This window comes from Diospyros lotus, chromosome 11 (assembly GCF_014633365.1).
Source record: "Diospyros lotus cultivar Yz01 chromosome 11, ASM1463336v1, whole genome shotgun sequence".
In the NCBI taxonomy this organism is placed as follows: Eukaryota; Viridiplantae; Streptophyta; class Magnoliopsida; order Ericales; family Ebenaceae; genus Diospyros; species Diospyros lotus.
Window position 1 is genome coordinate 31,179,995 of NC_068348.1, and position 70,723 is coordinate 31,250,717.

Sequence of the window (70,723 nt, forward strand, 5' to 3'; positions counted from 1 at the left end):
GACTTAATATGTTGGATGAATAGTTCTTAATGGAGTTCTGTTTGATCTCATTTATATTCGTTTATTTAGTAGATAGATGAATTCGAACAAAAAATTAAAAATCGTTAACACAAAAGCCAACTTCAGATAAAAGTTTACTCAACTTGGTTTAAAAGGTGAAATCGCTCACCCCGAACGCTCTCTACACTCGGCTCGACAGGACGTGAGGAGGTTAATCATGGTGACCTAGTCGGACGCAGTGACTAGACCCGGACTCACCGCGCATAAGGAACCCCCTCACTTTAGAGAGAGATACCCCACACTGTCGTTTGCGAGACTCGATCCTCGATTTTAATCCAAGATTCACCACGGAAGACACTTGATGCCCCCTTCTTGACCAACTAGACTGTCCATACGAGCAAAAGTTTATTCAACTTGTTTATATTCATGGAGGGCAAACTCGTTTATGTTCTTAAATAAATTCCTTTATAATTTGTTTAAAGCTTATTAAAATTTAACAAGAGTAAATATATTTTTAAGGTACTTTAAGATTTTTTTTTATTTCAAAATACGTGATTCGATCACATAGTATAATTATACAAACTATTTATTAAAAAAAATAATTCATCTATAATTATATTTTTGTTCATGACAAGTTCCGTAACTCTTGTTCATTCAATAATTTATTCATAAACGAACTTATTAATTTGTTTGTTTATAAACAAATTTATAACACATTTACATTTGACTTGTTTAATTTAACAAATCGAGCCTGAACCTGAACCTGAATATGAAAATATGTTCATGAATCAAGTTCAAATGTTTCTTATAGAACTCAACTCATAAGCAAACCAAGTTCAAACGCTTTCACAAATAACCAAATTAAACTCGAATAGAACTAAGCTTAGCTCAATTTAGATAACCGACTAAAAACCTAATACATAGTCTTTCAAGTCAAATCCATAGACCAAATCTTAGTAGTTGATAATCTAAAAATATGAACCCACACATAACAAATGTGTTCATTTCGATCATAATAAACACACACCACAAACATAAAAATAACAAAAAAAAAAAAAAAATTAATCAATGAAACTTTGGTATAGTAAAACCCTAGTGGTCAGAGAGACAGCATATAAAAATTGAGGTCTTTGTAGCCATTGAAATATCCGTAAGGAATCATGAAAGATGCTCCTATGCTCTACACCCATATCCCTTCACAATCTCTATACATACACATACATAAATACATACATACATATAATACCTGTAAACAAAATTATTACCGCCAATACATATTTTGCTATAACCAACTCAGTTTGTCGTATACTCATAGAACTGGACTTGCTAATGACAAATCACAACATCTGCAGTATGGCCATAGGGTCTTACAAGCATACATGTACCTGTACACTGTAATGTCATAATATTTGGCTACGTCGTTGCTGGAGTGGAAGAAGGATGATTTTTGGATGGTCTTTAACGGGTTTGTCCTTCAATCACATGATATGGTCACCGCTCTTAGTTCTATCTCCTGCATTACTTCATTTAGGATTAGGATTGGTGGAAGCCCTTCAGAAGTATGGAGAAACAAAAATATAAGCACAGTTAGAATAAGTACAGTTAGAGAGACCTGCCTCTGGTTTGACATAATGTTCGTTTGAACTTGTACTAGGGTCGTTTATAATCTAATGGAGGCAAAAGTATCTAGAATGTCAATTTTTCTCAATATGAAACCTTACCAGCAGCTCTAAAATGACATTTAAAACTTCCCCGCTATTTTTACAGATTTTCCCCAAGTTTTTGGGCACCTTTTGGGAATAAGTAGCATAAATGGTTACCGAACTTTACACTAAGATACAAAAAGGTCAATGAACTTTTATTTAGAATACAATTCCATAACTACTATCAATTGCCGTTAGAAGAGATTAACGAAATACTGATGTTTTTGTACTTTAGTACAAAAGTCTAGTGACATTTTTATCCTTTAATGCAAAGTTTAGTGACTTTTTTGTACTCTTGTGCATGGTTTAGTGACTATTTGTGCTGTTTAGTCGTCCACGTTGTTAATCACGTCAACATTCCGTTAGACTTTTTTAATGACAATTAAAGATAGTTATGGAATTGTATATTAAATTAAAGTTCAATGACCTTTTGGCTATAAGTTAAAATTCAGTGACCATTTATACTATTTAGCCTATCTTTTGATTTATAACATCTTTTAATGCAAAACAGTTATGAAACTTTTTGTCCAAGTTGATTTTTTGGTATTTAACAGTTTCTTAGATTTGAAACTTTACCAACACTTTTCTCTACTTTGAGACGAGTCTGAACTATTTTTATAACCCTAGGTATGTTTATGTTAAGCCAACTAATAGTCTAAGTAGATTTTTTTAAGGTGACTGTGAAAATGAATATTATGCCAAACCTGGTAGGACTATGTAATTATCCTATAATTAAGTACCATATATCAAATTGGATACCTTTTGCGTTTGCTCTTCACAGCTGTAGAAGAGGAAGGATTGCTGTGCCAGTTCCTCTTTCTCTGGTTAATAAACCAGTTATTTATCTGCTTCAACTGCAATCCTGTTTCCTGCACCAATTTCGCCTTATCTTCCTCCTGAAAAGCAATTAAAAGGCATGAATAAAAAAAAGTGAGATTGAAAACTCAATCACTTTGCCTTGTGGAAGGCAGTTTCAAGCTGGATTTAAAGCATACGAAGGTAAATTCAGCAGTCCTTCAAAGTTTAGGACCGACAAAAGGAATGAAGAGCAAACACTTACTGTTGGGTATGGCCACTTAGAATGCGATTGCCACCAAGCCTTTAAGACAGAGGTTGTATCACCAGGGAGTTTTCCTGCCCTTCTCTTGCGCAAAATTTCTTCCCTGATGTCCACAATTTTCTCCTTGTAACCCTTTGATAATGGAATAGTAGTTGAGAAAGCCAAAAATGTAGAATAGAATACGATGCAACCAATTATTTAGTCTCCAACCTGTTTCAGTTCATGCTTCAGCTCATGCCTTACGCGTTCCATCAAGGATCTTTCACTCTCTGTTGGGACGAGAGGACCAAATCCCATGGTGTCAGCACACTCCAAACTTCCATCAAACAAGTTTGTGTCACTGTCTGCTTGATCGTCATCCTCATCAGACATTGTCCCTCCCGTGCCTTCTCCAGGCAGAACACCTTGTCATATAGCAGGCCACAGCATGGTTAATTTGGTCTTTTATGAATTTAGCCAATGCATACAGCTTAACATGATGCTAATCCCACTTCAATATTAGGCGATGGTTCTTGAACCTTGCTACTTTGCTAGAAGAAATGATTTATCCACCAAATAAACAAAGCAACAGCTTCTCAGTGAACATACCATTCGATAATTTGCAGAAAGCAGAATTATCTGGGAACTTATGTATTAATCTCAATAAGAATGAGTAAAGCTCAAGTCTCCTTTGTTCACAAGGGAGTTTTTCAAGTAATGAGATGCATACTAGCATTCTTCATACCAGTGGGATTTTTGAGGGACATTATACCTACACTACATGTAGACAATAGACGCTCCATGTGAACGGCCATCAACCATCACATACAATGCTTACAATCAGGTTTAAACCAAGCAGGGAACATTTTGCTTAGAAATCACAAACTCCTCAACATTAGAAAGAATAATTAGAGGTGACACACAGGAGAATTCTCTGAGATGAACTGTGTAATTAAGATTTTTCTTTTTCCTTTTTTCTTGTAAAATTAGACCGTGTGATTTCCGTCTTTTTTTATAATTCTATTATAAATGGAAACAGTTCCAAACCACCATCACCCAGTCTGTTTTATATACTCTTATTCTGAGGTCGCTAAACCACAAGAAAGAATGGAAAATGAAATTGGGTAAAAGCTCACTTATTTCTTCCATTAATTTCCACATTTGTTGGTCGGAGTTGTTTGTTTACAAAAAGGAAATTATTGATCTAACGTGCCAGAGAGGAAATAAGAACCCACTCTAAACAATCAATACTACTAATTCAGTGGGATTTTGTGAGTTTAATATCAATAGCCAAAATTCCCATATTGAAATTTGTTTCTAAAGATGCAACCAAGTTGCAAAGATAATGTCTCTACTTTTGTTGTTGTTAAAGATACGATCAAGTTTGAAGTTAGACTTGTTTTTTGTTCTCTTGGATGTGATTGCGTTCATCTCTATTTTAGATTTTAGTTTCACCTCTTGATTGAGTTGGTTAGGGTTATCTTTATCTTGGTTAGGATTATCTTTATCTGGTGTATTTTTCACTGTAAATACCTCTGTACTTAAACAATATTACACACAATTCAATACAATCGGTTATTTTTTCTCGTTTCCCATATTTCTTCCAACAGTTGAATCCGAGATTTTGGATAGCAAAAATAATGAGAGAATAAAAAGAAACTGATCAAGAGAACAAACTGATCTTTGGCAGGTTGATGTTAAATATTTAAGAGTTGAAAAGTTGGTAGATATGAAAAAGGAACCAATTCCTAGCAGAAAAATGCTGGTAGTACTATATTCACGAGGCTATTTCCTTAGACTAATGAGATAAGGGGAGGTAAATTGTTCAAAATGCTGATAAGAGGTGCTGAATTGTTTTGGGTTGGGGGGGGTCAGTCATGAACTTCTTTGACCTAAGAAAGAGCCTACTTCCTAGACTAATGAAAACTCTTTAGATTCAAAATACCAACTCTAGACACCATCGTTGTAGTTCTCTTTGTTTCTTGAAGTTTTTCCTATAGGTTCTTTCTTCGGAAGTCTGTTTCTTCCCCCAAATGAAAGGCATCACTACCTACCATGGTATACTTAGCTCTGCTGGTTCTTCATAATATTGGTTGTTTGATATCACGCCCTCAGCTTGGTATCAGATAATTTATTGATAAAGACAGTCTTTGAAAATCTTCAATCTTTCGGATGGCAATTTTGCGGGAAAAAGTTTCCAGCCATACAAAGGATCGCCATCCTAACCACATCCCATTATTTAAAGAGGAAAGATTCGTCTCAGATATTTGCAGACATTTCTTCTACCCCAATAAATGTGTGCAGGGGCAGAACCGATTGTGGTCAGTTGAGAATGCGAGGGCTTTGGAGAACCATATTCATCCTTTATAGTGAAAGCCTTGCCTCAGATGTTCATCATATTGATTACTCCCACCCACCCAACCACCCCCTACCTAAAAAAAAATAATAAAAATTCGAAGGCTAGGAATCCATGGGCAACAGAATAGTTAAGCTCTGACTATATAATATTGGTTTTAAACAAAAACAACAAAGGCATCATAGAATAGTTATTGGAGTTCTGACCATAGGTTCTAAACAAAAAAATAAGAAAAAAGAAAACAAATAAATGAAAGGAAGACGTTGCAGAAAAAGATAGTCATAAAAAGTTATGGAAACTCCTATAACGTAGCAGCTCTAGTAGTCTAGAACTGCCAAAAGTAGGCATGATTATCAATTAATAAATATGAACAAAAAAGCAAAAGATATTGCCAAAAAAAAGACATTTAAAACACCAGGGAATTTAAAAGTATATGTCCATGTGAGCAAACAGCTATTCTTGCAAAGAAAGGACAAGCAAAGCAAAATTTGTCAGAAATGAGCAGAAGTCCATAAAGCATTAAAAGAATGCAATGTACCTGTTAAGCTCTGTAGAGATTGCTCAATCTCCCAGCAAGCCATTACTGCTTCCATTGCATGTACACGAACATGCTGTTGCAATTGGTCTTTAAAAGAACAGAGCAACAGCACATAATGTGTCTGAATTACATCAGATAAATTAGACCATAGGAGATTTAGATAATTATAAGTGAAATTGATGATGGTTTTGTCCTTGTAAGAATTAGGTCACATAGTCCCCATAATTTCTTAGTTTGGCAGATATTGACTCCTCATCCTAGTGAGAAGCAAATTAATCCCACAAAAGATTTGCAAATAGAACATGAAATAATTCATAAATTCCACTAACAACTAAACATCCCAAATAGGCCGTTTAAAATTTTTCCGCGTCTCAACAAAATTTAAACTGGATATCCTAATAATTACCCCCAAGTAGGACTGCACTTCTTGATCATGTAGCAAACTAATTTAACACAACAGAACACGGGAAACATTTTCAGAGGAATTAACATGGATTGAACTGATACTAAGGGATGGGAAAACACCTATGGGGCCATCTCATGAAAGAATGACATGGTTCAAAAATTTGTTGGAATTAGGGCATGGAAGGGAGGCAGATTTATGTTCACTTGAGCAAGTCAAGACCACCATGTGACATTCAGGCTTTGCTTTAACATAACTGTTTACCAGATTAGCTTTTTTACATTTACATAGGTATTACAACAGTTTCAAGACCCGCAATGAAAGCACCCACTAATAACACCCTCTTACTTCCTAACAAAGGAGCCTACAATTTGTGGGAGATTCCTTGTCACAATCACCTGACACTGCATAATCCAACAATTTTGTAAGTAGAGATAGATCGGTTTGATGCCGTTACTTGCTCCAGCCAGTCCTTATTTTTTGATACAGAATGGTTTGCTGGCAATGGGTTACTTAACAAAACTAAACAACGTTTTGACTCGTGCTTGAATCAACATATGATAGCCACAATTACGTGATCAATATAGACAAAAGAACATGTTCGTAAGATAGCATGGAGAATTTTTCCCAGGATGAATTGTCCGAGTCTCCCTTGAGACAATGAAGAGTCAACCCAGCAAGCCTTGCAGCATACTACAAACTTCAGTATAAGTGCTTTTAATTCAACAATCACAGAAACAAACCCGGAATAAATTCATCTTCAGTTTCATAAATATCATATAAATACAATCGAATTAATAACAGTAGCCCGCCTATCTGAATGACAAGATGAGATTCAAACAATAATCAGCAACAACAAAACAGAGCACAAGAAACTCACCATGAACTGATCAAGCTCCTTATCGTCAATATTACCATGTCCCGAAGACGAGTACTTGGCTAACACCTGTTGCGCTCGAGCCAGCTGCGCGTCGATCCTCTCTAACTGATCAACCGGCGTTGAGATACGTAGGCACGCGACATGAGCCGATAACAACTGCTCGTAGAGCGGATGAGACAAAATCTCGGTTTTGAGGCTTGCATTCTGCCAATTCATCATTCCATCGCTCTCCGTGAACTCTCCATCTCCTCCGCCACTGTTCTCCACTTGATTGCTCCCAATATTCCTGTTATTGTTGTTCAAATCAGCCGATTCGTGCGATAACCCCGCGGCGATGATCGAATCGGCCGAGACCTGCACCTCGTCCCTCATGCCTCTGATGCTTCGCTCGAGAATCGATCTCGAAAGCCACTGATTCGATTCCAGCTGCGACCTCGCCGACTCGGAATTCATTTGCAAATTGAGAAACTCCCCGTGCCCGTATTGGTTCTGCTGCTGCAGAATCGCGCTGCTCAGCCACGTCGGCCCGGCGCCGACTTGAGCTGGTTGCTGCGGCGACTCGCGGTGGTGCTCCGCCCGCTTGCCATCAGCCCCGTCCGGCGAAGATTGACCTAGCAAAACCGAAGTGTTATCGGCCAAGTCATGGCCCGAGAAATGCTCCAGCGCCATTTGTTCCGAAATATGGTTCGGAAACTCCATCCGCCAACAGCTGTCACCACGATACTCTCCTCATAATCTATGCATATGAAAAATGTAGAAGAGTAAGACAGTTACCCGCTCGGCTTCGAGATCACATGAAGACAACAGATAATAGAAAGCAGAAAAAACAGAGAGAAACGTCTACAGAGACGTGTCGGTTGTTCCTGTCGAGACAGAGAATGGAAAAGCTGAATAAAGAGAGGTTTCGGCTTGAAGCGTGGTTTTCCGGGAGAGAGTATAATTCGACTTCTTTCCCAAGCCTAGTATATGGCTAATCGGGCGGAAAAACCTAGATTTATGTCTATCTAATACTACGTGGTTTATTGAGCGGGAAAGTGGTTTTCAGGTGGAGTAAACCGCCAGGCAAACCGCTTCTTAGCCGGCCTTACAGTGAGAGTGGACCTTCTGTCTCGCTGGGGCGTTGGATGCCAGGCAGATTAGGGCTAATCGGACGGTGGAGATTTACTGATGTGGGGGAGGAGCCGTTTGGTTGGTTAAACTTGAGAGCGCGTGGAGTCACGTGGGCCACGTTTGAAATGGTGCGTCGGGTGACTTTTATCAATTGACGTACGCGTGAAGGCGCGGTTTTGTCACAATAAGATTGACCCGTTCTCTCCCACCATCAACGCTCGCGCGTGGAAGAACGATCAGGGCATAAGGCAATGTTTGGCGTAACCTTCTATATTAACGTTTTGCACATTTACATTAATATATTACACAATATAAAACATTAATACCAACAATCAGTAGGTGTCAAACTCGAATATTCAAATAGTATTTTCTTTTAATAAGAGTGAGTAATATTTTAATTAAATCAAAATAATATAATCGAATTGAGTCAGTTAAAATTTTCAATTTGATTCGATTCAAATTGTAGGTCAATTTAGTTCAATTTTTAAATTTAATTATTTTTATTTAGTTTGATTCAGTTTTCGTATTAAAAAAAAATAACTAAACTAATCGAAAACATTAAAAACGATATCATTTTTACACTTTGTTATTTTGATTTTTAATTTTTTTAGTTTGATAATATATTTAGTCAATTCAATTTAATTTTTGACATATATTTAGTCTATTCAATTTAAATAATTTAATTAATTGAATAATCGAATAATACTTACCTCTACTTTCAAATGCATAAGTTAAATTAAGAGAAAAGCAAAAATAGTATAGACAACCTCTTCCTTACCCATGACTAGAATGCACCGTGTTCTTTATTTAGATTTAACTTTCTATCTCTAAGCCTAACTCCCATTTATAGAATTGACAATGCTTTTATTTCAATTTTAATAGTAGCATAATTAATTATTTCACTATTAGACTTGATTTAATCTCATGACAAAAAACTAATAAGATCTTAAAAATATAATAAGATCGCATATAAAAATAAATTAATTTCCTAACCACTTCAATGACTATATATTATCAACGGAACTGCCCCACTTGACCAGATCTTAAATTTATTTTTTTATTTTATATTATTTTTAATCAAGTTTAACTCTCAAAATCAATTCAAAATTATTGTATTAAAACTTAAACTTAAATAGGTCAAATGGTCTAAATCCATTAATTCTTAAGTCATAATCTATTTCATTTCTAAATTTATCCAATTTTTTCATTTATTTCTCAATACCTACTTGATTTTATTTATGTCGGTTGTTATTGTTATAGTTAAAATAATATTTTTTATAATGAATATTGTAAAAAATTAATTACGTGATAGAATTGAAAACCAATTGACGAAAGATAATTTAGTTATGTATGTTAAAAATGACGTATTTAATAAAATTGATAATAAAGTCATTATACAACTTTATCAAAATATAAAAAGTCGTAAAGAATAATTATAAAAATATAAATTACATTTTAATATTATTATTATTGTCTTATTTTTAAAATTATATTTTTTATATTTAAGTTCGTCTCTATTGATTCAAGATCTTAACTCCGCCTTTCTACATTATGGGTTACAAGTCTTTTAAAAAGAAATTAATTCCCTAACCACAAAAATAAGTTATTGTCATCTCACGTGACAACAAAAAGACATAATCACATATTCTTTGATTATTCTTATTCAAGGGGGATCATTGTCTTTTTTTGAATATGGGTTAAATTTGGTTAGTCTTAGCATCGATAGAATCAAGGATGTGTTGGACTTCTAAGTAGATGGAGTCACAATTATTCGTGATAGGTGATAAATCGATTTGTTTTTCAAGAGATAATTTTTTCGTGATTAGTATATTTAATTATAACATAAAAAATAAAAAATAAATTTTAAAAACTCAACTGGCTTCAACAATTTTTGTTAATTTATGTCGTTCTGTTACTTTTCTCGCCCTCACAAAAAAATGTGAGGGTGATGTTCACCCCGTTAAAAGGGGTGAACAAAATTGCACTCTACGACTAAGCGGACAAGTCTGTTCACTCACAGCGACCCGCGGAGGACACGCGGCGGGCTGTGGTCGATAGGGACCACAAAAGTGGGCGGATAGTGATTAAGCACGTGGAAAATGTCGCGACAGGGAGGACTACCATTCCTAGGCATTTTGACTTTGTAATCTAGCCGCCGGCCCAATCAGCGGGAACTGTGGGCCCGCTGTGGGGTCCATGAGGCGATGATAATAAAGTTAGTGGCAGCCCATAGTGTATTTTTCAAACAATCCTCTTCAAAGTGCAAACGGAAAATTTATGTCAAATAGTTTTAATATAGTATTCGTTAAAAAGGGTAAAATAAAATTATGTATTAAGATAAAGATTAAAATATTTTATAAATTAAGATATAAAATAATTAAAATAAAATTAAAACAAATATTTAAATATTTATATCAAATTTTTGTTAAATTTTTTTAAATACACTCAAATATACATTCGTTATTATTTTTTTTTTATCTATAAGAATCAAAATAAATTTATTTTGAAAAAAATAAATAAATTTATTTAAGAAAACTTAAAGAAGAAGTCATGCGACTTTTTTTATAAAAATTATTAGATAAATTTAATAAAAAATATTTTTATTTATAATATTTTTCATATTTCATTTTTTTCAATCTATATATTAATTAACAAATAATATCTAAAAATAAACATAATCTTATTACTCTATTATATTACATAATAGTGTTATTAGGTTATGTATATATAGGATTGTAATTTAACCAAACTAAATCAAGATTTGTTGAGCTCCAATTCAACTTGCAAGTCAATTTATAAACTTGGACTTATTTTGTTTTGAGTTCGAGCTTGAGCCCAGGCTCGCTAGCAGGTTTGGATTCGCTAGAATTTAATATTTTATTTAAAGTAAATTTATTATTTTACTTTATTATATATAATATATTAGTGGGATAAAGGCTGGATATGTTGTTGTTGTTGTTATATATAATATATATGATTGTGTTAAATATTAAATTAATATATAATAATTTTAAACATATTCAATTTAATTATATTATTATAATAATATTTTAAAGTTTGAAAATTTGATGTTAAATAATATACCCATAAAATTTTAAATAAATATATTAATATATTTATAAACAATGTTGTTTACGAGTTTATAATCAAACGTGTTTACGAATTTCTAATCGAGTTTATTGATATTCATAAATTTTTAATTGAATAAATTCATGAGTTTTAATGAAATAAGATTTACTAAGGTTAAACTCGGTTCATTTACAAATCAATATTTAAAATTATGTTTAATTTCGATTTGTTTACTTTAACAAATGAATTTGAATGAACTTTCGTCGAGCCGAACATCAAATTGTTTATTAAAGACTTAACTCATTCACGACTCTGATTATGTATAATGATATTTTAATACAAATTTCATAAATCTGATAACTTGTGGGGACTTATCTAAGCTTTATTTGGGATTAAAGCGAGTTGAGATGAAATGTGTTTGATAACATAAATATGTTTGACAAATTAATTGACTTGTTACACTCCAAAAGGAGAAATAAGTGCAATTATCCTAAAAAATGGGTCAAGCATATGAAATTGGTCCAATAAAACAAGTAATGGGTTGCCCCAACTATGTAAATTCATAATACCCTTTTGATATTTAGCAAGGATGGAAAATTTTCTTTTGCCTTATTTGACTAACATAATATATGTTTGACGTAAATACATTAAGAGAGAAACGTTAAGACCCACATACACCCCTTGCAAGCCCTCATCGAGTAATATAAAATTTGTTCGATCCGATAACATAATAATTCCCTATCAAGTATTGGCTTTTCATTTAATTATTCAATCTTTATTGCGGGCACAGTAACTTGTGTATATAAGCGTGCTTTCTTAAAAAAAGGTCCTTTCAATATTTTAAAGCCCACATCGAATATGGGCCGAATTGTCTAGAAATGTCAAATGGGTCGTTGAGTACTATTGACACGATGCAAGAGGGCCATGCCCAGTAAAATTGTCAACATGGCCTACAAAGACGGTGGTCGGACCATTTGAGATATCTGCTGAACCGGCGACACGAGCTGGGTGAACTGTGAACCGGCTGCGATCGTTCATGTATTCACTCTAATCAGCAGAATTGCAGACCTGAAGACACCACCATGTCAGTGGAGAGTCTCCGTCTCTCCGAAGCCAGCCTCGACGAGCCGCCTTCGTCTCAGCCTCTCCTTCTCCGTCTTCATCGAGCTCTAATCTCTTGCTCTACCGTAAGCCATCTCTCTCTCTTGCCTATCTGTTCATATATATATATACATATATATAGCACATATGATAGGGTTTCTACTTCAATCCTATTGCCTGGCAGTCGATAGAGGCCGGAGATTTCTGCCAATTGGAGAAATCAGTTGCCAAACTCGTCGACTTCCTCGATTCCGTCACCGGCGCCGCAGTATCAGAACCAGACAAGGAGTGTTTTGAAAGCGATGGTTTCCAAGTTCTCACGGAGCTTCAGCGATATATCACTTCACCTTCCGTGGACCAGGTCTGAGTCTTCTGATCAGGTCGTATTTATTTTGAGCAACGTCTTGTCTGTGAAGTTGATTTTGGGATTGGGATTCTGTTTTGGGGCGTAGGCCGTCGTTGATGCACTTTCGCTTGAGTTGCCGAAGGCTGTTTCGAGGTTCGCATGCTTGTCCCAGAGATGTTTGGAGATCACCGAGAGTGTGATTGATCGGTTTGTTGAGTCGTGTAGTCCTCGTGACATGCTTACTATTCTGTGCGAGGTATTCGGTTTATCTGCTTTGGCCTCATTTGGCATTTGTTTCCTTTGCGTGGTAAATTCCTTAGAAGAGCTAAATTGGTGCATTTGGATTTAATATACGCAAGTCTATTCACCGACGACACCTACTTATCGGTTGATTAAGAACTGTCTTATGAGGACAAGGTCACAATTTTAGGGAGCGTAAACCATATTTTGGGAGTCAAAATGAACAGGACCATCGTTGACAAGTTTTTACTAGTGTGATTAGCAATTTCATTGTGAACGCTATTTAGTTTAAGACCAAGCATCATGAAGCATAACATATTTTTGTTACTGTATTGGAGTGGCGGGAATACTTAAAGTTCACTCACTAGATTATGGATGCGAATTAGGACTAGTTTCATTTTTCATTTCTTGGTATCCTTGTCTTATTATCATAATTTATTCTAGTGTTTTAAGGTTCTTGCATTTAGGGTGTGGGGGATTGAGTCTGATTCTATTAGGGCTCTAGTGCGTTTTCAAGTTATCTAATATATGTGTGGTTGAGACTGAATTTAGGTCTCTGTTCCCTTGCTAAACCTAGAAATCCTTATTAGCTGCAGGTCATCCCTCTTCTTAGAGCATCTGTCCTTTTCCTTTTAGATAGTAATTTATAACTCTTTCACTGAATGAGTATATATATATGCACATAAAGATTTTGCTTTCTGCAAGCTCAAATGTTGGTGGTTCTTCTCTAAGGAAACCTATTACGAGTGACAGAGTGAGTACCAGGGTCCTTTTGAGAATCAGTGACACTGCAACCTTATTTGCTAGACCTTATTTTGTCATGAGAATCAGTAACACTGTGAGACAAGTCAATTAGCTACTTTATAGTACTGAAAGCAGACAGCTGAAATGTTGTTTAGCTGGTCCAGCGTAGGTGTTGGCCTGTTGAGTTGACTTTAACTGAGTGGTGGTCAAATTGCTTGGAGTGATGACCAAGTAGTTTGGAGTGGTGGCTAAGTCTTGGAGAACTATAAATATTGCATTTTGGAGATTCACAATAGTGAGAGAGAAAAAAATTTGAGAGTTGGTATTTTGGGTGTGGAGAACATTTAAGGGCTTTGGGAAACAGCTTGTGGGCTTCTGGCTTTTTTTGTTCCCTAGGAATTCTAAATGGGTGAGAGAATATTATTCCAATTTATGTGAGAGGGGTATAGAAGAAATTGTGGGTTTGGGTAGGGATTAACTCAAGGGAAGTTATAATTTTCTTGTATTGTTGTTAGAATTTGTATTAGTCTAGCTGTTAAGTCTCTGTGAAGGGCTGTGTAGTCAGTTGGGAAATGATTGTATATTTATATTTTATGCGTTTAGAATCTAGCGGAAATAACTAGCTTAAAGTTATTTCCAGATAGGCTTGTATTTCCTAATATTTCATTTTAGTCCTTAAGTTGTAACCGCCTCTATATCTTATAAATAGAGGCGGATAGGTTCTCGGGAGAGAGAGAGAGATCAGCATTCATTCATTTGTTTTCTGTCTTGCACGAGTTCTAGAGAATTGAGAGAGAGCAAAGGCTCGGTCCTTGTATTCTCGAGAGGTAAAGCTATTGATTCATAGCTAGGTGTGAGAGAGGGGGAGTGCTGTAATCTTGAACGCTTTCTAGTGGATTTTCTGAAGGCTTCGGCAGTCTGGATGTAGGGCATTTTTCATGCCTGAACCAGGATAAGTTCTTGACTCTTTTATCTTCTGTTTTGCTTTGTTAATTGTTCTGTTTTACATTTCTTTATTTCTATTACTATTGGGTGAGGGTTGGGTGTGAGAGAGTGAATATTATTGTGAGGAAACCGATCCAAGAATCAACAATTGTATTTTTGTTCTCATATAGTGAAAAATTGGCACATCTCTGTTGATGTAGGAATTTAAGTGCTGAACCGTGTAAATCTTGTGTACATTTAATTTTAATTTTCTGGATTTTACGCTTGGGGCGCTTATTGATTCTTTGTTGCCCAGATTAAATTGGGCTGTTTATTCCCAACAATAGGTCCCTGAAAGGAAGTTTAATTCTTGAGATTATGAGTGAAGAAGTGCCACCCCACACCCCGTGACAGTGGGAACCACTAAAATTAAAAGGAATAATTGTCATCTAAAGGTTTTTTTGTTGTAATTGCTTGTGTCCTTCCATGGTTGACTAGGAAAGAGTCATCCCGTTAAGTAACCTTCTCTGTCTAACTAATAAACATCTACACCATAGAAAAACAATGCTCCATGGAAAACCTTCTTACTGGTGCCATATGGTGGAGTTCAATAGTGTGGCCCAGATGCTTATTGTGGCTCTGGTGTATTTGAATTCTTGGCTGCAGTTTCTGGCATTGTAATTGGACCTAGAATTCAATTTCAATTGATCACAAAATATGGGAGATCTAGGATCTATCTTTATTTTTCTGTGGGTTGAACTTGACCCATTCAGAATTGTTTAGAATTTATTTCTTCTAATAGGAAAAACACATATTAAATTGATCAATCTTAATATTTGTGTCTTTTGTACTCTGCGACTTTTCTTCAATTTTGTCTCTATGTACTTCATGTGTTTATTTTCAATGATCCTCACAAAAATTCTAAGTACACATTGCCAACTGAAGTTCCACTTTTTCCTCACCAAACTCGCATTTGGTCTCTGCGTTTGTGCTTCATAGATTATCCTTGATAATTTATTTTTTAATCTTTTATCCATTGGTATGCTTTTGGTTTCATGGGTTCTTTCTTCATAAACATATTTATCTGCAATTTGGGCAGGCATTAGATTCTCCAAACAAGATGTTCAAGGCTCCTGGTTATTTTATTCCTCTTCTAAGTGGGCTATCCAAAGGTAATTTAGTAACTTCTGGATGAGTCACATATAATAATAACTGTTAAGGAGCTTATTAGCATTCATGTGACCAAACATCTTTGCAATACAGATGCAGCTTATAGGAAAAATTGATTTAGTTTAAGAACTGATTTGCTTTCCATATTGCAAATGTCTAGCAACAATAACAACAATGACAATATATGCCCTAGTCCCTCTCAGGTGGGGTCATTTGTATTGATTCTAGCTTGCCAGTCATTTCTATTTGTGACTATATATTCTGTAAGGTCTCCATATTGCATATGATCGGATAAAATGCCAAGTGTTTATTACCACACATGCCCATAGCAACCTTTTTGGCTTTCCATATTACTTAGGGCCTGTTTGGTATTATTATGTGAATGCATATTTACTTCTCACTGTGTTGATAGGTTTGAACTTTGAAGTCTTACAACCTTGACGTAAAGCAATGGGCATGAAATTAAGAGAAATTCTATGTTTGAGCTCCCATTCTGAAAGAATATTTCTGTGCAGCCACAATATCATCTTCCAAAACAGAGCAGCATTGTTTAAAGAAAGCATATCATTCTTTATATGTATATATATATATATATATAAGCTAGTCATTCTCATGAATCTCTTGCCTCATAAGGCAGTCATTTTATTTTTCTTATCTTGGTGTATGTTGCAAACTCTGCCTGGGGTGAGTAACCCCCTTAACACTTCTGGTATTGCGGGTATTACTTCCTATCATAAATTTTAGACAAAATATTAAGCTTGAGATAGGGAGGAACACGTTGGAATTTCAAGGTTTTTAAGTTGAGTAGCTTGAAAATTGAATATATGGAATTTAAATAAAAATGCAAGTGTGGACGATCTTCAGATTAGATTTGAAGATCAAGTCATCCTAAGAAAAAATCAATTTAGATGTCTTGGATCAATCATCTAAAAAAATGGAGAGATTAATATGGATGTTCCCATTAAATTAAAGCAATATGGTTAAGATGGAAAGTGCTTATGGTATTTTATGTGAGAGTGAAATTTTGTTAAGCTGAAAGAAAAATGTCATGCACCAAGCTTTAACCTAGGGTTTGTAAGGGAATTTGGAAGAAATCGGGAGAGAGAGAGTAGAAAGGGAGGGAGAATTGTGAAGAATTGAGGGAGAATTAGACAGATAGAGAGGGAGAACAACAAGAATAGTGAGAGAACAGGGAAATCCAAAGGGAATGAGAGAGAGATTAGAGTTGACCGAGAGACAAGAATTTAGTTATCATTTCACATAATGATTTCTTGACAGCTCTAGTAGCTTTATATAGCTACTTCTCCTAGGCAAGTAATTCTGTTACCAAGTAAAACAGAAAATAAAACTACTAAAATAACAAAATAACTACTGCTAATTACTATTATATCCTTGGGGTCATGACAAAATTTTTTATAGGACAACTATTAGACTTGTTTTGTTGTATGGCACCAAATTTTGGGTAGTAAAACATTAACTTGTACAAAATATGGACATAATAGAGATGGGGATGTTACGATAGATGTGTGGTCATACAAGAAACGATAGAATTAAAATTGATATTATTTGTAATTAAGGTTGGCAATGGTTCGGTTTGGTTTTGGTTTTTGCCAAAACCATAACTAAACCAAACGTAAACTACTAAAACCAAAACCAAACCATTACCCATTGGTTTTAAAAATTAAAAATCATAACCAAACCATTTGATTTTGGTTTTAACCATGGTTTTTTTAGTTTGATCTATACTAACAAACAAAGACAAACTCTTGCAAATAGCATTCATAAAAAATTTTGATAACTCCACAACAAATAAAGACTAACTTTGTTACTCTAATAAAGTTATTTTCTTCTTGCATAAAGTTACAAATTAACTTCAAACTTCTTAGATATAATTATTTGATTGATAAAAATAAAATAATTTAAGATTAGGTTTTATTTTTATTTGTTAATTACTTTATAAATGTTAAATATTTTATATATTTGTAATGCATTAGTTAACATACTTATAAAGAAATGCATTAGTCAATATATATATTGTGTATATATAATATATTAAATAAATAAATATATTATATATATATGTATATTCGGTTCGGTTACCCACACATTCGGTTCGGTTTCGGTTCGGATTTTGGTTTGGATTTAATGAAAACCATAACCAAACTATACCCATTGAAACAATATTCGGTTTTTCCTAGGGGTGTTCAAAAAAATTGGTGCACCGCGGAAACTGGCCAAACCGAACCGAACTGATTGGTTTTTTTTTTGGGCGGTCGAAAACGGTTTGGATTCTATCCAAATCGCGTGGTTTGGACAGTTGGCGGTCCGGTTTAAAACCGAACCGCCCAAGAAAATAATAAAAAAAATTATAAAAAAATTATTATTATAAAAATCTAATAATTAGCAGTCCCATCCTATTTATTTGTTACACTATTTTGTCTTTATTTTTTTCTCCTATTTATTTACATTTAATTGTCTTTATTTACCAATATTTGTGTCTTTATTTACCATTTTTAAATATATTTTTTAGTGATTTTAAGTAGCATTTCAAACCGCGGTAAACCGCACCAAACCAGACCGCATTTGCGGTCTGGTTTGGTGCGGTTTGGCCTAACCCAAACCGGACCGCGGTCTAGTTTGGTTTGAAAAATCGCACTAGCAGTTTGGTGTGCTGAAAATGATTCAGACCGGCCAAACCGCACCGCGAACACCCCTAGTTTTTCCCCAACTCAAACCATTACCCAGTTAAACGGTTTTTAACTATGTTGATTGGTTCGGTTTCTGTTCGGTTCCCCACGATTTCAGTTGCAATTGCCATCCCTATTTGTAATAAAGTCGGAGTAGCTCTTATTGAGAATAAAATGTGCAAGACATGATTAAAATGATTTGATCATGTGAGAAGAAGATAGATAGAGGCTTTTGTGAGGAGAATGGATGAAATGAAATAAGTATTTAGCTAAGGAGGTAGAGAAAGACCAAAAAAAACTTGGTAGGGAACTCTTGGGTATGAAATAAATTATAAGGGCTATGGCAATAGATAGAAAAAATATGGCCATATATAGAAATGACTGACAAGTTATTCATATAGCTGACTGCTTTAAGGCTTGATATATTGTTGTAGTTTGATCTAAGCCAACAATAGCCTGAGAAAAGTGCTTGATCTATGCAGGAGTATTTCAGAGGGTGTTACCTGTTTATTTCTATTAGACATTAATTTTTATTTCTATTTGTGATGATAAAATAGTGTGTGTTTACCAGAGGAGAATTGTTTGATACAATTTAATATGTTGAAGGGTTGAGCTTTACATTCAACCGGATGCTTATGTGCAAGATAAAAAATTTTCCTAATTCATGCTGATGGCCGAAACTTGTCCTTGTATGCATGTTTCTTGGTTTCAGTTTTTATCTCCATCAATAGACGCCAATTTGAACAAGTAAAGGAAGCAGTTCCTGTTGTCATCAATGTTTTAAAGACCATGTCTTTGGAGTCAGATGAAGAGGATACAGGTTATGAGGCTTTGTTACACAGATCAATTGACATTGCCAAATCAATACAGGCAGTTTCTATGAAGTTGGTCTGTGACACTTTATCATGAGTTTTTCCTGCTCTCATAGGTTATTCTCCGGTCTCTTTCAGATCTTTACATGCTAATTTCTCTCTATGCAACAGGAGGACAAAGTAAAAGAAAAACTCCGAGCTTTACTTGGTCTATATGTCTTGCAAGTCATGGTTGATACTCAATACCAAACTATTATTTTATTCCAAGTGCTTAAGTTTCCTTTCATCTATCTGTTTAACTTCCAGATGCAATCATTATTATGAATGTTTGTTGATTTGATATTTGATTTGTGTGTGCGCTCTATTTATACTCATTATTTCCTTTGTTCCTAATCTCTTTATTGTGCAGGCTTTTGTTTCAATTGGCATTAGAGATAAAGTTTCAGGATGTGTTAATTTGGTGTTAGAGCTATCTCGCTTCTTCAGTTATTGTAATTTGTCATATCTCAGTTTAATAACAGGCTGCGATATTGATAAGATTACTAGCACTGTGGTTGGAGGTAAATTCATACTGGTTATCCTATTGCAATTATCCTTTTGTGCTACTTGTGCACACCCGTCGTTTTTCTAACAACTTTTACCTCCTCTATGCATTATAAAACCAATCTTTAACGGCCCTATTAGTTCTTTTTTACTGCTAGGGATTGTCAGCCAGTATTGAAAATTTTCAGTCTTGTGGGTTGTTATGGAATGTGGAGTTGTGCTGGGCATTATGGCTGTTGCAGAATTTGATCTTACAGACTTGGAAACAATTCTAAATCCAATTGTCTTGTTCTATTCACCTACTTGCTCTGGTTAACAATTAGGACAGATTACTTTTAAAGATGTTAAAATAACACCATGTAAGTTCAAGTTGTTAAGAGTAAAGATTTTGGCATAATAATATAATATAACCTCAGGACTCAAGTTAAATTAAAGATTCCTGAAATTGTAAAGGTTGCATCCTGTCCAATTACACCATGAAATGGTTTTTGGTCATGCTTGTGTGATTAGTGGTCATCCCAGTCATGAAAGAATGGTAAAGAATTGGATGGTATACACTATATATCCTTTCAATGTTGACTAAAACATTAATGTTCCCTTTGAACAGTATGACTTTTTGTGTCAGAAGTTTTCAAAATTTGTACTATATCCAAGAGCATTTGCCTAGTTGGACGCAAATTATCTTTGTTTTTTTTTGGCTGTTTGTTGGGGAGGGGGAAACACAACTTTTGTCATAAATTCTTACTATGTTGTTCCAAAACTGTGACATTGCACAACTACAATCAGGTGCAACTTAGACTGTAGAAGTTGAAAACTTCCTTCTATTTCTTGCAAAAAAAAAAAAAAAGTATTTTCCACAACTTCGGTTTTGTTGTTTGATTTGTTCCAACATGTACAGAGGATGGAGATGATTTCATGGGTTATTTCCCTAATCTCAAGCTTGGAGCATCTCTTTCAGGTCTAGAATCTATCTACCTTTCTTCACAATTTTTTAATTTATTTTTCAGTTCTGTGATATTGGTCATAGACTTGTTTCCTTAATGTGGAGCATTTGTCTAATGTAGTGATTTGGGGTTATATATCGAATGAGTTTTCTGAAGTTGTTGGAGAGGATCTGGCTGCTGTAAAGGCTGAACTTTCCGGTAACCAGGTTAAAAGGTGGCAAGCATTGGGCATGTTAAGGGACATATTTTCATGTGTAAATTTGCCATGGGAATTAAAGAAGCAAGCTACAAATTTTCTTCTTTGGATTTTTGAAGGAAATATCTCCCATGAATATGACAATAAAGATATGGAATGCTCATTTCATATGCCTAGTCTTTTTGCTACTCTACAGGTATTGTCTTGATATTTATTCTGTATATTATTTCTTGATTATCTATTCTCTAATCATTGAAAGAAACGGTCCAGGCTGTTCAGATGGTCATTATGTATGCACCTGATTCAGTGATAAGGAAGTATGCTTTTGATGCTTTTAGAAAGGTAACTGTTTCCAAATTTCTCTGCTCTGAACTTGTGTATAATATTCTGCATGCAAGTTTTCTTTTCTCAAGTATTCTGCTTTGTGGAAGGATAGATCACCATATCACAGTTTAATCCACTGGCTCACCTTTTCTTGTAGTGGCTACATTTATTGAAAAGTAAGTTGGAGTTTATTTTAGCTAAAAAGGAGGCAAAGAAGGCTCATAATGAAGCAATATCAATAGCTTATGAAAAATTGTACAACCAACTTGAAATGAAAAACGGAAAAAGAGGTATATGTATATAAGTCGGCTAAAGTAAGAGAAAGAAGAACAAGGGATTTGAGCCAAGTGTATAAAAAATAAAGACCAAATGATATTGGTAAATGAGGGGGTGATCCAGGAGAGATGGAATGAATATTTCTCAAAACTATTTGATGAATGTGGAGAAATAAGTGATTACATTGGGGCATATTAGTAATTCTAAAAAAGTTACAAATTACACTTTTTATAGACATGTTTGTCAGAAAGAAGTGAATGCCATTAGAAAAGATGAAGAGTGGTAAAGTAGTTGGATTGAATTATATCCTGATAGAGTCGTGGAATTGCATGGGTAAAGAACACATTTTGGGGTTAATGAAATTATTCAATGTGATCTTTTAATCAATGAGGAAGCCTGCCTAATGAAGATGGAGCATTCTAATGCTTATTTCTCAGAACAAAGGAGATGTTTAAAATTGTGGAGATTCTAGAGAGATCAAGATAATAAACCACACTCTAAAAGTTTGGAAGAGGGTGATTGAGCAAAGATTAAGAAGACAAATTAAGATTTCTAAAAATCAATTTGGTTTCATGTTTGGTAAGTCAACAATAAAAGCTATATACTTTTTGAGGCATTTGATATAAAGTTTGGAGATTACATAAAAGGATTTACATATGGTGCTTGTAGATTTGGAAATAAACTTATGACAAAGTCCCTAGAGAAGTCATATGGAGGGTTTTAGAGCAAGAAGGTGTTTGATTGCTTACATAGAAGTTGTTAGGAGCAGAAACATATGAACTTGTGGAGGAAGCATGGAGGTTTTTCAATTGCAATTGAATTAAGTCAAACATCTGCATTGAGCCTTTATCTCTTTGCTCTAGTGATGGGTATATTCACTAAACACATTCAAGGCGATGTGCTTTGGTATATGCCATCTGTAGATGGCATTCTTTTAGTAGATGAAATGAAATAAAGCATGAAAACAAACTCAAGATACAGAGAGCTACCTTAAAAATCCTAAGGCTTCAAGTTGAACATATTGAAAACTAAATATATGGAAGGTAAGTTTAGTAAAAATAGAAGTGTGGAAGATATTATGGCAAGACTAAAAGATCAAGTTATTCCAAAAAAAGATCAGTTTAGATATCTTGGGTCAGTTGTCCAAATGATGGAGAGATTATTGAGGAAGTTACTTATAGAGTTAAGATAGGATGGTTAAAATGGAGAAGTGTCTGACATTTATGTCATAGTAAAGTCCTATTAAAGTTTAAAAGAAAATATTTATTGGATGGTTATAACCCCAAATTTGTTGTATGGTACTGGTACAAAATGTTAGGTAATGAAGCGCCAATATATGTGAAATATGAGGATATTGAAGATGAGGGTATTATAGTGGATGTGTCCATACAAAAAGGATAGAATTAGAAATTAGGTTTTGTATGTCATAAGGTTGGAGTCACTCCTATTGAATATAAGGATGAGACATTATTAAGATGACTTGTTCGTGGGAGAAAAAGACCATTGGATGCTTCTGTAAGGAGAGTCAAATGGAAGAAGATTTTAGCGAAAGAGGTTGAGGAAGAGTATGAAAAATTTGGTGGAAAACTCAAGCATGAATGCATTATAATGTCCTTATAGAAGATATGGACATAGATAGAGATAATTGGTAATCTGGAATCCATATAGCTAACTTCACATGGTGGGATTAAGGCTTGATATATTATTGTTTAACTTGTAGCAGGAAATTAAATGGAAATGCCAATACACTAATTATGAAAACTTCCATATCACATATCATGGAGCCCTTAAATAATTTGGACTTAAATGACCTTGGACTTTAGTGAGTTGGGTTAGTACCTACAGAGACCAGTCCCCAAGTTTCACCTTATATTGTGAAGTGCGACTATTTGATTTCTAAATAATTCAGCTAACCTTTAATGGCTACGTCTGATTCTGATTATTAGCACAGGGCAGAAAGGGCTGAAAGAACACCTGAAATTGGTGCCACATTTTGTTGCTGTGAGTCCTGTGCCACTACTGATGTTATACATTTCTTCTAGTAATAACTTGAAACGTGATTTGCAAATCAAGGTGATGGGAGATTAACAATGAAAAGGTCCAACTACTAATATGCATGACCAAACATTTTTCCTTCGCATTAGATCTAGCAAGCTAAGAGTGGAATATGGATATTCTGTGGCCAGCATATGTCTTTGACTCTTTGCTTTTGGTTATTTATATTTTTGTATGTGTCTATATGTTCTTTAAGAAGAAAAGCAATTAAATGGGAAAAATAATGAATTTGGGATTTTTAGTTTCTTTGAGCTATTTAAGCATATTATTAAATATAGGTGCCTCTGGTTTGGTTTTCATTAATTATCAATGGTTGATCACACTAATTGAATTTTGATGCCTTTCTGCTCCCCCCCCCCCCCCCCCCCCTTGCGCGGGACCAAAAAAAAAAAGAAATGGAGAACAGCATTTGCTATGGCTTGTGAAGTTATTTTGATTTTCAGTTTGTATTTTCTGCACAGTTGTTGCTGTGGACTAATGCAGGGACTCTTTGGTTTTGAAATTAACAGTAAATGACTTGAGTCTTGTGATTCTTATACCTAAACTATTAACTTCTGAAGAATATAAATCCCAACCCTTACATTCCCTATGTAATTAAAAGCCTTTGAGACTTATGTATGTGCCAATACCTTCTTTTCTGGATTTCTTGTTGCAGGTTTTTGTCATTACTTATTGGCATTTGCATTTCTTTCCTCTCGTAACCAGGTTCTTGCAGATACTCCAACTTTTCTGAGATTTGACATTTTAATGGCTTTGATTAAAAATACTGATTCATCCTCCATGGTAAGCCATCAAGGTTAACACGGTACAGAGCACGAGCCTAGTCTTTTCAAGTTTAAGATTAGTCTTTCTGATGATTGGTTACTTTTCCATACAGATTGCAATTCTTATTGATTGTCTGAGAGGGGAGATGCATATGGAAAACTGTCGAAGCATTTCAGTTGGAAATCAAGTCATCCAGGCACAGACTAGTGCATCTACAACATTCTGGAATGCTGGTGTCCTTGAATTGGTAGAGTTGGTGTTGAGACCCCCAAAGGGAGGACCTCCATCCCTTCCTGAGTATGGTGATGCGGTATTTCTCTCTTTGTTATTGATTTGATGTTACTGAAATATTCTTGCTGAACACACTTTAAACTTCATCTTTAACAGAATTGATTTGTTTATTAAATATCCTTTTCTGCTGTGTTTTAAATTTTAGATGCAGTCACAATGATTTGGAACTACTAGATAATAATTGAAGCTATCAATATTATTTGATTCGGAGCATTTGATGTAATTTGATTTTAATAAAATTTTTGGTGGATTATATAGTGGAATAAAAAGGAGTATTAGGTTACTAAATCAGGTAGGATTACTAAGAGAGCATTTACACGTGATTTAAGAATCTTATTATGCTTAAAAATAAGGTTTATTGGCCTAAAACAAAATTATGTTGAAAAGATGAATAAAATTTGAATTTTGGAAAGTTGGAGAGTTTTGCTTTCACCTCTCTACCCCCCCTTTTGTCACCTATATCTTTTCTGTTGGATTTCGTATTTTATATGTCCCCTTTCCTTTGTCTGTTGTTATGGACTGGAAGTTCAAAGTTGTGTGCCTATGATCGCACTTCTTCCACACAAAAGGCCCTATAGATATACAATGGAAGCAAGCTCATGTGGCAGCCAAGTCCCCCAACTCAGCCCAACCTTTATTGAAACATCAAGGTTCTTATATTGTCCTCATCCATTATCTTTGCATGGCATGTGATTGTGCACACGACATGACTTGAATTCAAACTAAGTGTGCCTCATTCACTCTCACTTAATTTTTTTCCAACTTTGTCTTGGTCATAGTGTAGATATGACCATAGACATAAATGGTTGGCGAGCTGGAATTCATGTAGCTAACTGTACCTCTGTACCAGACATTCCTGTCAAAATAGCATTGCGGTAGAATTAAATATTTTATTTGTTTGGAAATTTTAAAACAATTTGTTTTTTGTTTTTCTTTTTCAGTTTAACTTCCCTGGACATTAGAAATAATTTCTTTTAGTTATTGAATGTGCATATGATACTTTCTTATTTAATGTTGTTTTTGTAACATCCCTCATGTAATATTATGCAGGTTCTCTCTGCTCTGAACTTGTACAGATTTGTGTTGATAACAGAGTCAACAGGTAATAGTCCCCCTCTAATTGTCAGCCTATCAACAAAATACTATAGCAATGCCACACCTTTTAGGTGCTTACTTGGTGCATATAATGTGCTTTTGGATGTGCAAAATTCAGCTACACAAGTTGCATTGGCCATGTTCAGATTCAGGAGTATAACTATGAAAACTAATTCGGGTGTGTGTTGTTAGGGAAGTAAGGCCAATGGATTATTTTACTGTTTGGATAATTTAAGGCGAAATGGAGATTTGTTGTGTTGACTTGAATCAAGTGGTGGTCAAGTCACCTGGAGTGGTGGCCAAGTCACTTTCAGTGGTGGCGCAGTCTTTGAGAACTATAAGTAGTCTTGTAGAGGTTCTCAAGAGAGGAAAAAGATTGGAATGCTAGGTATTTTGGGTGTGAAAAACGTTCAAAGGCTTTGAAAAGCATTTTGTGATCTGTGTGGGTTCGGTTTGAAGATTAACTTGATAAAAATACAAATTTTCTTATATTGTATTTTTCTTCTCGCATAGTGAAGAATTGGTCTCTTTTCTTTTAGGCAATTAAATGTCAACAATGCAAATCTTGTGTGCACTAATTTTTTTGGATGTGTCGCAGTTTCTTTGCAATAATTATTCAGTAGGTATAATGAAATGGTTGCACTTTAGACACTGTTATAGCCTGGATGGTGCATGAATTTACTGATGCCCTGCAATTTTGCCTTAAATTCTGTGTTCAAAATCTTCATCGATGCTTGTTTGGACCTTTTTCCTATTGGATGTGCAAATTAAATCCATATAAATCAACCCAATTCTTACTATTCTCTATCGATTTGCATAACTGTGAACCGGTAACTTAAAAGACCTTGAAACAAACAGGGGCTGAATTGACCTAGATGATGTAGCATCTGTGTAAACTCCCTGAGATTTGGGTTCTTGTGGCCTAAACTGAACTGAATATTGCCCCATTATGTAAACCTCATATACAAATAGTGAGCTTTGGCAGGCAACGGGACGGTTACTTCCTTGTGACATGGTCACAGGTTATAGTTCTGGAAACAGTCTCTTCACAAAAAATACGAAGGCAACGCTGCATAAAGATACCATCCTCTTCCAACCCACGCAGGGTGTGGAGCCTTGTGCATTGAAAGCGCCCCTTTTTTTTGTTCAAGTGTCTAGCAGTTTTCTTACTATGGTGGCAAATGGTACAGGGAAAACCAACTGGACCGGAGTGGTGTCCAAGAATAACTTGCAGAAGGCCTACAATGAGTGGCTTCTACCTCTCCGAACCCTAGTGACTGGTATTGCGGCTGAAAACCAGGACTACGACCAGCTTGCTGAGGACACTGTATGTGCCCTAAACCCCATTGAATTAGTTTTGTTCCGATGTCTGGAGCTTGTTGAAGAAAAACTCAACCATGCTGGATGAGTCATTTTGGCAGTTTCCAAAGAGTTTTAGGTGCAGATTATAGATGGCAGGATAGATGTTCATTTGATCTTGTAGTTTTCCATTTTTCTTAAATTATTTTCCGGGTGAGAGTGAGATTGTATTAACTGTTTTCTTTTCTTATTAAAAACTTGATGATTACTTGTTAAGAAAGAGAGTGGATTGGATCTCTCTCTCTCTCTCTCTCTCTCATTATCTGTCTCTGTCCTTCTCTCTCTCTCTCTCATTATCTGTCTCTGTCCTTCGCATTCCCTTTGCTATAAGTAGAGGCTGGCTTTATAGTGCTGTTACTGTGATGAATTTCATCTCCAACTTTGAGACTAGTGTAGGGTAAAATAAAAATATATTCATTAGGTATACGTGGACCAAATGAAGATTAGATTAGTGGTCATTCTATTTGTATACTTAGCTGTATTCAATTTCAACGTTTTAATCAATAAAATAACATGTATTGCGTATGCATCATGTCAAATTTCACATCAAGTTACTGTTTTGTCATTGACATCACATGAACTCTTGCCACGTGGAAATTAAAAGGATGTGGGGGTTGTATTTGGGATTCATCGTCATTAACTCTGTTTCGATTAGAGTATTTTTTATAATAATAGCGAGATTGGTCCTTTCTATGTGATCTTCCACGGTCAAGTTTGAATAATAAAGGAGCAATAAAGTATATAATGAATACTATAAGTTTCTTAATTTATTTATTAGAGTTTTGTTTTATATATAAGAGAAGGGGTCTGACTAGCTAGTTATTTTTAAGATTTTTGAGCTCGATAAATAATTTTATTAAATAAGATAGAAATAATAGTAACCTTGAATTCTCCATAGATAAAAAGAGGGGAGATATTTTGAGTTTATATTTGATAGTCTCATATCCAGTTATCTAAGAGCTGGTAAGACAGTTTATTTGATCAAATAGAGATAACGTTAGTCTTGAATTTTTCGAGATGAGAATTCAAGAGTTAATTGTTTGTGTTTATTGTTTAAAGCTAAATTGGGTGCCATCTTCTTGTTTGTCTTTATGGGCATGTGACTGAATAGACTAGTTAATGATTTCTCTTTTAAAGTATTTTTCCTCTTATTATAAACATAAATCATTTTTATACAATATATTATACTTAAAATAATGCTAATTATTAAGTAATTAGAGATAAATGTGTCGGGTTTTGAATTATTTAATTAATTAATAAAATTATTTAAATATTAAAATAAAATAAATAAATATTTATTATTATTTAAATATTAAAATAAATAAAATAATGTTATATTAAAAAAATAAGATTAATTTTTTAAAATTAAATTATAAAATGATTAAAATAAAATTAAAAATATTTTAAAATTTTTATTAAACTATTTATTAAATTTTTTAAAATATCTTAAAATCACATGGATCATTCTTTTTATCTATAAAATTTAAAATATATTTATGTAAAAAAAATAAAGATAAATATATTTGAAAATATCAGATAAAAAATTACATAATTTCTTATATAAAAATTATCAGATAAATTTAATAAATATAATTAAAAATATTTTTATATTTTATTTTTTTTAATTTATATCTTAATTAATAAATACTACTTAAAAAAAAAAAAGGCGGGGACTAGAGGGTTGAATACCGAAGAAAGTTCAGCTTGGGATTCAACTTTCTCGCCTCTGCACTCCGCAGCATTTGACAAATTGCTACCAGTCAGTCTCTTCTATCAAAACAATTTCCAAGGCCTTTGAACTTTGAACGCCTCTTCTTCAATTTCAAATTACACCAGAATAGACAATTCTTTGTCAAAAATTATTACTTACTTCGATTGCGTTATAGCAAATATATATTTATATAATTCCCTTCCCTTTCCCTCCTCCCATTCATCGGCTCTCAGTTTTCCCGTAAAATGCAAGAATGAGAGAGAGAGAGAGAGAGAGAGAGAGAGAGAGAACCCTAAACCCAACTCAACCAACCAACCAATGAACGAACGAACCAACCAACCATTAGAACAAAGGTCTAAACAAGTAGTTAACAAACAAACTGTACCAGCCAAAGAATTAAGGCACATTACTTACTAACCACTCTGTCTTAGTTTCCTCCTCCTCCTCCTCCTCTATAATAACCCACTAAAACTATACTAATAAACCTGAAAAAAACAAGCCAAGTTTTCCGCAGGCTTTTTAGCTTCCTCTTTCCTTCCGTCTGGCTCTGGCTGCCCCCAAGAATCTTTGCATTTTCCGGCAAACTTCCCCAACCATCATTCTTCTATCCATGAACTTAGTTTCCTTTCCCCGCAGGCAAGAAGCCGGTTTTGTAATAGTTCGGGACCCTTGCTTGGATGGGAACAGGCAAACAGAAGGGCTTGTTTCAGCTCAGCTCAGCTCAACCCATATAAGCTTTCGCAGCTTGAGTCCTCTGCGGATGGCATCATGTTTAGGTCTGGTAGAATGAAGCATTTCTCTCTGGTCTCGGCTGCTTCCTTTTCTGCAGCCCCGCAGGAACCAGGAGCAGGGGGCGGCCTTGGGATTGTTGATGATGAGACTGGCTCGCAGTCAGGGCTAGATCTTTCTCTGGTCTCATTTGCTGCTGATTGTGAATAGAGATCAAGCTGCAACCAAGGTATTTCACATCGTTATTAGCTTTGTATGGGAGAGAGAGATTTCACTAATAGAATGCGAAATTTTTCTCTTTGGCTGGAAATAGCTCAGGGATTCCATTGCTAATGTCTCTCCCAAACAAGGAGAATCCTCTCCCATACATCCCTATTTCATCCCCTCTCCCGAAGGCTCTCTTTGCACCATATATAACTTCAATTATCAGAATAAATCAATGATGATATATGAAGTAAAAGAGGAATAGTTCGGTTTTGATTACCTTGAGTCTCTTCAAATTCTCGCTTGCGGCTTTCTGTTCGGTGAAGGTCAAGTGCAACGTTGCTATCTCCTGTTGAATGGAAAACATAAAATAGGATTAAGGTCTATTGACTCAGCTGGGTATGGAGCACAAAACAAGGAGAAGGTGGATTTGGTGGAGCTTAGCTCACCTTCTTCAAATGTGTTCTTTCCTTGAGCAACAAACTCTCCTCCTCCTTAAGTTGGGCGAATGTCTGACAAAAAGAATCTCATTCCAAGTCAGAAGAAACTAAAGAGGAATTGGCGGGGTTTCCTTCTATCCAATGATTGTCTGGCTAGAAATTTAAATTTAAACATGGAAAATTAGCTGGGAACCCACCTTTTTTCTTCTTGATCGCTGGTTAAGGGCGGCCTCCTCACAAGCAAAAGAACCCTGAGAACAGCAGTGCATGATTCAGTGAATAACAAGAAAATAAGCCCTCAAGTCTGGCTGATGCATGTATACACACATATATGTAGATAAACACACGTGCAGATCCAACTGTGAACCCTGGATGCTCTGTGCTCAGAGGAGATATATGGCCCCTTCACCTAGATAAGCTCAAACCCACCCATCCAAGTGAAATGACCAAATACCAAGAAAATAAGCTCTCCAGACTGGCTGATGCTTGTATATATACACATATATGTAGGTAAACACACACGTGCAGGTCCAACTGCGAACACTGGATGCTCTGTGCTCAGAGGACGATATATGGCCCCTTCACCTAGATAAGCTCAAACCCACCCATCCAAGTGAAATGACCATTATACCCACCACCATCAATCAAGGGCGATTTTGTCTGATGGAAAGGGTAAAACTGACGCTGAATTAAGATCCCAAATTCAAAGTATTTAAGTTATGTGGTGGTAAATCGGATTCATGAATTTAAGAGGAGATAAACTGACGTCGATTTTCGTACGATTATGACCCATAAACACGAATTTTTAATACGTTTTGAATAGTACTACTGGCCCTACAGGATTAGAAGGCAGGACACTCACTCGGATTTACCCTTTTTGATTAGACGAAGAAAGAAAGAAAGAAAGAAAATGGTAGAACTATAAAGCGTGAAGAAGAAGGAAAGTGATGTGGAGGGGATTTGATTTGAGGAAGCTTCCTCCTCCGCTTCTCTCTCTCTCTCTCTCTCTCACCAACTCAACACCGCAGCTCAGGCTACTAAACAGAGTTTCCTGAAAAAATTGGCCTCCACCGAAAGCCCTCTGACATGGCCCCTCGGAGGTGTTTCCGTCATTTCACAAATTTCAACCCATAAAGCCAAGAAAAGGAACAAATGATCGCCGGAAAAAGAGCAGAGACAGGAACGTGACGACGTCACTTCCCACCTCATCCATGGGTATTTTGGTCAAAATAAAATAAAATTACAGAAAAAAAGAAAGAGAGAGAAAAGCACGACACAGGTTTATAGATTATGAATACGATTTCATGGATCGGCGGCAGCCGATGGAGATCGGCTCTCCAAAATGTCATGTTTACGAAAATGACCTTCTCCGTCCACCGCCCACGGCGAGGGCGTATTACGTCAACTGTGAGGGACCAATCGGATCTGAAAGCGATTCGAGGAACGGAAGCGTCGATTCAGGGGTCAGAGGGTAAATAAGACTGGCTAGAGGGGTATAATCGTCATTTCATATGGCCGAGCAGGGGGGCTTTGGAAGACAAGGATATCTTGCTGATTTCGACGAATAAACAGCGAGCTTGCGAAATACTTCAGATAACAGAATCGACGTTCGGAATTCGGTCGCCGGAAATCTGGCACCAAGCAGATCAGGAGGCCCGAAATCCGGCACCGTCGTCGGAGAAGGCGAGCCAGAAACAATTCCGAGCTGGACGTGGACGTCAAAAGACGGCTAAATTTTTTAAGTGAACCAAAAAACAAGGACAAGTAGACGGAAAACGCTCCGATAGACTCGAAACAGCTAGGAAAAAGCTCCACAGTGGAGAGAGTGAGATGTAATTAGGTCGGCGAAACGGGTAATCCAGTCAATTAACAAGAGACTCTGACACAGAGAGATCAGGAGCCAATCAATCTGACGGCACCGCCGCCGTGGACGGAAGAGAAGATCGGAAGGTAGGGAAGAAGAATACAAACCTTGGATCTGTCTCCGGAGGACCGCTCGGATCCGTCGCTCGAGGAGGCGCCGCCACCGCCGCTCCAGGAGAGCGGCGTGGTGGGGCTGCACCTCATCAACTCGTTCTCCTTCGCGGCGGTGAAAGTCGGCTTCGATCGGGGCTGCCTCTGCCCCCACCCCGCCGGCGGCGCTAGCTGCGGCGGCGCTTGCATCGCCTCCGACTCGGACGACTGCTTCAGACGTAGCAAGAGCTCCACCACCACCTCGTCGTCCGTTAACGCAACCTCGACCCACTCGTCCGTTTTCATCTTGAGAGAGAGAGAGAGAAAGAGAGAGAGATTGGGCAATGACAATGAAGAAGGGTCACAGTGAATGCGTAGATATATATATAGTACATATGTGTATAGATCCGAGTGTACGCTTTTTGTTTGTGTGGCGAAGCAGCGGATTGCAACCACTTATGTTTGCTTTCTATTTCCTTTTTTATATTAATGGGACCCAGCCAACAGACGTGGCACTGTCAGCTCCCAGTTTTTCCGTAACCGTCGGATGAGAACTCATCTTAGAGGTCATCGTGACCGTTCATCTGACTGACGGGGGGAGTTATCCCACGATTGAATAAGCTCTGCGCCGCAGGAGACCGTGGCTCCAATGGCAAACGGTCAGCCGAAAGTCCTTTAAATGTTGGTCACGTGAGAGCGTGGGAATCGAAAGTGTGATGTGTCGCGTGTTTTTTAACTTTTAATTTTTTTTTATTTTCTTTTAAATTGCAATTTTCAAATAATAATATATAATTTTATTTTTATATAAAATGTATTTTTTATTTTTAAAATTTTAAATAATTATTTCCCCTTATACATTTACTAATATTATAATATTAAATCTTATTTACTACTAATTTTCATCTCTATTATAAGATATTTACTTATATAAAAATAAAAGTATACAAACGATCGATTCGATAATCGAATCGATTAAAATTCACTAATTAATTAAATCGAACCAAAGAGCAAAACATAACTGATTGATTAACTCGAAAAATTGAACTAATCAATAATCAAAGAAATTGAACCCAAATCGTATAAACGAAACCAAACCAATTAAGACAAAGAAATACAAAAAAAACTAAAGAAAATTGAAGTAACCGATAGAAAACAAACAACATCGAAAAAAATCACATTATTTTATAAATATCAAAATAATATCATTTTAAAGTTTAGTTAGTTCGGTTCTTAAAAAAAAAAATCGAACTGAAAACTAAACTTTTGAGAAAATTAATCGAACCAAATTGATATAAGAAAAAAACGAACCGAACCAACAAGTTCATTCGATTCAGTTCAGTTAGTTTGGGCAAACTAAATTTTCACTCTCCCATATATAAAAGAATTGATGTATTATATTGTATCAATAGCAAAATTTATAAGAAGAGTTTTCTTTACATAGAGACAACAAACACATTCAAACCTAAGAGCAAGTTTGATATTGGATGGGATTCAACATCAAAGTTTGTTTCAATAAAAGCTCTTACAAAAAAAAGAAGAAAACTAATTCCCTTGACATGGTCTTCGATGTTCAAGTCAGAATCAAGACAATGACAAAAGTATAGTGAACATTTAATAGTTTGATTATTTGTTCATATGAGTCCCAGTATCTATCTAAATAAAAAGAGTTGCGATACTCGAAATTATCTTCAAAATTCTTAGATTCAATCATCTAGATTGTCATTGAATTTGTCGGACTAAAATTATCTCTAAATTCTTAAGTTCAGTTATCTTGAGTTGGTGATTGTCGACGTTTGATTTCGGCCGACCGTGATTCGTTTTGGGCCGCAGTGAGTCATTCCAAAAAAAATACCGAGAAGGAAGGAAGAAAAACCCCTCCCCCCAAAGTTCCAAGCGTGTACACCAGAATCTTTTACGTGGTTCGGCCAGAACGATGCCTAGTCCACGGCCGCCATCTGATTATTCTCCCAGAGTGGCGGTATCTGATTATTCTTTTCTGTCCCTCCTTCTTGCTCCTCATGGCCCCCTTTATTTCCATTTTTCTTGAGGGACTTTTACAATCTAGATAATATATAAAAATACAGTGTTTGTATAATGGGGGACAAATAGTTCTTACCGCCTTCGCAAGACCGGGAGTGGGATCCTCATTACGAGGGGCATGGGCTGTTACAGATAAAGTGATCGGACTCTACCTCTGACTTCTCAGCAGCTTTGCCGCTCATGCGAGCTGGAGGTTTTAGGCGAGCGACCTGGATGGTCCAGCGATCTGGAGGATATTTCAGGAGCTCGTTAGTCGATTGCTCCGAGCTCGTTGGGGGATTACCGGGAGCTCGCCATACGCTCGCTTTACGAGTTCCGGATCTTTGATGGAGGCTGGACCTTCCTTGACGAGGTCGTCCGGGCCTTCTTAGCCTTGGGTGATTGGGCCGATCTATCGGACCGAGTCTGGCCCATGCGGGATGATGCGGGAAATACATATAATAGTGATAGACTCATAAAGTCAAATTAAAATAGATTTTATGTTAGTGTGAGTAAAATAGAGTTAAGCTTTATTAACTTTATATTTTAAGTCTAAGTTAAACAAAACAACACGTATCATCGTCGTAATGCTAGGGGTAGGTAAGGTTAGTAGACTATGACTTAGTTACTTCCTAGAGATAGATTAATAATTTTGATATGGAAAAATCATTTTCCTTGGGAGATGGGGATTTATAAATTCAAATAATTAAATAATAAGTAACGATGGCCTAAGGTGTGGGCCATTGACATGTTCTGTTGTTATTGGCTATTTATTTATTTATATTAAAATTTTCTTAGCCTAATATTTTTTTTATAAATACAAGAACATATGTCATAAACTTAATCCCATTTTTCTCTAATTTCTGTATTTTTCTTTATTTTCTCCCTTCATCTTTCATATTTTGATTATAGTTGTGCATACTTTGTATTACTTCGAGAGTGAGAAGATAATATTTAGAGTGCTTTGGGTATTCTTAATTTCTATTTTATAAATTTAATAAGAGGACTTATTCATTTTGACAGTCACAACCCTTCTTGTTAATTCAAATATTAATGGTATGATCTCCTATATTATGAGTTACGATTATAATTATTGAGTGAAGGAATAGAGAAGTCTCTTATGATTAAAAGAGAAGAATTTGATTAATTAATAAAATTAGAAAATATGCATTTTATACCATTACTTGTTTTCTTTATTTAGTCCATAACTTTTTATTTTGTTTTGTTTTTATGGTGAATTTTATTGATAATGCATTGAAGTAATGTCAATAGACTAAACTTATATTTTTGTCTTTATATAATTTTTTTTATGATAATTCAAAATTTTTATTATTTCAATTATATCATAAAATGTGTATTTTCAAGTTAATTTAATCATATATTTAGGTCATTTTTTATTGTTTTGAATATATCCTGAATCTATATTTTTTAGTTAATTTAATTTTTATATTTTGATGTGAACAAAATTTATCGTTTATTTTATCATGTCTTTATTTATTTATTTTTACATATGACAAAAGTTAAATTAATTAAAAATATAAGTTTGGTGGTGTAATTGAAATGATAAAAAATTTGAATTGACACAAAAATAAATATTAGTATAAGAATTAAATTGAATAAAAAATTAGATTCAAGAGTAATTAAAATAATAAAAAATTTAAGTGATACAAAATAAAGATGAAAGTAAAGAGAAAAATATAAATTTGACCAATAAAATTGAGCGGAAAGATAAAAAATTGAAATACATTACCTCGTAGGGACGACAATGAGAACACAAGAGGCAGATTCAAGGACAAAGACAAGCCAAATGAAACCCAACTCAGACCCCATCTGTTATCATTAGTAACTAAAGTAAAAATTGGAGCTCCAACGGCAATTTGTTGGTTCTTAATTTAAAGTCAAAGAGCTCAAAAAATAATTAACCATACAAAATATGTGAAGACTCGAGAGAAGCACGGATTGATCAAAACGCAAGGAAGCATGTAACAAATGGTATTTTGATTTGTTTGGCGATCTCTTTTCTTTGATCCTCTCCTCATTTCAGCTCTTTACAGACATTCTTGTGATGGCCATCTCTTCCGATGGACGATCAAACCAGATTGTATCCATGATAACTCTAACACTCAGCTGAGAAAATCTCAAGATCAAGCCTCTCTCAATCATTTCATCATCTGGGCTTCTTCTCCCAAATCTGCTAGAATTTTACCAGAGCTGGGTATCTCTCGAAACTGCTAGAAATTCAATTTTACTATCTGGGGGTGCCAGAAACTCGATTTTACCATCTGGGTTTCTACCAGATCTGCTAGAAATTTGATTTGATCACCTGGGTAGAGAACAGTAGACACCAATGGCGCCCTTTTGTCAATTCCCCAAATGGGTGTTGATATCTTGTGTTTTTCTCCAATTTGTTGATGGGTTCTATCTTCCTGGAAGTTATCCCCACAAATGCAATGTGGGCGATCATCTCTATCTCAAGGTGAATTCGTTGTCATCCATTGAGACTGAGATCCCCTACGCATACTACAGCTTGCCATTTTGCAAGCCTTTGGAAGGCATCAAAGATAGCGCAGAGAATCTTGGGGAGCTACTAATGGGAGACAGAATTGAGAACTCTCCATATCGTTTCAAGATGTACACCAACGAGACCCAGGTTTTTCTCTGCAATTCAAAACCTTTATCTGCTGAAGAATTCAAGATGTTGAAGGAGAGAATTGATGAAATGTACCAGGTCAATTTGAATCTTGACAACCTTCCAGCCATTAGATTCATGAAGAAAGACGGTTTCTTTCTTCGTTGGACTGGCTACCCGGTTGGGGTCAAAGTTCAAGATGTTTACTATGTGTTCAACCATTTGAAATTCACAGTTCTGGTCCATAAGTACGAGGAGAACAGCATGGCTGCCGTTACCCGGCTCGGTGACGGCGATGAGTTGCTGCCGGTAGGCCAGAAGAAGCCTAGCAATGATTCGGAAGGTTATATGGTTGTTGGCTTTGAATTGGCTCCTTGCAGCTTCCTTCACAATCCTGAACATGTGAAGAATCTTAAGATGTATGACAAGTACCCTTCTCCAATCCACTGTGATCCAACTACAGTGGCAATGCCCATCAAGGAAGGGAAGCCGGTGACGTTTAGCTATGAGGTCTCTTTTGTGGAGAGTGATATCAAGTGGTCCTTGAGATGGGATGCATATTTGAAGATGGAAGGCTCCAAAGTCCATTGGTTTTCCATCCTCAATTCCCTGACTGTGATCACTTTTCTAGCAGGCATAGTGTTCATAATCTTCATGAGGACAATTCGTCGCGATTTGGCTCATTACGAGGACCTTGACAAGGAGTCCCAGGCTCAGATGAATGAGGAGTTGTCTGGGTGGAAGCTTGTCGCAGCTGATGTTTTTCGCGCTCCAACCAACCCGGTTCTTCTCTGTGTCATGGTTGGGGATGGCTTTCGGATCCTAGGAATGGCATTGGTGACAATTCTTTTTGCGGCTCTAGGGTTCATGTCCCCAGCTTCGCGTGGCGCCCTTCTCTCAGGCATGCTTCTCTTCTACACCCTCTGTGGAGTCCTGGCTGGTTTTGTTGCAGTTTGGCTGTTGAGGACAATCAAAACTGGTGATTCTAGTAGTTGGTTCTCTGTTTCCTGCAGGGTTTCTTGCTTCTTCCCTGGAATCTCTTTTCTCATACTAACCACCCTGAATTTCCTCTTGTGGGGAAGCCACAGCACAGGGGCAATCCCCATTTCCACTTTCTTAGTTCTGCTCTTACTATGGTTCTGCATTTCAGTGCCCCTCACACTCATTGGAGGATTTGTAGGGAGCAGGGCCCCTTACCTTAAATACCCAATCCAAACCAATCAAATCCCCCGCGAAATCCCAGCTCAGAGGATCTCTTCATGGATCCTAGTTCTCGGAGCTGGGACTCTGCCATTCGGGACCCTCTTCATCGAGCTCTTCTTCATCATGTCGAGCCTCTGGCAAGGCCGCGTCTACTATGTTTTTGGGTTCCTCTTGGTGGTTCTGATCCTTCTAGTGGTGGTTTCGGCCGAGGTGTCTCTAGTCCTCACTTACATGCACCTCTGTGTGGAAGATTGGAGGTGGTGGTGGAAGTCCTTCTTCGCCCCTGGCTCGGTGGCCTTCTACATCTTCTTGTACTCCATTAACTACCTCATCTTCTATCTCAAGAGCCTCAGTGGTCCAGTCTCTGCAATGCTTTACATTGGCTATTCTTTCTTCATGGTCACTGCCATTATGCTGGCAACTGGTGCTGTTGGTTTCCTTTCTTCTTTCTTGTTTGCCTATCATCTTTTCTCATCAGTGAAGATAGATTGAAGGCCTCAGGTCCACCAATGTACGGCCGAGTCTCGTATGTTTTGATCTCGCTTTTCTTCTCCCCTTTGATGTCTCAACAGCGATCCATCAATTTTGCTTATAGGAATTAAGATCAAGATTGCACCATAGCCTCCATTCTGGAAGATGTGAAGCATGATTGTTAACAGTATATTTATCAAAGAAGGTGATATTTGTTCCGTTCAATCTAGTATTGCTGCAAGTTAATAGTAGTTCTGCATTTGAATTTACCTTTTCATCCGGCAACTCATAGGATTGAATTGTGAAACTAGCCTCCTAGCAGAGCAAGAGCATAATTGCAGTAAAAAATGACTCTTGAACATGTAATTAATTAGTGCTTGTATTGCTTGTACAAGAGCAGCATTACAGCTAAAGCATGGAATCAAGCTGCCCACCCTGACATATTCAACTTCCATGTTCTTAAAACAATAAACAGCTCCATTGAGCTGATGCATGGAGCAGATCACTCTTCTTCTTATTGGCAACCCCAAAATACACACAGAATTCAATTACACAACAAACAGCTCCATAACTTATACCTGGAGCTTTGCTTACACCACTAAACAGACTCTGCCTCTATTTTTTGTTTTGGTGACTTCAAATGACTGTCGACTTATCACACGTGCTAATGACAAGGAGGAGGAAGAGATTTAGCAGCCTCAAAACACCAATCAACATGCATCAGCTCAATGCTCCATGCTCTCCATTAAATATACAGAACTTGAATCAGCGGCTATACCAATACCCGCGAGAAGTTAATTGACGTGGTCTCCCAATTAGATATCCAATTCATCACAAGCAGAAGCATCTGTTTCAAACTGTCCAACAGCTGCAGTAAATATGCATCAGGATAGAACACCAGCATCTTCTTTTTTATTGCATTCTTGCAAAAACAGGCTTAAAAACATATTTTCCAATAGCAATAACAGTAACAAAAAACCGACTCCGCTGATGCTAATGCCTATCAAGAGAATACCCAAGCACCTTCCAACTAAATCCTTAAATTTGTTGTTAGCACCAAATTTCTACATCATCACTTAACAAAAACAAGTGAAAGGAGAAAAAGAAAGAAACTATATATAAGTTTCAGGATGTCCAAGTTAATTTTGTATAACATACTCCTGCTTAAAGATACGACAGAAATTTCAAATGTTTATCTAGCAATACTCTACTTCTACATGATCAGCAAAACTTCACCATCTTACCAGATTTAAGTTACTTAAGCATCCTAACCTTCACCATGTAGACAATTAGGAGTAACAGGAATAGGCAAAAGTCGCAGAGCATACAAATAGTCTGCATCCTGTTAAGGCTTTCAATTGAGCAAGTTCAGTTCTTGACCTCACTCCTGACCTGCAAACACACAAGCGAATAGCTGAAGAGCTAAATAATGCCATACCAGTCCTTAAAAAATTTCGTCTTTCCTCGAATTTAGTCAATTTGACAGTCCAGCAATTCTTACTTTCAACCTAAAATCCTATTAATAGAACTTCCTGCCAGAATCAATGATTCAACGGTCTTACTGGATGGAACATATATAAGTTCACAAAAAGTAGAGCATTGTGCATCCGAAACTCTGCTAGGAAAACAAGGACAAACCAAAAGGAACTAATTTATATATCTGTAAATTAACTGTTATACAAGATTCAGGGATGAGTTATATCCAAGACAATATACAATCACCTATGGAGAAACCCCACCATTTGTCTTGCGCCTAGCACAAACTACTTCCAAAAGACTGTAAGAAGAAGAAAAATCAACCAACAAACCAACCAACACTACCCACTTCCCCAATAGCCAAATCAGTGTCAGAACAGGCTATATACAAAGAAGCTAACACTACACAACAGAAGCTGACATCTTTCTTCTCCAATTAGCCCTCTCCCCTTGAAAAAATAAGGGAGAGACCACCAACCGGAACAATCAAGCACTGACAACTCCGTTTCAGCTAAAAAGAAAAAAGGTAAAAGCACTGGCAAAGCTTAACCATCACAAACACACCACTTCAATCAAATCTCGAGACGAAGCAGTCGCCGGAGATCGCTTGATGCATCGTCGATAGAACCCAAAACGTGTTTCTTGACAAACGAATATGGAAATGGCAACGAACTCGGAGGCGGCGAAGAAATACACGCCGACCCAGCATAGAAATCGCTGAGGCCGACTTGTTTGGGCAACATCTCGGGCTCCGGACCCAACCGACCCGTGGACGACAACATCAAATACTCCGATTCGGCAACCTTCATCTCGTCGACTGGAACCTTCAACTCCGCCGGCACAATCTCCGGCTCCGGCCCCAATCGTCCCGCGGACGACGACGACCCCGAATCGCCAGATTCCACAACAGTCCCCCCACCGTCGGGAATCTTCAACCCCTCGCCGCGTTTCAGTATCTTAACCTGTCCCATGACCAGGTTTTTCGAGGTAGAACTGTTGATAGTACTATTCTTGTTGTTGTTCTTCTCCGGACTATTTTTTCTACGATTCGATTTCGTAGAACCGGAGCTAGGGTTAGGGCTTTTGCGCGGCTTCATGTGGCGGTAGATTACGGCATGGCCCCGATCTGCAAGGACATCCTGAGGGTGAAGAACTGCAACTCCCATGGGGTTCAAGAGAGAATCAACAACTCTAGAGAAAGATTCAAAGCCCTCTGAAAGATCGGATTCCTTCGAATAAATACTTCGGATCTGCCAGCACGCGAACAATAATCTACGGCAGAGAACACGAGAAATCTGAGAAATCAGAAACCTAAAACCAGAGACAGAGAGAGAGAAATTCAACAGATAGGAAGCGTATGCGTTTATCTATACACATAAGACGTATGTATGCTCTTCCATGGAGACGATGCTTATATAGAAGAAGAAGGCGGTGAACGGGGCGAGTGAAGGGCCGCACGAGTATAAAGCGCGTGTGATTCAATTGCTATGGTTTTTGTTTCGTTCTGTTGATTTTATTAAGGTAAGTTAAGAGTTCTAATACGAGTTAAAATCACAAATATCTCATAATTTTTTTTATATCTTTTTAAATGATTAAGCAATATTCTCAATATAATCATCTTTCAAAATTTTTGAAATTGAGAGTAAGATCTCAAACATAAACACAATCCCCAATACCCTTTAAAAGATCTCATGGGCCGACAAAAAAAAAATATGTGATTGGTGGTTGGGTTGAGGTAGGGACAGATTCAAAAATTTATATAAAAGAAAGTTAAAATTTTTTTTTGAGGTATAAAATTATACATTACAAATTTTGGGATGGGCTAGAATTTTTTTTATTGAATTATTAGTAAAATTTATTATTTTTTATATTAAAAAATTATTTTTAATTGTGAATTGCAGCTCGTGCATGGATCCGTCCTTGGGTCGAGATGTCAACTCATCTCGTTGATCACCAAAGCATGCTGTCTTCCTTTGCATCAAGGGGACCTTGATTTACCATTGGGGCTTGCCCTTGCTTGCTCTGGGTAGCCCTTTCTTGTTCACCTTGCACTTTTTCACTTCATTCCTAAATTGTTTGTTCAAGTTTAACAATTATTTATTTGAGAGATTCAGGCCAATTGATTTCCCCCTCAAACATAAGCACTAGCTTTCTCTTGGACAATGGACTAAAGTCTCCCCTAAACAACAATCTACCACTTGTCTTTTAACTTGTAAACTGAGTTCCTCACTTGACCCTACCCTAGATTAAGCATTCTTATCTACAAATTTTATTTATTGTATTTTTAACAATAACAAGTTTTAAATGACAAAATAATAAATAAGTCACAAGTTATGATTAGTGAATCGCGTATAAATAATCATAGTGTCGTGTCCCTTTCATTGTTGTAAGTTATAAATTAAAAGAAAAAAATTAATTTAGCATGTTATTTTCATAATCGACGAATTAATAAAAAAAACTATCAATATTTTAAATAATTGTAATTATATTTTAAAGAAAAAAATTGATTGAATCAATAATCATAAAATTAATTTTATTGGTAGTATAATTCGTTATTTGTTTTTTCGCCATCTATCGAGTCAATGGAATATAATTTTTTAGTTCAAATCTCCCTTTTGCAACTCGAATAAAAAAGAAAAGAAATTTATAACTTAATGATTATATTAATCTTGATATTGTATATATTTTTATAAAATAAAAAAATCAATATAACTAATTAGATCTAAATTTCATTAATCCATCAGTTTATGCAAAAAAAAAATAAATTAATTTTTACTTTTTTATAATTAATGGTAGTAATTATGTTTGGTGGAGTCTCAATTGATTAATTAATTGATTATGTTAGTTAATCAATGATTAATTAATATAATTATAATTATAATATATATTGTTTGATATTTACAAAGGGAGTGGCAGTAGGACGCACGCTCGGGATGAAGACGTGAATGCAGCAAAAGTCGCGGATGTGAGTGACGTGTCAGAAACAGCGGCGGGCGGGGGGGCGGTGGGTGGATAATCACGGGGTTGGCCCTCCATTTTGCGCCCTCTTTTCAGAAATAATTACAGGCTATGCCATCGTACCTGACAGCCAAGCGAGCTTCGTCGAATGGACCAAAAGACGCGTCGTTTGTCTCGGCGTGGGGTTGTGGCAGTTGAATTGAATCATTCGTTGGTCCAATGGCTTGGCTTAGCTTAGCTGGCAGCTTCATAGGATGATACGTTGAATTGGTAGGGCCGGCTTGACGTGTGGCCTTCCGTTCGCCGAACTCCGCCTCCTTGGCCTTTACTCTTTCGTTTCCCACCGCCACTACAATATACATATACATATACATATACGAAATTGACATGTTACTCGCGGGCCCACCCTCGCCCTGCACCCCATCCGTGAAGCACTCGCCTGAAGTTCGGATCGGAGAACATAATGGTCCGTTTGTTACAGTTCAAGTAGAGAAATTATACCTTTTAATTTCTTAAATTATAATTTTTAAAATTTAAAATAAGTTGTGAATTTATTTGTTATAATTTATTAGAAATTATAGTTAAACAGTTATGATGTTTGATACCATAAGTTGTAAAATAATTTATTTTTGTATAATTATCCATAATACCCTTAATAGTTATAGAATAATAATTTAAAAATTAATTAGTGTATATGTATAAGTTTTAAATGTTATAAAAAAATTAATTAGTGTATAGAGAGAGAGGGAGATGACGAGAGGGAAAAAGAGATCTAAAAATGAAGATGGCAGTGGAGAAGAGGGACCATTGATTGCGTGGACAGAAGAGTAATTTTTTTGTTAAAAATAACGGTAAAATTATCACAAAAATATAACTGTTCAATCAGAAGTTGTAGAAATTGGGATACCCCAACTTTGAAAAAGCCAGCTTCTATCCCTTCTAAAAGCTAGTAGAAGGTATAACCTATAATTTTACAAGCTAAAACTGTAATACCCCATGTTTGTATAAGCTTGCCACATAATTTTGATAAGTTTAGAATACCGAAAAATTGGCTTAATATCAGTTATAAGTACCGAATCAACTGCAGGGAATACCTCGAAGTAAAATTGTCTAAAGAAAATAATATGGTTTCGATGAGCATTCTGAGATAAGATTTATGGTACTGAAAGAAATCGGATTAGGAACAGTTTTCGGTACAGTTAAAATACAGTTGCCATTTAGGCTGCAAAACCGAATCGTTGTAGGAGACTCCCTAAAAATCAATGGAAACCTGAGGGGCTCCATTTTTTTATAATAAGCAACTCTTCAGTGGTTTCAGAATAAAACAACAGCCCGGTGAGGACACTGAGGCGAATTGTCTTTTTTGACTAAGTTTTGAGTTATTAATTTTGGATTTTTGGTATCGTAATGCAAATTAATTTGAGGTTTCATGGCATAATTGTAATTAAGGAATTGTACGTGTAATAGGAATGAAATTTAGAATTTAATGTGTAATTTTTTTTAATTTAATGTGTAATATATAGTATAAAATATATGTAATATATATATATATACATAATGCGTGTGTGCGTAAGTGCTGTGTGCCATGCCCTGCAAAAAACTCCCTATGCCCTGCAAATCAGTCATGCGGCTGCAAGATTTAGAAGGCTTTACAAGCAAAGAAGGTATGGGCAAAAGCGTGAGGTGAGGCAATGGAAATCGGCTATAAAAAGGGGGAGGTTGTGAGCAATGGGGAAGAGCAATAGAAAGTTGTAGAGGAAGAAGGAGAGCAGCCGCGAGCTTTTAGCAAGCTCGAGCAGGGGAGGGCGTCCAACGATGGTGCGGTGATGGCAGCGTTGCGGCGAAGATCGGTGGGTGTCTGAGGAGGCTATCGGCGTGGGTAGAAGCAGCCATGACAGCCGCGAAGCTTCCATGGTAACAGTTGAGCGGCTGCGCATAGAAGGTCGGTCGGCGTCCGCGGTGTCTGCGGTTGTGCGCGGTGGAGCAGGGGGCGACCGGTGACGGCGATGGAGGTCGAGAGGCGGCCGAAAGAGGCAAACCCGCAGCCATGGCTGCGAGCTCACTGAGCTGGGCGCAAGGCAAAGGCAGCCGGCGGTGCTGCGCGAGCAATTTCCAGCGAGGCCGGAGGCCGGTGCTCGGCCGACGGGAGGTGCCAGGGGGCAGTGAGGGAGGCGGCAGCACGCGAGCGGCGGCGGGAAAGGCGGTTCGCGCGCAGGTCGCGCTGGAGAAGAGGAAGAAGAAGGAGGGAGGGAAGAAGAGAAAAAAGAAAAAGAAAAGAAAATAAAATAAAATAAAGAAAAAGAAGAGAAAATAGGAAAAGGTCTCGAAAAAATTTCGAAAAATAAGGATTGGATATTTCAAAGATTTTGGGTGAAAAAACGACCTGGGCACGTATTTTAAGAATATGGCACGCATACCGAGAAAGTCAAAGATGCTAAGTTAAAATAAGTAAAATTTCTTAGAAAATTTCAGAAATTCAAAAATATTATTTTATGAATTTTCGTAGAAGAATATTTGAGAAAATATTTTAGAAATATTTAGTTTGGATTTATTGAGGAAAATTAGGAAGAAAATGTCAGAAATTATGGAAAAAAATAGGTTTTAATATTTATTTAAATAATTATGGTGATTAGGATACTTTGAGACTGAAGTTGAAGAGACTCGTGCAAATTTTGAGGTTGACACGCAAATCGAGGTAAGGCACGGATATCGAGATAGGCCGATAAGCTTGGGAAGGTAAGTGGTACTTCCCAACTAGATTTAGCTTTATGGAAAATGCTTGGTTTATAAGTAATGTATATTTCTCGAAAATGTTTTCATCATATTGACATACTTTGATATGTACTCATCACGTAGACTACATACATGACATGACTATGAAATGCATAAATACACGTTGATATCATTGATCACTCGTATTGAGGCCGTAAGGAGTACGAACTGACACCGCTGCTTTACCAAGGGTGTGAAGGATCATGAACGAGGAAACAAAGCATGCAACGGAAGCGTTTTAAAATCAAAACCGTTCCTCGTATTGATTAGAATCTAAGAGACTTACTTTTGCGGCGGATTACCGGACGGAATGGAGCGATGAGAGCTTCTTCGCGTGGTGGAGATGACGGCTGTCCTGCTAGCCTTCGGCTCCGTCGCATCAGAACTCAAACGCACCATTTCGATCTTCCGGAGTATGACTCGAACTCGTGGCCTCTCTTCGGTGAAGAAGAATAAACAAACGACTTGGATGAAAAAACAACCAAAGAGAGATATATATAGGGAGAACCCTAAGGTTAAAACCCTAGTGGGCCAAACCCTAATGGGCCAAGATCATTTAATTAATATCTAATTGGGTTAGCCCAATTAATTAATTAAAAACCCTAATGAACTATTATTTTATTCTAGCCCAATGGACCATTCTGAATAAAATAATTCTCTCTCAATGTAATTCATCCAACAAGCCAAATGTATTAAAAAATACATGAGTTACATCGAGCTACCCCGGGGACCAAAAGACAAATTATTCACGGCTACTAAAATGACCAAAATATCCCTGCTACCTAGTAGCTATGTTTTGTCATTCTAAGTGTTCCAACTATCACCATATGGTAACACTGACCCCACGAATAATTTTGCATATGCCATGTCTTTGACCTACTAGTGTAATGACGAAAATACCCTTCTGCGTAACACCCATCATTTAGAAAGGAATAATGTACTAACACCTTTCTAAATGACTTCTACCATCCTTAGATCACTAGTCCAATAATCCGTGACTACTCGAATGTACTTGCTTATCACTGGGAGCTACCCAGAAGCACACACTCTTAAGTCACGTTCCCAGGGCCCTGGATTATTCGATTATTCTTGGACAATCACAAGGGGGTGAATCACAGAAACTATCTTGTATTAGTCTGTCTTAGCTAATTAGAAACCATACTCCCAACTCAAAAGGATATTGATCCTTGATAGACCTCACCTACAATGAATATAAGAATATAGCTCTAGGTTCACTAGACCACCAACTAATACTCAAGTATTAGAGTACTCGTTCACGTAGTAGCAGTGATAGACTAGCTCCATGATAATTAGTACTTTGTCATTAGCTTCTATCACAGGTCCACTCTACGCATTCTAAATGCGCTTGTACAATTAGAGTAAACGGACTGTCTACTGGCTAAGGCAAGCCATCCTCCATTAGGATCTATTGCACAATGATGTTATCATGATAGAATGCCCAGTTCTATCAAAAGATCAAGAGTAATATTTTCTTGCTTATTAAGTACTCATGATTCATGCCTAACTGTGAAGAACGACCCATCACATGAATCACTTACTTAATAGCATGGACACCTTTCCAACAATTAAATGCAAATGATATATGTGCCATAAACTGAATAAAAGAAACATCATTACCATAAATTAAACAAAACGTGTCTTTAGGGCATACATTTCCAACAGGGTGCACCCATACACCCCGACTTCAAAAGAGGTGGCCGCAAAAATGGTAGGTAGCATGAGGGGTGCAGTTGACACCTACGAGGTAAGATATTGCATACGCACATGACATAGCATTATGTACCCTTACTGATGGTTCATCATCTAATTTGGGTTTTTGCCCCTGGAATATTCAAACGTTTCAGGTGGAGATTGTAGCAGATACGAGAATAAATGAGGCATAAAATGACACCTATCAGAGTGCATGAAGAATGGAATGTATGTTACGTAGTCCCTCTATTTAAGTTCAACTACTTTAGATTCTGAACGTTTTGAGAAATATTAATGTATATCCTTATGGTTAATAAAGATATAAGATTTGATTTATGATCAATGTCAAGACATTAGGTTTCGATCTTTGCTTCAGCAATTTGATGTGTATAATGATTCTCTTTCAAGATAAAATGTATGAAAATTTTGGGACGAATTCGAGGAATGATGTGGTTTAGCTTTAGTGTTTGAAAAAAAAAATTATTGTTCCGGAATTGTCCCAAGTTATAACGCGTCTGGGAAAGCGGGGCGTTACAAAAATAAACACTACATTCCAACTTTTTTGAATCTAGAAGCTAAAAATTACAGCTTTTAAGCTGTAACAAACATGTCCAATATTGGTTAACGGATAATAGATCAGTTCTATATATATTAAATAAATTTTAAATAAAAAAAATCAAAACCTGTTAATGTTATAATTTTTTCAAATAATATTTAAGCGTTTTTTCACTATTTGAGAATTTTACAATTAGAAGAATTATATCCACTTATTTATAATTCGAGCATATTTAGGTTTAGGGTTCAATAGAACCTCATATCAATTTTCCCTAGGCGTCCTAAATTAAATCAAACTCAATATCTTCAATAAAATATCATATCTAGTTCAATTAAGCAATACTAGAAAATCAAATGTTTACCTCATTATAATCCTTGTCACATATCAACATACCCTCAATAATCTTAATAATAAAAAAACATAATAATAAGATTATAGATTGTAACTAAATCATCATTTAAATAAAATTCTGGGTGTGTTTTGGGACCTTAATCTAACCAAACCGATGTGGGTTTATAAGTATTAATAACCCAAAATTGGACCTAACCCATTAGTTCAAGACTGAACTATAATGGGCTTGTTTCAGTTAATCAAATGTGGGCTGAGTAAATTTTAAGACATTAGGTTTAAATTACAAATATGGGCTTATTATAAATAAGAGCAAGCTCTTGGGCTTTAAAAGCCCAATTCAAATAAACCCTCTACTTTGGGCTTGGCCTCATTTCTTTCTTATTTGGGTTTATAGTCCCAAAAATCAACCCTTACAACAATGCCCCATGGGTACCCTTTTGTAATGCACGCTATAAGATAGGGTAGGCTCCTCAGGGTCCTTTGTCCCAATTGGCCAAACCCACCCACTTTCTCAAGAAGCCTTCAAGAAGACAATATATCTTGTCCCTTTGGTTAGTCCTTCAAGCATTATAAATATATTTCATGCCTTCCTTTCTTTCATTATTATTATTATTGTTATTAATTATCATATCTTTTCACCATTAATGATTGATTAATCCATTTTAATTTCTATCTTATATATATATATATATGTATTCTTGTATTGATCTCTTAAATTTTAATCAAATTATCATAAGATGAAAATAATACTACAAGATTAATTATGTCTGAAATTAAAGTTAATGGGTAAGTTTTGATTGATTAATCTATTTGTAATTTCAATGTTATATACGCATTCTTGTATTGATCTCTTTGATTAAAGTTGATGGGTAACTAAGTTTTGGTTGATTAATCAATGTTTAATTTATCTGTTATATATGCATTCTTGAATTGATCTGATTGAATCTATTATTAGCTCTATAATGTAAGATTAATTACAAAGGGTTTATGGTTCATTATGAGAGACAATTAAGTTCTTGAAGTCCCTTTTATGTCTTCTTGCATAAGCTCTTTTCTTTTCAAGATTTTTGAGCTTCTATGACCGGATTAGTACAATATTGATTGTATTAGACGGAAGCAAAGTCATTAATTTGATGAATTCCATGGCAAAATCACAAACTTGAATCAAATTGTGTGTTTTCATTGATGAAGACACGGTGATTAAGCCACTAATTATTGGTGATTATCGTTGACTTGAAAGTGATAGATTTCAAAAGGTCAAATTAATGAACATTCTATATGAATCTTCTGCCTCTTCTAGGCGAAGAAGTCCTTGGAGATGGGCAAAGAAGTCCCAATATGATCAGTATTGTACTGATTCGATTCTAAGAGCTTAAATATCTTAAAAATAAGAGAATTTTTACAAAAAGACATAAAAAGACCTCAAGAATTTGATTATCTCTCATAATGAATAATAAACTCTGGTAATTAATCCCATATTATAGAGTTAATAATAGATTTGGCCAAACTTTTGATGCATGCGTTAGTATTAATTTCTATTATGTAATATATATATATTCTTGATTCTTTAACGACTAGCATATTTATGTTTTAAACTTTTGTATTTTTATTTTTTAAAATTTTATTTTTTTTTTGGTATTAAATGTGACCTTAAACTTAGATCAAAAACATATTTATACTGTCATATTTTTCGTAGTTTCAAATGTGTTGCCGAACTATTCAAATTTAATAATTTAGAATTTAAGTTTATATAATGGGCTTGTTTTAGTTAATCAAATGTGGGCTAGGTAAATTTTAACAAATTAGGTTTGAATTACAAATATGGGCCAATAAATTTTGCGAACCATGGGCTTATTAAAAAGAAGAGCAAGCTCTTGGGCTTTAAAAGCCCAATTCAAATAAACCCTCTACTTTGGGCTTGGCCTCATTTCTTTCTTATTTGGGTTTATAGTCCCAAATATCAAATTTCACCACAATGCCCACTATGAATATATATAAAGAAAAAAAATTATTTATATGATAAGTTTTTATTTTGTTAAATCAAATATTTGAAGGCTATTATTGGAATTTGACTAAACTCATCTTTATATAAATATATTGTCTAAAAATATTGAAAAAAATTAAAGTTCAACTGTCACATGTATTTTTAACTACATCCCTTGCAATAATTAATTATTTTTATTTGCTAATTAACCATGTAATTTGAATAATGTACATTTATTGTATTTTATTTTTAATATTTAAATAATTTTTTTTATTATTTGGCTCGCCTTATCAATAACAATCACCTTTTTGTATGATGTTTTCGATTCTCCCTCTCTCTTCGAGTTCTTGCTTTTCAAAAGAGCAAAAAGTTGACTAAGACCACCTTATAAGAGAATCTAAAGATAAAACATGTTTTATTAATTTTTTTTTATAATTTAGTTACTTTTTTTAATTTGCTACCAAATTTTGTTAATGAAAATTGAGACGGTACATATTAATATAAATTTCAAATCACTTGATTGTCGAGTTTACGTAATTTTATTATTAAGCTATTTATTAGCTTATATTTAATATACATCACGATAGTTTTTATTAATAAAATTTGATGAAAATTCAAAAAAAAAAATAAATTATAACAAAAATTAATGTTTAGTGCTTATGGTGACAAAAATTAAAGTAAAATGATGCAAAATTTAAGGACTAGTAATGTAATTATATATAAAAAAATTGAATTGCAGTCGACTAAGTCTTGAATATTTTTTTAAACTATACATATATTTATTTTTAAAAGTTAATATATTATATATTAATAATAAATAATAATATTATATTAATTAAGCGCCCCAGCCCCCAAGTAAAGGCAAAGGGGACTTTCAAAGCCCCGCTCTTACAAAAGCTAATAGACGTTTATGAATCTGACGCAAGTGAATCCGTAATGATTTTTGATTTTAGACTAATTCTAAATTAGATTAGGTCAAAAAATCAAGTAAAACTTATGAATAGACCAAGAACGAGTTAAGGTTTTTTATTCAAACTAAAATTTGAACACTCTTACACGAAAAATTATATGATGTAACTATTTATTTAGAGTTCTACTACAGGGTCAAAAAGACTAAAATATCCTTACTCTCTATGCAAATTTACAAGGATGCCACTACACAGCTTCGTCTCTCATTTCTCCCATGGCTCTGAGTAGAGCACTCACCTCCCTTTTTTCCTATGATCGAGTGATCATTGATCGCCTTGCCGTGTTGATCGTTGTTGGATGTAGCGATGGTCGACGAGATGAGGTGTGGCAGTCGACAATCGTGCGATCATGGAAAATGGGAGAAAGGAGGGAGATGAGGGCTCTGTGTGCGGCCTTAGGATGAGGGAGATAGGAGAAAGGCGAAGATTGAAAAGGATATTTGAATCTTTTTGACCCCATTCGATGAGCTTGTTGATAACACTCTTAGGGCAAAGTAGTGTTTTGCATTTATTGATTTGCGTGAACTTAGGATGAGATGTAAGTATGCATGATCGTGAAAGGCAGATAATTTGAGTGGGACAGCCTTGTAGTGCCGATCAATCCGTGACCGTTGGATCGCGGGCGAGATTCTCGAGTTGAGATCCCAGTAGCCGTTCGATCAGACGTGGGACCCGATGGGTCGTGGTTCGGTTTGATGCGCCGCATTGCATGCATCGTGAGCTGTAGTGTATGGTGCATGGGTGGTCCGTGCTGTCATTTTACCTAACACGTGGCCCAACGCGATTAGGGGAAGATAATACTAATAAATAAATGCACGCACTGTATTGGCTTTTTCAAGAGAGTCCGCAGTAATGGTTGGTTACTTATTACCCATTAGATACGCATCATAAACGCAACGCGGACTCTTGTTGGCCACTGTTTAACAAATTATAATTAAATTTATTTATTTATTTTACGACTGTACCAAATCTGAAGTTTATTCAAACTTCACTTCATCGTGGTCCGGTAAATATTTATTTATTTATTTAAACGTGCATAGTAAGTTACACCAATGTCACAAAGTCACTTTAGATGTGGAATATATATATATATATATATATGAAAAAGTAAAGTGGTTGGTTGGGACTGTTGAGAATCTGTGAGGAGAGAATTGGGTGCTTTTTGGCTTAAAAAGTTGAACTTTGGTCATCACCTCAAAAGTGGAAGGAACCTCCTTTTGGTAAAAGTCGAAGGGAACGTGATATGTTAAAAGACTTGTATAAAAGCGGTGAGAGTGTGGGTTTATGTCTGCCTATTAGAATGGACTTTGAGAGTCAAGTCGGTGTTTCGTGTATGAGGGGACGAACAACAATGAGAAGCTAATAGATAAATTCAAGAGTTTCACGAGAGAGTGAGAATAATTTTGTAAAATGTCTCATCGATGTTTCTTATTATTGAAAATACAGCAGTGTAAATATAAAAAATATAAAATAAATAAATAATATAAAATGCACCATAAAATCTATTATTTCCCTTCAAGATGAACCATAAAGATTAACGACTGTGTCAGTCATCTTGGATGATAAAGAAAACAATTGAGGAGCTAGAAGAGTTTTAGTAAACAAATTTGCTAGTTGATGATAGATTGGATAGAAAGAAACTTGATGTGATTGGTAATCACTTTGTTCCGAATAAAATGACAATCAAGCTCGATGTGTTTGGTACGTACATGAAATACGAGGTTGTTGGCAATGTCCATGACAATTTGATTGTCACAAAACATCAAAGTAAGAGATAAAATAGAAACCTAAAAATCCACCAAAATCTGAGTACACCGAGTAATCTCGCTAGCAGTAGAAGTTAAAGTATAGTACTTACCCTCAGCTGGGGACCGAGACACCGTGATTTGCTTCTTAGATTTTCACGAGACTAAAGAGTCACCGAGGAATACACAGTAGTAATTGAATGGCGTGTATCCAAACATGAACCCTAATTCGCATTCGAGAATGCTCAAAACTGTAAAAAAAAAAAAAAGAAATTGAAAAAGATAAACCCTAACTTGGAATGGATTTGAGGTACTGTAACAAGCGATGAACAACATCTAAATGTGGCTTGCGAGGATGAGATACAAATTGACTAAGTTTATAAACTGCAAACGTGATATTGGGCCAATAAATGGTGAGATAGAGAAATTGGCCAATAAGTTGTTGATAGATTGATGAATCCTCAAGTAGCTCACTCTCATGCACACTCAGTTTAAGATTGTGAACCATAGGTAGATTAATAGGTTTACAACCAAGAAAACCAATATCTTCTAAGAGTTGTAAGGTGTAATGTCTTTGAGAAAGAAATATCATACTCTTAGATTGAGCAATTTCAAGCCTAAGAAAATACCTCAATCGGCCAAGATTTTTCAGCTTAAATTGACTATGGAAAAAAGACTCGAGAGAGTTTATAATAGTCAAATCCGAACCAATTATAATGATATCATCCACATAAATGAGAAGAGCCACAAAGGAAGGACGGTAAACAAGGAATAATCAAATTTAGATTGCTGAAAACCAAACTTAATAAGAGCTTGAGAAAATTTGGCAAATCATTGCCATGAAGTTTGTTTCAAACCTTGAATGGATTTATCCAAACGACACACTAACTTGTCCCCTTGAATAATAGAAACTGAAGGCTTATACCCTAGATGTAAGTCCATATATACTTCCTCAAATAAATCTCCATTTAGAAAAGCATTATTGATATCTAACTAAATAAGGGCCCATTGCTTCATAGCAACTAGAGCAAACAAGATTTTCACCGTAACAAGCTTTGCAATAGGATAATAGGTCTCAAAGAAATCCAATCCCTTTTGTTGAGTATACCTATTTGCCACTAAACGAGCCTTATACCTCTCTATGGAATCATCAGCTTTATACTTAATTTTGTAAACCTACTTACATCCAATGGTATGCTTATCAGGTGGAAGAGAGGTAACAGTCCAAGTGTTATTCAAATACATGGCATCCAACTCAACTGTCATGACATATCTTCAATGAGCAAATTGGTCAGTTTGATAATAGAATTGAGGCTTAAAATCAAAAGATACAGTGAGAAGGAAGGAGTTGTGAGCAAGAGAAAATTTTGAATAGGTAAGATAATGCTACAAAGGATATGAGGAATGGATTTTGAAAAGGGGATGATGAGTCAAAAGTTGCAATGGTAATCCCAAAGATAAGAAAGAGGAATAATAACATGAGCAGATCTACTAATATGAGCATTAACCAAAATATTAGGAGAAGAATTAGACGTGATAGGTTGTCTGTCATCTAGATTAGAGAACACACTAGATGAAGATATAAAAGTATATGAAAATAGTGGCTCGATGAAAGAGATAGGTAGCACCACATCAGGAAAGGGATCAACAAGCTCATTAAAGGTAGTGATAGAGTGGAAAGGAAAGATATTCTCACAAAACACCACATTTCTGGAAATAAACACAGATTTGTTGGTGAGATCATTTAACTTGTATCTCTTAACACCTGGAAGATATCCCAAGAAAATACAAACTGTGGCTCTAGGAGAAAATTTGTTTCAATGGGAGGGCAGTGTGGAAGCAAAGCAAAGACTCCCAAAAAACTCGAAAAAATGAGTAATCAATTACAATTTGATACAATAGCTGGTAAATAGTATTATTTTGTAAAATAAGAGCATGTATCATATTTATTAAAAAGGTGGGAGTGAAAATACAATCCCCCCAAAACTTGATAGGAATTATGGATCGGAAAAAGAGTGCCTTAGCTACATTAAGAAGGTGTTGGTGTTTCCTTTCCACCACTGAATTTTGTTTAGGTCACTCAACACAAGAAAATTGATGGAGGACACCCTTAGAGGCAAAGTATTTACTAAATTGTAATTCTGGAGCATTATTTGATCTGAATCTTTTAATCACCTTATTAAACCGAGTCTCAACTAAGGAGAAAAACTTAGGAATAATGATTCTAGCCTCAGATTTGTGTTTCATAAGAAAAACTCAAGTAAATCTAGTACAATCATAAACCAAAGTAAGAAAATAGCGATGCCTAGCATATGTTGGTATATGATAAGGACCCCAATTATCACAATGCACAAGATCGAAAGCACATGAGGACATATGATTATTTGAGACAAAAGAAAGTCTTCTTTGTTTATCTAAAGGGCATACATAACACAAATAATGTCCAACACCATGATAATACAACTGATCCTTTAAAATTTATAGTTTCTAAAAGGATAAATACCCTAGCCTATTATGCCAAGTATTCTTATCAACATGCACAACAATAAAGTTTTTAATACATCCCTTATTCAAAGGAAGAATGTCCTTAATGATTCAAGCCTTCGACCAAATCACCCTCGCCAATCATCCTTAGATGTGAGTGTCCTTAATCACACATGCATGAGAAGATAATTTAAGATTGATGCTATTTTTTCTAACCAATTCACTTACAGAGACTAAGTTAAATTTGAATTGAGGAACATTTAGAACATTTTTCAGAGTAATGTGTGGGCTAAGCTTTACAGTACCAATGAACTCTATTGATATCCGAGTATGATAAGGAAAAATGATATGAGCATTTTGAATATGCCTTAACTCAACAAAGGATGATTTATCAACACAAATATGGCTAGTGGCTCCAGAGTCTAAAATCCAACACTTAGGACTAAATAACACATTGGAAGATATAGAGTGACAGATACGTGAAACTTAACCAATAGAGTTATCAGGTTTTGTTGTCTTAGACATTGTTAGATGGGAATTCAGCATGTTCAACAAGTGCTGACACTACCATGGACTTAAAGACTGCATAAATCCCTGAATTTCCTTAGTATTACCATGACTTGCATTAGAAACTTGGCTAACAATAGTAGGCTTAACATTAAAATTGGTTTGGCTATGATCAAACTGTTGTTTAGGCTTGTACCCTAGTGGATACCCATGAATCTTATAACATTCATCTATTATGTGTCCATGATAACCATAGTTAGCCCTTTCATTTTTCTAAAATTTATTTTGATTAGTCTTATCCATGCCATGCTTAACAGCTAATGCAACTGGATCAGACACCTTAGAATTAAGAATTGTTCTTTGGTTTTGTTCTTGTATAACTAGGGAAAACATCTTGTTGATTGGAGGAATGGGATCCATCAATAGTAATTGTCCCTAACTTGTGCAAAAGAATCATTTAGTCCCATCAAAAAAGACATCACATACTCAGCTTGATAATGTTCAGATAAAGCCTTATTATCACCACACGAGCACATAGGCCTATAATTGCTAAGTTCTTCTCATAGAGTCTTAAGTTTTGTGAAATACACACTCATTGACAATTGTCCCAATTGACTCAAGTTCATCAATTCTCTCCTGAGTTAAAAAATTCATGGATCACTACTTTGTTGAAATATTTTTTTTTTATAAATTAGTCCAGATATCGTAAGCAGAATAAGAGAAAATTAAACTTGCAAATATCTCTTTTGAGATAGAATTCAGTATCCATGATATCACCATATTATTATTTCGGATCCAAGCATTGAGTAGAGGAGCATCACCTAATGGTCAAGTAATCGAACCATTAACAAATCCAAGTTTATTATTTACTAATAATGCAATCCATATCGATCTAAGCCAGGATGCGTAGTTATCCCCTGTCAATGACTGAGACACCAAGACCATATCAGGCTGTCCGAATGATGTAGAAATAACATACTCGTTCCATCGTCAATAACAGGATTATTCATTGAAGAGGACAAGAGATTTGGAGATGACGTTGCCATATGGAGAAAAAGTCAAAGAACAAAGGCAAAAACACAGATTTCAAGGTTCGCGATTAAAGAAAACAAAAACACATATTCAAAAATTGTGAGGTTCGAAATCGCGAACCTTGTGATTTCCATGTTTGTGAAAAAATAGAAAACCACAAGACTCAATCTTTGAATGACAAAGATCGTGATGGCTAAAAGAAGAAGCGATTGTAGGTCTCTGAAAAAATAGAGAACTATAAGACTCCCGTTGTTGGAAAAGATTAATAGTACTGCTTCGAAGGAGAAGAAGAAGAACCAAATGGATCAAACCTAGGGTTTCCTTTGCGGCTTTGATACCATTTCAGGAAGGAGGGAGAGAGAGAGAGAGAGAAAATAGATAACAATTTTGTAAAATGCCTCATCAATCATTCTCATTATTGATCTCGGTTTAAATGCCTACAACTAATACAATGTTGAATGAATTACAGAATTGCCACTGAAGGCAACACTAAAAATATAGCAACGAAAATATAGAAAATAGAAAGTAAACAAACAATACAATAAAAATTCAAAATACACAATAAAATCTATTAAAGAATGTGTTTTTTTTTTTTTTTTTTTGGGGGGGGGGGGATTGTGTTGTTTATGTAGTCTACCCTTCAGCTAGTGAGCGTGATCCTCGATGATATTATCTTTCTATAATGTTGGGTGCGACGCTTAGTGATGGTCGATTTGAGATTCTCAAATTGAGTGAAGAGGAATATGGGACATGAGCAACTTGCCCAATATGATAGAAAGAAGTGGGACGGGCGGCAATCCATGATAGAAGGAGCACGTGTCGCATAATGATTGGCTTTTTGTAGATAAGAGTGCTGGGAATTTGCCTTCTAATCGCTTTGTCAAACAATGAAAACAAAAGCAAGAAGTGAAAGAAAAATATAGAAACAAAATATATAGAACACTCAGCACAACAAGAACACCAAGTTTACGTGTTCATATTCTTAAATGAATCCTATTCACGATAGAGATTATCCCTTAGTCAATCCATTAAAACAATAAGAAGATTACAGAATACAATATACAAGAAAACTCTTTAAGAACTCACTGAGTACAAGCTCGAACCTTGAGTGAGCACCTAGCACTCAAGGTTCCCTTCCTCTCTCAATACAGTGATACACACTTTGAGTACAACAAGAAATTGAAAGCATTTTCGTAACTCTTTGTAGCCTGTCCTATTCTTATTTATAGAGGTGATCAATGGATCCAAAGTATAGTTATGATTATTAGAAGGGTAGTTAATGGCTGTTGGATCGGAGCTACAGTTTTCAACAATCAAGTTTATTTACTTGTCAATAGACAAAGCCAAACGATCGGCAAATTTGACTCAATGGTCGACAACCTTCTTACCGACAATCCACAGTTTCAACCAATTTTGAGACACTAACTAACAAGGAGTATGGTATTACTTTCGTAAATATGAGATCTCTTATCAAAATCTTTGTAAATCATAGGAATGACTAAAGGAAACCCAAATTGAATAAAATTAATTCATACTTTATTTAAAATTATTATATATGAGATTAACGCTTGAGATGATACCATCATATATAAATTTATTTAATTTTTTTTTGGTTGCAGTTTAGTTGAACTACCAAATGACAGGAGCAATATTAAAGTTTGAGAAGAAAAAGAACAGAAAGGGATGAGGTTTGTTGAAGTTGAAGGGTTACCCCAATTAAGGGAGGGTTAGGTGCTTAAGAGGGCCATTAAGAAGGTGGGGGCCGGGACTGTTGCCATGGGCACAGCTTTGTTCAGAGCCCAGATACCTCCCCTTTTGGCACGAAAAGCAGACCAAAAAGCCAGACAAAGTGCTCCCCCTTTCTCTTCTTTCCATCCCTCTTATTTACCCTTTTCCTCTGCTTTTTGGGAACCATAAAGACCTGCCCTAAATGAAGTAGGGACCCCTAAATCAAAAAATCTGAAGACTCTGGAAATTTTAAGATAAAAGAATTGGGTCAAGAAATGACAACCTACGTTCATAGATGGTGTAGTTTGTATGAACTTATTAAGAACATTTGAGGATAAATTTATTCTTTTTACTTTCCCTTTAGATTTTCACAAAAAAGGGAAATTCTTACAAAGTTGTGTTCTTGGCGTTAATGGTAATGATAAAAGGTGATTTTTTAATTGAGAAATTATAAAAATAATTTAAGAAACTATGCCCTTATACTTTTACATTTTTTTTTTTGTAACTATTCAAATTTTTTATTATTTCGATTATTCATTTGAATTTATATTTTAAAATTTATTTAATTTTATATTTTTATATAATAATTTAAACTTTTCATTATGTTAATTATATAATTGGACATGCATTTTAAAATCAATTTAATCCTTATACTTTAACATGATTAGTATATCGTGTATTTTATAATCTTATTTTAACTTTTCTTATTTTTATATATAAAAATATATAAATTAAATTGATATAAAAATATATATTTAAAAATATAATTAAATTAATAAAAAATTTGACTTATCATATACAAAAATATTTAAAAATAAAAATTAAATTTAATAATAAAAAATTTAAATAATTACCAAAAAAAAAAAAAAAAAGAGAGGGTGAAACTACACGAACAAAAATACTAACTTAACCATTATTTGGCGCTCGTAGGACGATGAACCTCAGTCACGAAACCCTTTTTAATGAGTGGCCACATGATTGTTGTGTGTAGTCCACGCAGCCTGCAAACTCTCACAGCAATTATCATGAATGAGGAACTTCAGCCCTGTCCTCTTATGTCCTTTTTGGGTTCTGGCACAAACAAAGACACATCAGAGAGAGAGAGAGAGAGCAAATTCAAAATTTGGAAAGAGGTATAGGAGGATATCAGAGTTTGGCTGCCAAGCCTATGCCTCTAGCAGCTAGGCATTCAAATATATTTGTGTCCCTATAAGGCCACATCTCAGATTTCTCTGTTTCATGTCTTTTTCTGAACCAGAGAGGCACATATGGTAGAGAGAGAGAGAAAGAGAGAGCTCGAAGAAAATGAAGCTTTTTCTTGTGTTTCTGCTTCTTCTGCATGGGCCCATTTGGATCTTCAGCTTACCTGAGGTTGATGCTAGAGCTCATCCTCCTCTTTCCCCCATATCTGCTCCAGTTTCTCCAATCTTAGCATCAATGGCTGCCTTCTCTCCTGGTATTCTCTCTCTCTCTCTCTGATACTATTCTGGGATAAATCCTGTTTTCCAATTTACCCGTGTGTGATGTGTTTGCTCTGCTAGATTCTTCATCATTTCTGAGATTTTGCTTCAAGTTTGAATTCTTAGCTCAAAATTTTCAAATTTCAAACTCCAAAGGGCCAGACCAGACCCAACGCATCCACAACATTTATTGCAACAGCAAGACTTATTTTCTTTATCATGTCGGATTATAATCTTAAGCCATCATGAGCACATCACTGTTTTCAATCACATCTTCTGGTTTCATTGTTTGGATTCTTCCCTTTTCCTCCCACCCTGAAAATTTGACCTAAAATTTTCTTCTATGAATTGGTTAATCTGATCAGGGGTTCAACTGGGAAGTGAAGGCCATAATAACCACATGAATCCAAATAAGAAACTGCTCATAGCTCTGGTTGTTGCCTCCACTGCACTGGGAGCAATTATATTGCCCTTATTGTGTTTGTGGATTTGCCACAGAAAGAACTCACTCAAATTCCTCAAGAAAAATGAATATTGCTCAGGTAACATCTTTGACAATACCACCCTTTTCTAGTTACTTTAAAAAAAAAATCATGGGTATCAGGAGATTTGCCCAAATTATGTTCTTTGTCTGAGATTCTCTGCTTTGTTTGGCTTTGCTCTTTTGTGTCCTTATGTTGTGAAGATTCTCTGAAAGGGCTTCCATTAGCTTCCTTCATGGGTAAAAACCATTCCTCCAGGATGAGTTGTAGCAAAAGAGCTGCATCTTTAATGGATTACAAGCTATTAGAAACCGCAACAAAAAACTTCCAAGAAAGCAATATATTGGGTGAGGGCGGGTTTGGCTGCGTTTACAAGGGCTGTTTGGATGACAATGTCCATGTAGCTGTGAAGAGACTAGACGGTGGAAGCCAGGATGCCATGAAAGAATTTGAGGTAGCATCCCTCTTAGTAACTTGGCTTCGGCTGTTCATTTCCTTTGGACCAGGCATTTTAAGCTCGATCTTTTGTTGTCGAATTGTTATTTGAAATTACAGACTGAAGTGGATTTGCTGGGCAAAATTCAGCACCCAAACATAATCTCCCTCTTGGGTTACAGCATTCATGGTGAAACCAGACTTCTTGTTTATGAACTGATGCAAAATGGATCCTTGGAGTCTCAATTACATGGTAGAATGGTTTCTTGCACTTCTTTGGATCATAGAACATAAACAGGAAAATGAATCCACTAAAGTTTCTATTTCTTCCCCCCCCCCCCCCCCCCCCCCCCCCCCCCGATCTCATTCCCTGCAGGACCTTCTCATGGATCAGCTCTATCTTGGCACCACCGGATGAAAATTGCTCTCGACACAGCGAGGTGAGCGTTGACAGATCCAGTGGGCTGATTACTGGATTGTATCATAATTGTTGGCCTATTAATGTATTTGCTAGTGTTTGACCAGAGGATTAGAGTATCTGCATGAGCACTGCAACCCAACGGTGATCCATAGAGATCTGAAATCATCTAATATTCTTCTAGATTCCAACTTCAATGCCAAGGTAGAAAACCATATAAAACTAGACAAGTCTCTGATCCTTCCCTCAATTTTGTTCTAGTTGGACTAAAATACTGCAGAGTGACCAGTTCCAAAACAATATTGCATTCAGTTCAAGATTCTAAACATCTCTTCTGTTCCCTCTATGTTTGGTTTCCTCCCAGCTCTCCGATTTCGGTCTAGCTGTAACTGATGGTGGCCACAACAAGAGCGTCAAGCTCTCAGGAACACTGGGTTACGTAGCTCCAGAGTATCTCTTGGATGGTATGCCAAGATAATCTTTTTTTTATCGATTTTACCAGTTTTTCTGCAAGTAATGGTTCAGCCGATAAAATGAAAGACTTGATTGTTTTTCTCTTCTATTGTCCCTTACTCTTAGCCAGAGTCAGGACCTTGGGTCGGGGGTATTACTTAATTGTCCCCCATATTTTTTATTTCAGGGGACAAGTATTAGAGGGCATAATAATTTATATGCATAAGATTAAAGGGCTAAAAGGCAATTTTAGAAGTTGAGAAGAAGGGGGGGGGGGGGGGGGGGGGGGGGCGCAATTGCACGCCCTCAATTGTATGTAGTTCCGCCCCTGCTCTGAGCTGTTAATGATCAAGAGGGTCGACCATGGTTGTAAAAATATTCCTGATTTTGATCTTGATTGGTGTACAATATGAAGCAGTCTTGACTCTTGAGCTCATTAGCTGCACATGCACTGTCTGTCACTGTGGCATTTGACTTGACTGCGAATTATTTTTGTAAATACACATGGTTGGCCTTATATGAATATAAAACCCCCTTCTATCTCAATAATTAAGGCTGTAGAAGTTGATTTCATTTTCTTGATAATCTGGATTTAAGATATCTGTCCCAAAATTCAACCACTTCTGGATCTCATCTAAAGCTTGAAAATGATAGTTGCTATATATTCTTGCATTTCTTTTTCCAGCGAAAATGACTGATAAGAGTGAGTGAGTAATGGCCGTGTATTCTTGGTTTTTCTTTTCCAGGAAAATTGACCGATAAGAGTGATGTCTATGCTTTTGGAGTGGTCCTCTTGGAGCTTCTACTGGGAAGGAAGCCTGTGGAGAAACTGGCACCAGCTCAATGCCAGTCTATAGTCACATGGGTATGCCTCTGCTCTTTATCCTTTACCTGCCCAGATTTATATGCATATGAATCTTAGGAGAGGCTTTAAATCTTGAAATTCTATGCTATTGCATTGGTAACATTTCTGCCATGCAGGCCATGCCTCAACTCACTGACAGATCGAAGCTTCCCAACATCGTTGATCCAGCGATCCAAAACACTATGGATCTGAAGCATCTATACCAAGTTTGTGAACTTTTTTATCTTCAAAATCACTAAATTTAATGGGTACCCAAAAATTGTGGGTGGGTTTAGAGTTTAGGGTTTAATTCAACAAGAATTGATGTAATAGTTGAGGCCAAGTTCTAAAATGGGGTCAGATTCTTAAGGAAACTGTTATTTTTTATGACTAAGAACCCCACTAAGCCCCCTATTCAGCTCATCAACTAGTTATGCATAGAAGGGTTAAACTTCCATGCTCTAATTGGTTCTGCAACATGCTTCTCTGCAGGTTGCTGCTGTAGCTGTGCTGTGTGTTCAGCCAGAGCCCAGTTATCGACCCTTGATAACTGATGTGTTGCATTCTCTCATCCCTCTCGTTCCCACTGAGCTCGGGGGAACGCTGAGAATTACAACAAAACCCGGGGCTCCTGTGGGGACAGTGCCGCCTTCCAGTCGCTGATGGTGTGGTGGTTCGGCAGTGGTGGTGGGTGCTGCTTCAAGACAGTTCTTGACTGTCGATTTCGTTGCTCAGGTTCGAGCCTCCACTGTCTGTAAATTCCGAATGGGAGGCTAAATAGAAGGTGGATGATGGTATACTCATTAGGAGTTGTAAATTGAAGCAATTGAGATGTGGGGTTTGTTCAATGGCAGAGTTGGGCGTATAAGGCTATGCCCGTAGGAGGGACACTTCAATGGCAGAGATGATTGCCAAAGTCCTATTTGGTTTGAGCATACAAATGATAAAGAGAGCACAAGTAATGGAGGGAGGTGGGCAAAGCATGTCAAAATTATTACATCATATGCACAATTTCTTTCTTTCTTTCTTTTTCTTTGTTTAGCCATTAATGGCTAGAAGAAACCAACAAACTAGAGACACTCTTTGGGTATTAGCCAATGGTGGTTCAGCTTAATTTATCACTGTTTCTTTTGCCATGTGTATTCCCATGAATTTTGGATTTTGTTAGTGATTGTAGTTCAACAGATATCCCAGCCAGCAGCAGAACTGAAGAGGATGAACAATCATATGGATCATCCATGTTTAGGCAAGAACATTTACTTTCTATTTTTTTTTTTTCAAACCCATATTTTTGCTTCTATTTCACTTTTTTTTTTATGTGGACACAATTTTTTACCATTTTAATTATATTTTTGAATTTGTATTTTTGAAGTAATTTAAATCTTTTAATATTTTTTTATGTATCTATTCAAATTTTTTGTTAGGTAAATTATATACATATACCTGCATTTTTTATATATAAAATTAACTCTTCTATTTTGATATATATAAAAAAAATAAAGTGAGATTAGTTATTATAGAAATTAAATTAATTTAAAAATAAAAATATAAAAATAAAAATATAAAAATATAATCAAAACAAAAAAAAATTTCCAATTAGGAAGCCAAAAGTCAAACAATTAGGGAGCCAAAAGAAAAGAATTCAAAACCATTCTTAGAAAGCAATGGTAGAGGACTAATTCGCCATCTTTGTCCTTGTCCTTGGTTGTCTCTTCTCTTCTCAGCTAAAACTGCTTCCAACAAGCTCCGTCTCACCTTGCCTCGCCTCATCGTTGCCCCATGACGCACCTTATCGACCGTCGATGCATCCTGTCATTGCCCCGTTGCAACGCCTCACGTGATCACCGTTGCTGCCTGGCTGTAGCGCTTCATATCGATCGTCGCTGCACCATCTCATCGCCTGTCACTATCACCTTTGGATGAAGCTTGATTATGCTTTATGAATTATTGATTAAACTCGACTAGGCTTTATGAATTAAGCCCGATTAGGCTTAATTCGCTGATTAAGTCCAATTAGACTTTATGATTTAAGACCAATCGGGCTTAATTCGTAGATTAAGTCTGATCAAAGTTCATCCAAGATGAAGTCCGAACTTCATCATTGGATAAAGTCCGAATATGATGAAGTCCGAGCAAAGAAGTTCAGACTTTATCATTAGATAAGTCCGAATCGAATATCGGATAAAGTCTAATTCGATCGTCGAATTTGTATATATTCTCGATACATATAACATGTTACTAACCAAAATGCCAATAGCTCACTAACAAAATTTCCAATTAAGGACTCTCGTGATGAACTAGTTCCTCATAAGTCACAAATATGATCAGAGTACAAGGCACCACCTCATCTCACTGTCATTTCACCACCTCATCTCACTGTCATTTCATTTGGAACAAACTAAAAATCTTCGAAATTTAATAACGAAAAAGGCCAAATAGGAATATTAAGATTCCCGCCACCGAGTCAAAACCCTAGCTTAGTTCGGCGCCAGTGCCTCCGCTTAGCATTGTATCTGAAACACATACAACACGCACAGGCAAACATATATATATATATATATATACATGAGACAGAGAGAGAGAGAGAGAGAGAAAGAGAGAGACCTGATTGTGTTATCAGTCCGCATGCGGATCCAGTGAGGGATTGGCCTGTTCTGCCTCATCTTCTTCCCCAGCTTCTTCTTCACCCTGAACGTCTTGTGCGACGGCTGATTCATCGTTACGCAAACAAACTCATCAGGTTTCACGGAGAAACAAACATCACACAAATCTCTGACACAGAGAGAGAGAGAGAGAGAGTGAGAGATTTACCATTTTCGCGTTCGGAGCTTCGGCTGCGAGAGCAGAACCAGAAACTCTAACCAGAGAAACCCTCGAAGCCGAAAGGCGATATATTTATGGTATAGCTATTTGCTGATCAAGTTACCTGCTTGTTTGCTAGCTATTATGACTGTAGAATATGATTGGTCAGTGACCCGGCATGGGACAAATCTGGGCTAAGCCCAAAGCAAGCCCATTGACTCTCAAATGAGTTACTTTTCTCAAGCCCAATTTTTTAAGTAAACATTTTATTTTTCCATTCCAACTCACCCAAAACTTATTGCCTTCAATTCAAGTCACAATATAAATAGAGTTGCAATTAAATTAAGTCAAGTCGAGTTTTGCTGATCTCAAACTCGAGTCAGTGAGTTAGTATCTAAGTTCGAGCTTGCCTGGAGCTTTAAACTATAATCATTAAGTGTTCTTTTTTTAACTAGGGATAATGAGTTATTTATTTATCTATTTATAAACTTATTCAATAAATGTTTAAAATATGTGTTATGTTTATGCCCTTCAAATATAAAATTTTCAAACTTATTTCAACTTTAAATGGGTGTGAGAATAGTTACTTTGATATCTATTAAATGGAATTAGATGTATGAATTTTATCTTTTTATCTTAATTTAGAATTTGCGTTAAAAGATTTATCGATTTTAATGTTGAAAGAAGATATTTAAATTTGTAAAATAAAGGTAATTTTCAAAAATAAAAACAAAAAAACTTTTCCCCAAAAGAGATGAAAACTACAATAAAAACTAAAGTTAGAAAAATGCTTAATTTGCAATGGTGATTTAATTCATTGCTTTGCCCTTTCCCAACAAATTCCAGATCCAAACAGTGTGAGAAGGTCCATAATTAGAGTGGGCTTGCTGGCCTATTATTCCAACTTTAGCCCAAATGTCAAAATGGGCTTGCAGAAGCCCAATTCACAATCCATCACATGACCATTATTCCAACTTTAGCCCAAATGCCAAAAATGGGCTTGCAGAGGCCCAATTCACAATCCATCACATGACCATTATTCCAACTTTAGCCCAAATTCCAAAATGGGCTTGCAGAAGCCCAATTCATGTCCATCACAACGCTATACCATTTACTGAACAATAAATTTACTATGATTTTTAAGTATTTTAACTTTACAATTTTTTTAATTATTTACTAATTAATTAATTTATTATTTAAAATATTATAAAGTTTGGGCCCACCCAAACTCTCAATTTTCATCTTTATAATTTAATATTACAATTTACGAGATTTTTTACTTTACAAGAATAAAAACAGAATCTTCTATTCAAATATCGACAATAGAGCTCGACACTAGGAATTAATTGGAACACAGTTAAATGTCTTGTCTGAGAAAAGCAAAAGGAGAAAGAAAGAAAATTACAACAGATATCACTTGCTTTGTGCTTTTAGCTCAAGGGCTGGACAATCCCTAGGCATGCTTGCTAGGGAACCTGGCCCTTAACAGGTTGGGCCCAAATACATTGACTTGGAGGGTGAGACAATTTCAAAAAAGCAAGGAAAAGAGAGGACTCCAAGGACTTCTAGCAGCAGAGAAACCCAACAAGCAACAATGTTTTGTTTCGGGTTCCATTGTCTTGTTAGGTGGAGTCGATTACAAAAATTTAATCTAATAAATTTGATCTATTAAATGAATTCTAACACTTCAATTATTATTGTCCATGAATAGTCCAAAACTCAAATTGAAAAGAGTAAGTAAAAAGATCAAAGGGCATGTGAGTGTAGAGTATATCTAATCTCTTACACTTTTAATGAGATTCATTTCATTAGGACTAATTTCGATAAATTAGCTCTCGCTATATTTCTGTCATACTAACAAGATCTTTTACTAGTAAAAAGGATCAAAGGGGCGTGTGTATGTAGGGGTAGATCTAATCTCTTACACCTTCATTGAGTTTTATTTCATCGAGGCTAATTGAAATTAGCTCTCACTACACTCATATGTCATATTAATAGCATCTTTTATTGGTAAAAAGATCAAAGGGCATGTATGTGTAGGAGTAGACCTAATCTCTTACACCCTCAATGAGATTTGTTTCATGGAACTAATTTCAATAAACTAGCTCTTGCTACACTCATATGTTATACTAACAGAATTTTTTACCACGGTTCTATGATAGCACAATCTATGGCCGCAAATCTGACGCGAGCATGCAAATGCGAGCGTGCTAGGGGTGGAGTCCACGCCTCTCCTTCGATGTTGTCTGACATGCAAACGCGGACAATATAACAATTTCGATCATTTTATAACTCAAATAATAGAATGAAATTGTTCTGGAAAATTGAGCTTGCGGCCTCCAGGACAAGACAAAACAGTGATTCAATGGGATTTAGCTACCACGCTCAACGGTTAAAACAAGTCAATCTTCATGTCTCTTATGTCATATGTTTGTTGTCAGATCTTTTGACTTAATGTTTCTCCTGCCTCCCAGTGATTTAGGGATTTGGTATCAGCTTAGAAGACTGTTCGGTGACAAGAAGTTAACGGTCGAAAAGCTTCATGTCTTCTTATACCTGTGGCTGCAAGTTATCGTCTGGCATTCACCTGAAACAGTTACCCTAATGGCCCAAAACTAAGTTATGGGTTCAATTTGGAAAGCTTTCTCCAAATTGCTGATGACGTGTCCTTTCCCGACTTCCTGTACAACAACGACGACGATGACGACAACAACAACAACGATAAAAACTTTAATCAAACTTTTAAGTCCTACTTATCCTAATTAATTCAAACAATTCTTTTGTGACCCACAAAATCAGCATACTATCATACAAACACGGGTTTATGATCTTGAAAATATGCCCAACAACTTAAATTAAATTAGGAAGCGAGGATACCTAATTGCCCATTTTTGTTCAACTAATTGTGGATCAACAATATTAATCTATACGAGGTTTGTATGTGTAAAGTTTCTAAACATATGTTGTTTCAAGAGGGGGCTCTTGTCGGGTTTTATTTGTTCTTGTAGCTATGGCGGGAATTAGGGTTAATGCGCGTGCAGAATGACAACGGTCACAAGTTTCCTTCCTCCAGCGAGCTCATTGGGATCTCTCACTATCTCTCAAAGATCTTTAGAGGACCAATAAGGGCAAATCCCATGGACTGCGGGGAGACTTTAGGGACTAACATTTTCTATCACTGTCACCTCTTCTAAATTTCTTGCTTCTGAACGAAACCGCGTTTGAATACACTGTCAGCATAATATATATATATATATACATATATATGAATATTCTCTCCTGTGCGCGTGTTTGGGGTTATTTTCTAGCTAGTTGTATTCCAAAATGACAAGGCGAGAAAGTGAAGGAAACCAATAGAAAATCTTTGATTCTCATTGAGTGCAAGTGAAGCTTAGAATTTTGACTGGAGGGTTGATGGCGATGTATCTAGTGATTATACATTGATCAGTTTATCTAGTTTGGGATTGCGTCCCTTTCGTGGCAAATAGTGAAATGAGAACCAAAAAAAGAAAAAGAAGATGATGGATGGATTACTCACAGAAGACTGTTTTAATTAACGTGTGTACTTGTAGTTAATAGAGGGCGAGACTGATTGCTTCAATTTAGTCTTCGACTCTCGAATTGGTAGAAGTTGTGAGCAACAAGTATGCAGTCTTGTGAACACTATGTGTTGGTTGCTTTACTTGTCAGGATCCTATCTCTTATTATATATAGGCGGGGTGAGCCAAGATACTCGAGTTATTTTTGAGATTCCTAAGCTCATCTATTTTGAATTGATGAAGAATTCATTGAGTCATATCGAGATAACAACCGATCTTTTAAATAGGTATTAGATTCTTTAGAATTGAAATTTGAGAGTTGAATCTTGTTGACTTATCTCTTAGATAAAGGGGACACGTATCGATGTTTTATTGCTCCCAAGAGTAGTTTAATATTTTTATATTTTTAGGTGTTCTCTCCAAAAAGAAGAAAAATGTAACTTAGTTTTTCAAGAAGGTTGGCCTTTTTATAATTGCGACCTCCTAAGTACTTATTTTCGTTGAGGTGTTAATAAAAGAAATTCCTAATTTATTGTGAAATATTGTGCTTTCTCATGCCATGCCAAGATGGTCAACTAACATGATGAGTTGCTTAGTAAATTTCTTGTCCACCCCTACTTATAAGAACCCTAACTACAAAAATTATTTAGCTAAGTTATAAGGAACCCTAATTACAAAAACTATTTAGCCTCACATAACTTAGCGACATATTCTATCATGTTATGTTTGATTGATTGCTTGTCTAGTGAGTTCACCATGCCACATGTCAACTTTTGCCCTAATACCCAAAAAATATAAACAATTTCACCTTAAAATACAAAGGCCAAAAATATAATAATCAACAGAGACAGCACCCACAAAATGTGGCCGACCTTGGGACATTAGTACAATATTTTTCCTTCATACGTGTTGAAGTTCTTATTATGAAGTCTGCTAAAATGCACACTAATTGAGTAATTATATGTATGATCTGTCGCTATTAGACAGAGTTGTTAATGTGTGAATGCATCTGGAAGGAGTGTGGCTTGGAGAAGAATGGAATGTGACCCATCAGATGTTGGCCACATATAGAGATATCCCATGTTCTTAATTATTCCCAATATATTTTCTAACCTTTCTTCTTTGTTCAATGAATATTGATTTATAACTTATGTAGTGTCATCATACTACATATGTTTTGTTTCTGTCTGCACATATATGTATACATGTTTAATGTTGTTTCCATCCATATATACAGTTGTATATGAAAGTATTAAGCATGTAATATTACTTTTTGTTTTTACATGTAATCTTATTTTTATCTTATAAAAAGAGGTTGTTTTTTGATTGGGTAACCTTTTGATGATGACAAAAGTGGCATGAGAATATTATTGAAGTGCAAGAAAATGTCAAGATATACCTCGAACAATTTCTTTTTGTTTTTAAGGGTTAGTCGGTCACTTGTTATGAAGTTATTTTCAATTGAAGGGTGAAGAGCTATAATGATGCACTGAAATATTTCGGGAGCGTTGTTTTGACATTTTCAAAACGTTTTCATTTTCTAAATGCCAAAAAACATCTTTGGATTGTTTTTGTAATTTTGAAAACGTTTTGAGGCCGTTTCATTATATTAGGGAAATTTCGGAAATGTGTTTCTATCCACTAAAAGGTCTAACTCAAAATTTTTAATTTTTTTTAGAATTTGTTTTCG

The 70,723-nt window shown here is 35.8% G+C and overlaps 7 protein-coding genes across 16 annotated transcripts; 3 read left to right on the forward strand and 4 right to left on the reverse strand.

Annotated features, from left to right (window-relative positions):
• Positions 1-1,115: 1,115 nt before the first annotated feature.
• LOC127813215 (homeobox protein knotted-1-like 3) lies at positions 1,116-8,015 on the reverse strand. Of its 7 annotated transcripts, none has more exons than XM_052354071.1 (7): positions 7,764-8,008; positions 6,920-7,655; positions 5,637-5,757; positions 2,974-3,167; positions 2,764-2,895; positions 2,463-2,599; positions 1,116-1,521 (listed from the first exon to the last, which is right to left on the reverse strand). In XM_052354071.1, exons 2-7 carry the CDS (start codon positions 7,616-7,618, stop codon positions 1,479-1,481), a joined length of 1,326 nt encoding a protein of 441 aa, XP_052210031.1. In that variant the 5' UTR covers positions 7,619-7,655; positions 7,764-8,008; the 3' UTR covers positions 1,116-1,478. The 7 variants fall into 7 exon arrangements, 6 of the variants coding, with proteins under 6 accessions (XP_052210031.1, XP_052210035.1, XP_052210033.1 ...); XM_052354075.1 differs by having other exon boundaries at positions 6,920-7,530; positions 7,694-8,005; XM_052354073.1 differs by having other exon boundaries at positions 1,116-1,561; positions 6,920-8,009.
• Positions 8,016-12,088: 4,073 nt separating this feature from the next.
• On the forward strand, positions 12,089-27,206 carry LOC127813037 (aberrant root formation protein 4). Of its 4 annotated transcripts, none has more exons than XM_052353723.1 (15): positions 12,091-12,285; positions 12,384-12,560; positions 12,652-12,801; positions 15,553-15,625; positions 19,023-19,198; positions 19,294-19,353; positions 19,532-19,682; positions 20,564-20,623; positions 20,730-21,001; positions 21,076-21,147; positions 23,352-23,406; positions 24,116-24,243; positions 24,338-24,535; positions 25,567-25,618; positions 26,802-27,206. In XM_052353723.1, the coding sequence occupies exons 1-15, from the start codon at positions 12,181-12,183 to the stop codon at positions 27,017-27,019; spliced, it is 1,947 nt and encodes a 648-aa protein (XP_052209683.1). In that variant the 5' UTR covers positions 12,091-12,180; the 3' UTR covers positions 27,020-27,206. The 4 variants fall into 4 exon arrangements, with proteins under 4 accessions (XP_052209686.1, XP_052209683.1, XP_052209684.1 ...); XM_052353724.1 differs by having other exon boundaries at positions 24,116-24,165; XM_052353726.1 differs by lacking the exon at positions 12,652-12,801 and having other exon boundaries at positions 12,089-12,285.
• A 1,788-nt stretch (positions 27,207-28,994) lies between these two features.
• LOC127813738 (uncharacterized) lies at positions 28,995-32,371 on the reverse strand. Its single transcript, XM_052354869.1, has 5 exons — positions 32,026-32,371; positions 30,252-30,305; positions 30,064-30,126; positions 29,895-29,963; positions 28,995-29,628 (listed from the first exon to the last, which is right to left on the reverse strand). The coding sequence occupies exons 1-5, from the start codon at positions 32,311-32,313 to the stop codon at positions 29,398-29,400; spliced, it is 705 nt and encodes a 234-aa protein (XP_052210829.1). The 5' UTR covers positions 32,314-32,371; the 3' UTR covers positions 28,995-29,397.
• Positions 32,372-35,966: 3,595 nt separating this feature from the next.
• Positions 35,967-38,616, forward strand: LOC127813522 (transmembrane 9 superfamily member 11-like). Its single transcript, XM_052354533.1, has one exon. The coding sequence runs from the start codon at positions 36,374-36,376 to the stop codon at positions 38,348-38,350; it is 1,977 nt and encodes a 658-aa protein (XP_052210493.1). The 5' UTR covers positions 35,967-36,373; the 3' UTR covers positions 38,351-38,616.
• Positions 38,617-39,964: 1,348 nt separating this feature from the next.
• Positions 39,965-41,196, reverse strand: LOC127813523 (uncharacterized). The gene has a single exon (XM_052354534.1). The coding sequence runs from the start codon at positions 40,969-40,971 to the stop codon at positions 40,378-40,380; it is 594 nt and encodes a 197-aa protein (XP_052210494.1). The 5' UTR covers positions 40,972-41,196; the 3' UTR covers positions 39,965-40,377.
• An 18,472-nt stretch (positions 41,197-59,668) lies between these two features.
• On the forward strand, positions 59,669-63,828 carry LOC127813625 (probable receptor-like protein kinase At1g80640). Its single transcript, XM_052354675.1, has 10 exons — positions 59,669-60,056; positions 60,426-60,602; positions 60,746-60,996; positions 61,098-61,230; positions 61,354-61,417; positions 61,503-61,599; positions 61,760-61,859; positions 62,595-62,713; positions 62,830-62,919; positions 63,185-63,828. The coding sequence occupies exons 1-10, from the start codon at positions 59,906-59,908 to the stop codon at positions 63,353-63,355; spliced, it is 1,353 nt and encodes a 450-aa protein (XP_052210635.1). The 5' UTR covers positions 59,669-59,905; the 3' UTR covers positions 63,356-63,828.
• A 1,118-nt stretch (positions 63,829-64,946) lies between these two features.
• On the reverse strand, positions 64,947-65,606 carry LOC127813626 (60S ribosomal protein L39). The gene is made up of 3 exons (XM_052354677.1): positions 65,504-65,606; positions 65,297-65,400; positions 64,947-65,205 (listed from the first exon to the last, which is right to left on the reverse strand). Exons 1-3 carry the CDS (start codon positions 65,504-65,506, stop codon positions 65,157-65,159), a joined length of 156 nt encoding a protein of 51 aa, XP_052210637.1. The 5' UTR covers positions 65,507-65,606; the 3' UTR covers positions 64,947-65,156.
• Positions 65,607-70,723: the final 5,117 nt, after the last annotated feature.

What these genes read in the sequence shown, in the direction of transcription:
- LOC127813215 (XM_052354071.1), bottom strand. Translation starts at nt 7,618, where the DNA reads ATGGAGTTTCCGAACCATATTTCGGAACAAATGGCGCTGGAGCATTTC. An exon ending in TGAAGCATGAACTGAAACAG is followed by an intron (nt 2,896 to 2,973) that starts GTTGGAGACTAA and finishes CCATTATCAAAG; the next exon opens with GGTTACAAGGAGAAAATTGT. An exon ending in GTGAAGAGCAAACGCAAAAG is followed by an intron (nt 1,522 to 2,462) that starts GTATCCAATTTG and finishes TCCTAAATGAAG; the next exon opens with TAATGCAGGAGATAGAACTA.
- LOC127813626 (XM_052354677.1), bottom strand. An exon ending in CGGACTGATAACACAATCAG is followed by an intron (nt 65,206 to 65,296) that starts GTCTCTCTCTTT and finishes TATGTGTTTCAG; the next exon opens with ATACAATGCTAAGCGGAGGC.
- LOC127813523 (XM_052354534.1), bottom strand. Translation starts at nt 40,971, where the DNA reads ATGGGAGTTGCAGTTCTTCACCCTCAGGATGTCCTTGCAGATCGGGGC.
- LOC127813625 (XM_052354675.1), top strand. Translation starts at nt 59,906, where the DNA reads ATGAAGCTTTTTCTTGTGTTTCTGCTTCTTCTGCATGGGCCCATTTGG. An exon ending in ATGCCATGAAAGAATTTGAG is followed by an intron (nt 60,997 to 61,097) that starts GTAGCATCCCTC and finishes TTGAAATTACAG; the next exon opens with ACTGAAGTGGATTTGCTGGG. An exon ending in GCCAGTCTATAGTCACATGG is followed by an intron (nt 62,714 to 62,829) that starts GTATGCCTCTGC and finishes TCTGCCATGCAG; the next exon opens with GCCATGCCTCAACTCACTGA.
- LOC127813522 (XM_052354533.1), top strand. Translation starts at nt 36,374, where the DNA reads ATGGCGCCCTTTTGTCAATTCCCCAAATGGGTGTTGATATCTTGTGTT.
- LOC127813738 (XM_052354869.1), bottom strand. Translation starts at nt 32,313, where the DNA reads ATGAAAACGGACGAGTGGGTCGAGGTTGCGTTAACGGACGACGAGGTG. An exon ending in AGCGATCAAGAAGAAAAAAG is followed by an intron (nt 30,127 to 30,251) that starts GTGGGTTCCCAG and finishes TCTTTTTGTCAG; the next exon opens with ACATTCGCCCAACTTAAGGA. An exon ending in AAAGAACACATTTGAAGAAG is followed by an intron (nt 29,964 to 30,063) that starts GTGAGCTAAGCT and finishes TCCATTCAACAG; the next exon opens with GAGATAGCAACGTTGCACTT.
- LOC127813037 (XM_052353723.1), top strand. Translation starts at nt 12,181, where the DNA reads ATGTCAGTGGAGAGTCTCCGTCTCTCCGAAGCCAGCCTCGACGAGCCG. An exon ending in TGGTGCCACATTTTGTTGCT is followed by an intron (nt 23,407 to 24,115) that starts GTGAGTCCTGTG and finishes TTCTTGTTGCAG; the next exon opens with GTTTTTGTCATTACTTATTG. An exon ending in GTTGATAACAGAGTCAACAG is followed by an intron (nt 25,619 to 26,801) that starts GTAATAGTCCCC and finishes CAAATGGTACAG; the next exon opens with GGAAAACCAACTGGACCGGA.